This window comes from Heterocephalus glaber, unplaced genomic scaffold (genome assembly GCF_053883595.1).
Source record: "Heterocephalus glaber isolate CG9 unplaced genomic scaffold, H.glaber_assembly_v1.0 deba00001461, whole genome shotgun sequence".
Taxonomy (NCBI): Eukaryota; Metazoa; Chordata; class Mammalia; order Rodentia; family Bathyergidae; genus Heterocephalus; species Heterocephalus glaber.
In genome coordinates this window covers 11,239,174-11,303,049 of record NW_028258308.1, presented here as the reverse complement: position 1 = coordinate 11,303,049, position 63,876 = coordinate 11,239,174, and the positions used below count along the sequence as shown (strand labels likewise).

The 63,876-nt window shown below is 34.6% G+C and overlaps 1 protein-coding gene across 1 annotated transcript; it reads right to left on the bottom strand.

Moving 5' to 3' along the window:
- Positions 1–9,588: 9,588 nt before the first annotated feature.
- On the bottom strand, positions 9,589–53,419 carry Neil3 (nei like DNA glycosylase 3). The gene is made up of 10 exons (XM_004852963.3): positions 53,148–53,419; positions 41,496–41,623; positions 31,500–31,634; positions 31,043–31,256; positions 28,483–28,557; positions 26,605–26,771; positions 19,604–19,770; positions 17,771–18,191; positions 11,549–11,723; positions 9,589–10,148 (listed from the first exon to the last, which is right to left on the bottom strand). Exons 1-10 carry the CDS (start codon positions 53,301–53,303, stop codon positions 9,966–9,968), a joined length of 1,821 nt encoding a protein of 606 aa, XP_004853020.1. The 5' UTR covers positions 53,304–53,419; the 3' UTR covers positions 9,589–9,965.
- Positions 53,420–63,876: the final 10,457 nt, after the last annotated feature.

Below are 63,876 nucleotides of genomic sequence, written 5' to 3'. Positions count from 1 at the left end.
ATACTGGATTAGTCCAGAATTATGGTTTAGCATAATTCTGGGTGTGGGTGATAAGAGTTACTGAAGAGGGAAGAACCAGTCTGGGTGTGGGTGGCACAAATCAGTAGGCTTGCAGCTGGGATGAAATAAAAAAGAAAGAAGAAGGAAGTCTCATTGCCTCCTGCCTGCCTTGCTGTGCACCATTCCTCCTCTGCCATGCCCCTCTACCATGCCGCACTGTCTTGGAACCAGCTGAGTGTGGACTGAAAACTCTGCAAACTGCGGTAAAATAAACCTTTTTCTCTTCTTTAACCATTTACTAGTCCAATTATTTAAATATAGAATGATCAAAAATTGCATTTTTTGTTAATTTTTGTAAGATAATATAACAGGAAATGTAAGAATGACAATTTTATCAAATTTATTCAATACAAATATCGACTGGATGAAATGACACCTGCCGAAGCCAAGCTCAGGGTAGTCAGTATGCAAACAAGTGCACTGCCTGAATGATGATGGGTAAACTGTTAAGTGGTTAATCTGTAGGTGTGGGGCATTTTGTCCCTGTAATGAAAAAGTAATTAAGACACTGAAGCACCACTTCTAACCACATCCATCCTTACAGAAGGTTGACCATTGAATTTATTTAATGGCATTCCTGGCAAGAACTAAGTACCCATTTCAGCTTTAAGAATGTTAATTTTTGGAATTTTGTTCTTTTTAAAAAATCAAATCCGATTTTCTGAACATACACTGAACATTCACAGAACACAAGAACATACATTCTTTTCATATCAGTTCTGCAGATTTCGAAATATAATTGTCATAATCTGTTAAAAGATTCCCTTTAGTGGTACAAGGATAAGAAGGAAATTACATTCTTAATTAAAAATACTCATCAAATATATTTATTAATTCAAATGCACCAATATATTTACCATTGATGTTGTACATAATAATATTTAGAAAGAATATATGGGAATGGGTGGGGATTTAGCTCAGTGGTTCTGGCGCCTGTGTCGCAAGCTCAAGGACCTGAGTTCAATCCCTGGTACAAAAAAAAAAAAATCCTCAAGAATATATGGGAATGTCCAAATCAAATTTGTATACTACTTTACCTTTTTGTAGTGTTGGAGATTGAACTACATGCTAGACAAGTACTCTACCATTGAGCTATATCCCCACCTCCTGCAAATTAAATTTGAACTAAAAACACAAAAAAAGCATGAATGAATGATACATACTCATTAAAGAAACTACTAATTGATTCCCGTTTATTATCTTATTTCAATTTCCAATTTTGCAAGAGATTTGTTTCCATATGTTTTACTTACAGAACTATATTTGGGTGAATATTAGAAGTATTATCAGAGCAAAATTTCAAATGACAATAATGTACACTCAAATATTAGAATCTGTCCCTAATTTTATTTCATGGTGACACTCCCATCCAGTTTAAGACACAGCTAATAAACCTTCCACTTCAAGTATCCATGTCTGGTAAAAAAAAAAAAAAAAAAAAAAAAATGAAATAGTTGAGTTTATGCAGCTGTTCATGGGCTAATTATCTGCAATCATTTCTGATTACTTAATAGGCCATGGTAGGATGTGTTTGCTATGTTGAGTTTACACATTAGGCTTTAATGTGCTGATATGGTTAATTGTTGTGCTCACTGCTGCCTGCTAATAGACTATTCCTGAAAATGAGACCATATCTCAATGGAATTTGCTTGTTTATTTTAAATAAGTAACAACTACAAACTCAGATCCTAGATCTGAGTTTTAAGCATGCTCTTTGTAATGCCATATCTTTTCTAATGCATTTAAATTATTGAAGTTTGAGAAAATGAATTATTAAACTAATGAGTCAATAACCTACTCAAATACATAGATTCAACATTTTTCCTGCTCTATTCAGTTTCCTAAATTATTTCCTGCCATTGATAGCAAAAATTCTTTTAAATGGTGCCAAATAAGCTGAATGTAATAACATAATAATTAAAAAATAACTGCATATTAAAAGCAGACATTTATTAATATGTAAACTAAGTATTTATTAATATGTGAACTAAGATTATTGTTTATTTTATTTATTAATAATGCAAATTAAGATGCCTGTGCTACTAATTGGGAGTAACAATGAATTGTTAATATGTAAGGTAGATATTGAATTGTTGCTATGAGACCATTAATTTTTTTTACTGTTTTACATTTTATGATAGCATTTATTCTGAAATGCTCATATGTAGTTTAAAAAATTTAGAAAGCTGCTTTTTTGTTGATTCTGTATGTTTGCTTTTCTGTTTACAAAAATAGATGCAGAGCAGAAGTATAAATATATCAGGTACTGTTCTTCATCCTTCCTTTTCTATTCACAAGATCTATTTTTGTTAGGTCATCACTTCTTCATTCTTTATCTCTTTTTAATTTTTTTTAGGTACCAGGAATCAAATTCAGGACCTTATGCTTTCAAGGCAGATGGTGGCACATGGTGGCACCACCTGGCCCCCTTTTGTATCTTTTTAATATCACCTCTTTCTTCCTTTACTACTTAGAGAAGCCATAGGATTCAATGATAAATAGGTAATGAGACCCAAATCTCCTTGGCTTTCCCTCTGCAACTTCTAAGAACAATAGGGCTCTACAATTCCCCAGGCAGGCCCTGATCCATTTCTTTTAGCATGGGACCCACCCCTTTTTTGAACAAATTTAAGTTAGCATTACCCCTGTGGGTCTGCTTGAGTCCCTCAGTAGGTGTGATGTGTGATTTGATTCTACAACTTCATCTAGGACATCAGATACTGTTTTACCCATGCACTTATAACCATAAGGTGCAGTCAAGGAAAATAGAGAAAGGATAGGATTAGAAAAATTTTAATTGATTATGATTTATACTTATTGTTCTGATACTTGATTTCTATCTAGAATGTAGTATATTCCTAGATTAAAGTGGCAAGTCTTTCAATTTTTCATAAATGAAGATTTTTTATTAGTTTTAATATTTTAATTTTTGATGTCTCATTAGAGTTACACAACTTAATCCAGTACCAATAAGTTGGTACTCTGTTTCAAACACAACAGATCCTTTCTCATATTTGCATGCCTTCACATGAAGCTACATGACCAGACATCTTTTTAAACTTTATATTCTGAGGGATGTTGGGAGTCATTCTATTTTGGGGGAAAAAAATCATTGCACAATTAAATTATGATTAGGCTTAGTCTTCTTGCCTACAGACTGGTTATGACACACTAAAACATAACTCCATTTTTCCCTGTGGTCACAGCTGGGACCTCAATGGTCCTGTGATGCTGTGACACTCAAGGACAAGATTATATCAGCTGAAGACATCCTGGTTCCTTGAGAACCGAGTAGTAAGAGAAAGGTTTCACCTGGGGTGGGACAAATTCCATATCAGTTTAACTCATCCCAAACTACTGTTGTAAGAACATCTTTGTTCATCTTACCATCTTAATCAACTTAAACTCTTCATTGACCTAAGACCTTCATCAGCATTAAGAACCTCATGGTCCTAGGATTACCACCACCTTCCAAGATATCTGATACTTCTTCTGATTATAAGAGCCTCACCAATCTAGGATTATTACTTCCCTGTGTCATCTGTTACTCCCTATGAACACAATAAACAGTGTCAAGCTCTGGGTCCCTTTGTCTTTGCTGCCCAGAGCAGCATTGATCTGGCCCAGAACCCAGCTTCTTCTCTAAGCCTCATTTTCTGTCTTTATTCTTTAATTTGTGCTGTGCTGTCATGGCTCACAGGAGACCAGGAACCACTGCAGGAGTTCTGGTAAATGTCCCTTTCCCTGTTCCCTACAGAGGGACTAAGATGTCAACAGGTTGGGCTTAAACTTATGAATACTCCTGCCTCAGCCTCCCAGAGTGCTAGGATTACTGACATGTGTCACCATGCTTGGCCTAAAGTCTTTAAGGTAATTATCATTGTTCTGGGACATTCCATGAGAATAGTTGTATCAGATAATACTAGTATTAAAAATAAAGATAATAAAATTAATTTAAACACTCAAATTCCCAGAGATTCTGCTATGCCTTTTATATGGATATTATACTTTCTCCTTAAAATAGTTCTATAAGAATCATACCACTATTATCATCTAATAGATGAGGTAACTAAGACATCACATAATAGCCAAAACTTAGTAAAATATTGAGTTCAAGGCCATATAATCAAGATCAAGGTAAGGGGTAGTGCAAGTACTTGAATCTGAATCCAGAACTGTCTTATCTCAGAGTCTGAGTAATCGACATGATCTATACCAGCTCTCATAGCAGTAGCAGAATAGGTCCTTTTATCTTTGGTTCAAAGAGCTCCCCATTCACATCATGAGTTTAGCATATGTCCCAGTCTGCAGTGGCTTGCTTATATGCCATTGGGTTTGGGGAAAGAGTGACTTATTTTTATAGCCTCAGAAAACAGAAGTGGCCCATCTTAAGAACTTCATTTATAGACATGAAATGGGAATTGATTCTTTCCTTACCCATTTATCTCCCTGTATTTTTCTTCACATACCTGTGATACAGCTAAACAGGACTATTTGCTATTCCTCATACATCCTTGGTGGTGCTCTTCTTAGATGTCTTTGCTTATGCTGGGCCTTCTTCCTGAAATGCCCTTCTATGTATGCAAATCTTCACCAAGGTGAAATTCTAAGTGCTATATTTCCTGAAGCTCTAGTTTATGAATTAATATGATCTTTCCCTCTTGGACCCTTTAGCATTTTGTTTATAATGCTATTATCCCTTATTATTTCAATCTCATTTGTGCATTTTAAAGACCTTTAAAAAAACTGCCACTGAATTTTTCATGCAGTAGGTGCTCGAGATTAATTGAATTACAATTAAATTGTTTAAATCAGTTTGCTTGTTTTCTACAAAATGAAGAGGTTCAAATAATTATATTTATTCTTCTCTATATGTTATCAAATGCAGCATAGATATAGGGCAGCACTATTTTCATATTTTCTTTTCTTTCCAGTGAATGTGTATCTTTCATTCTGATCAATTTTGCTCTATCCATTTGTAAGCAAACTTCTATAAAAATGCCAAAAAATGAGATTTTTATTTAAATTAATAGAACAATTTAACAGCTTTTAGATATCAAGCATTTTCATTCTCTTATAACAAACCAGCTACACTTTTCAATGACATTTAAATGCATTCATATTTGAACAGTAGTTAAAAAGTTCAATAGATTGACATTATATTAAACTTTCATCTACTATTAAATTTAACAAATGTTTACCATGTTTCTACAGTGTGTAGGACACTCTTTGTTAAGATTTTGAGAATAAATGTTATACATAATTCCTTAAGGAAGTGAATATTAAGAAATACAGTTAGGCCGGGGATATAGTTCAGTGGTTTGGTGCTTGCCTAGAATGCTTGAGGGTCTAGATTCAATTGGCAGCACTTCAGAGAAAAATAAATGTGGACAGAACAACTAGCATATTAAAGCGGACTATGGTATAAGCCTCAGACAAGATATGAGGTGCTGCAAAAATATCCAATGAAAAAAGATGTTTCATCTTTTGGAGAACTCATTAGAACATTTGTTTTTCATTTCCTATATCAATTTTGCTAGTATACTGATAAAAAGATTCATTACTTGGCCAAAGTTTAGTCAGGTTTCTGAATCTTCTGCTAGTCTCATCTGTGTGTTTCCTTGTAAAATCCTATTTTAGCAAAAAAGTATTGCTAAGTCAGTGTAGCAAAAACTCCCTCATCCTTCACCATCACCCAGATACATATCATCCTGGCCTATCTTCAGCAAGAATTCTGTTAAGTCGGTTTAGTCAAAATTTTTCTTACTCCTCATGTTTCCTCTTAGTAATTTTCCATCCATTGACCCCCACTCTGCTCTGCGGCTAAAAATTGTCCCTTACCCATGCTATATTCAGAGTTGAGCCCAATCTCTCTCCCACACTGCAAAACATTGTTACAGTGGTCCCTGTAACTATTGTGAAGGCCCCGAATTAAGTGTTCCTTAATCTTGCTTAAACATATCTTTGAATAATTTTTACCACTGTTAATTTTACAACAATTTACAACAATTTATTGTTGTAGGTATGGTAGTTTTAGAAAAGTATGTGAAAAATGGTTTTTAAAAATATAATGAAAATTAAAGTAGTGGAAATTTAAAATAAATGTACACAAAATTTAACATTATAATTTTATCATAGATTTTAAAGAATAAAGTACCTAAATCTCACATCACATGTGGTGGATTAACTGGTGGTCAACTTGGAATGCCCAGCTGAACTAAGTCCGCAGGGTGTGAAAGACCCACTTGAGAACTGTTGCCAATGGCATGAAAGGAGAATGGAGGGGAAGACTGTATGTAGTTGATTTTCCTGGAGAAGCTTCCCGCGGCTGGTTTTCCTAATATGAACTCGGCTGTTCTCATCGTCAGAGGAGCTCAGGTCCTCGCTTTCGCTGAGGGTGGCTACTGTTGTCAGGGGAGCTCTCATCTTCACCTTGAGCATCGCTTCCAGACTCCAGTGTAGATCCCTCAGCCTGGTGGCACAGATCCTTCACGCAACTGGTGCAGACTTTCTAGCTTCCACCACTGGCCTTTGGGCCTTCTCAGTGCAGATCCTTGATACAGACTTGTGTGAGACATTGCCTTCGGCTCTAGGCCTCTGGCTGGACTTGTGCAGGACATTGCTATGGGATTCAGGCCCTTGGCTGGATTCTTTAGATCTCAAGTGCATGGACAGATCTCTTGCACTCCTCTGCATTTCTTTTTTGAGTGAATATTATAAAATAATCCTGTTTGTGTCCTGTATTAAATCTATTCTTTTGCAAACCCTAACACACACAAAATTATTTTTATTTTCCCTATGTTCTAGATTGTTAACTATTTGTATGTGTCAAAGGCATGCAGTTCTGTGTATAGCTACTTTTCTGTAATGTGTGACAAGCAGAATATCTTTTTTGTAGTATGGGCATTAGCATTTGGTGAAGTTTATTCTGACTGTGGTCTATGAGATATAAATATACTTCCTACTTAGATTACATAAGCTGAGTTTCTTAGAATGGAAAATTAGAGATGCAGAAGACAACATCAACATTTATTTCACAGGATAGGCAAGAGGATTAAATGAAATAATCTGTGAAAGGTGTTCAATCAAGCTGCTGTGCTAGGTAAGGGTTCTGGAAATCATCTTATTTATACTACCTTCTCTCACTTTTTCCCCTGTCATGAATATACATTAGATTTTATGATATTGGTCTTAAACACCAGGAAACAAACTTCAAAGAGAGGAATACAGACAAATTACACAGAATTTTCCAGAAAACAAAGATTAACAAATATAAGCTTTCTGATGTCTAGCCCTGTCCTGGTTCTGCTGCTTTGAGAATCACTGGAGATATGACATTCAAATTTTTTTGTATTACTTTTTAAAAATTTAGATTTCCATTCCAATATCATTCTCCTTTAATTTTTTCATTAGTGATCATAGTTATGATAGCTGTTTGTCTTTGTTTGATAATTCTAATATCTAGGTCACCTTGGAGTAGGTCTTTGTTGTTTTTCTTTAAAACAGAATTGTATTATTCTGCTTCATTATGTTTGTGTAACAGTGAATTTTATCCTGAATATTGTCATTTTGTGGTGGAGACTCTGAATTTTGGTATATTCCAATAAAGAGTGTTAATTTCAGAAGGCAAATTATTTAGATTCAAACTTCAAACTATCTTGATTGGTAGATAAAATGGTGATTCTGTTGATTTCTCTTCAGGTGCTCTGTTTAGCTTGTTTCATGCATGATGGTTCAGGAGACAGTCACTGATACAGGCAGAGTTATAGACATTGGGGTTCTCCATTTCTGAGTATCTCCTTTTTTGAGATTTCTCAGTAGGTGGGCTTTCCAAAACTGTTGGGTTTTAGGACCGGAACGATTTTGGGGTTTATTACAGCTTTGGTCAGTGTATTTTTGTTCTATTTTCAGGATAAATGCCATAAGAAATAGGAAAGCATCTCCAGTAGTTTCCTAATTTTACAACTTTTAAGAATCCACCTGCTATAATTCACAGTTTAGTATCATTTTTGATTTAATTCAGAATTTAAAGTTATCTGTGAAAGGGTTGGATTCAGTTGGAGGTAACTAGAACACAATAGACATAAAAACTCCTCTGAAATTTTGTTAAAACTCAAGTTTAGAAGAATGCTGTCTTTTAAATATACCTCTTCATAAATATTACTTTTATAGTCTGAATCTCAATATTCCACTAAAACACACCTGAAGTTATATAAGGGTTTGTCATACACCTTGCACTTAAACAAGAGTTTAGAACAAGAGTTTAGAAACAAGAGTGTTTTATGTATCTTTCTGATCTTTTGGTGTTTAAATTTTTTTCATATAAATCCTGTACATTTTTATTCGATAAGGATACAAATTTATCATATTAAAATCTATCATGTTTCAGTTTATCATATTTCCTTATAATTAAGTTGCACATTTTTGGAGATCAGACTTCTGGAAGTCCTTTTTGCACTAGGCTTTCTCTTTGCTGCAGGAGTTTTTTTTTTGCAGTTTCCTTCTTAATGAATAATCTGTGTACTTCACAACAGGTCAGCTGAGACTGTCAACTGTCCAGTTCCATGCCTGATCTGTTTAGTAGATATGATACCCTGTTGAGTTTTTTGGATCAAGATCATTGACATTAGGTTGATTCTACTTTTATCTTCTCAGTGAAGACTTAAAACACATATAAGACTTAAAACTATGCTCTTTTTGCTGGTCATTTCATATATTAACTTCTGTAACTTTTCATGGATAATTTAGTGGGAGAATGGAATAGACATGAAGCAGTCTTCCCTTCCACCTTTTGCAAAATACATTGAACTAAGTCTGAAAAGTATTTCCCACAAATATGTAGAAATACCTTAACAATGATGTTTTTATTTTCTTTTGGAAAATATTTATCTAGATCACACTTAGAAAAAAAAGTAGGAAGGGTAAAATAAAACTGAATATATATATATACACACACATTTGTCTGTGTGTATGTATGATTTTCATCACTGTGACAAAATAGCTGAGAAATTAAACTTTAAAGGAGAAAAGATTTGCTTATTTCATGATAGGCAGGAAATAGAAAGAAACCTGCTGGTTCCTGATAGCTCCTTCAAAGCCACACTTATAACCTCTGTTACTTCTTCTTATAGGCCCTACCCCCAAAAGGGTCAGCCATGACTAACCCTAGAACACATGGTTCACTTGGGGACATTTCAGGCAAAAATTATAGCAATACATTAAGATTTTTGATTCTGACTTATTTTTTAAATAGATGTTAAAAATCAAGATTAGAAAAATATAAATTAACTTCTTTTTTAAAAAGTATGCATGCAACCTCTTCATAAATATTACTTTTATAGTCTGATTCTCAATAATGTTCCACTAAAACACACCTGAAGTTGTATAAGGATTTGTCATATACCTTGCACTTAATAGGAATTTGTTAAACAGAATAAAATACTTTTTCATAAAGTATATTTTTATATCTAAATTTTTTATTTAATATTAAAAATACTTGCAATTATATATTACAAATAGTGGTAGTACCTGAACAAATTATTCATTATACAGTCCTTATTTTATGGTGATACCAGTTCTTTCCTAAAAAAATAAATCACTGGTTCCTCAAAGAAGTTACAAGAGATCAAGAGCATACTAAGGATACTATATTGTCATTACTACATGCATTAAATATACATTATAAATGGAATATGCTGTACACCTGATGAAGAGTGTATTCATTAAGGTAAAAGGAAAAAACAGCCATAGAATGAAAAGATGACACACCTAAAAAATAAAGTTTTCAAATCCTATAATAATTTTACATGTGCCACAGATATTCTACAACTTTCCTACTTTACAAAGGGGAGGGATAAACAGTTTGAAGAGATTAAATGCCAGATATTCTATAGAAAGAGAAAATACTAGCATCCTGGAATAATTTTTATCCCTGGCCCATTTTCTGCCCACTGGAAAAAATTGCACTGTTTTTCCTTCTCAAAAGGACACACAAAAAAATTCTTTCCATTATTAGGTCCAATCTTCAACACTGTTCTCATGATAGAGCGCTTGCCATGGTTGCAGAAAGGGAACGACAAATCGGCCCACTAGGAGAAAAGAAAAGATAGAATTGTAAAACTTACATGGAAGTTACAGTGATGTACAGACTAAGCATAGGCTGGTTTGGTTGGTATCATATTGTCTTCACTGCTGCTGTTATTAATTTGACATTGTAAAACAGACACGAGCCATTAGTTGTTGCTCTTTAAAAAAAGTTTATTTCTTAAAAGCATCCTTTACTAATTTGTTTGAATCACACAAAGAATTGTCATAATTCTGAGTTTTCCTTTATCTAAAGGCATATTTATAAAAGTTCCTTCTCTTTATTACGACGAATAAGTGAAAACTACCAGAACCTTACTATAAAGTAATCACCAGTGTCCCTGCTATAGGTTTGTTTTAGTTAAAATGATAAGATCAAAGATTTGTTCTAACTTTTAACACTAAGCTTCCTTAGTCTCTTAGGCAAAGAAAGAATCCAATAAGGACTTACTCAATCAGGGTAAGTCAGGAAGATTCTACTCTATTATTCTCATTCCTATTAATTTTAACCTCAAGACAGGTGTGAAAGAAGCTGCTATATTATTAGTAATATATAAAATTTCTTTCATTCTATCTGTACTTTTTATGAATTCAGTAAGACAGTCACATCTTGTTTAAGATAGAGATCTAAAATCACTAAGTCTTCCCTGGGAAATTCCTTAAAAAGATATGATGAAAAAGAGATATTTCATCTCACTGCCCAATCTGAAAAATTTTGCTCCAACACGAAAATAGATCAGTATCTTCTTTGTTCATTTAAATATCACATGAATTGAACTTGGAAAAATGCGTACTTTAAACATTAGACTCACACTCAGTATGGTGACATGTTTATACTCTCAAGAAAGTGTAGAAAATGAGATTGACTAAAAGGATCCAGATTCTTGTCTCCTATATCAGATTTGAATTTAGTGACACACCCATAGACTGGAAGGCAAAAGGAATCTCCTATAGCTAAATTTGGTCAAGCTTGTATAGTAGGATTCACTAAGGTTATTGTAAATCCAAGGCATACCTTGTTTTTCTCATGTACCTCTCTCTACCCATTGTATAAAACAAAACTTTTGATGTAGCACTGAATTGAGAGTAACAAATTCTTATTTTAGATTATTAACCATATGAGTATTACTAGTACGTGTTACCCACTCAATACCTATCTTTATGATCTATGAGGAACATTTTTACAAATATGTTAATCTGTGATTGCAAATATGATATACTCTAATAGTCTAATGGCTACTATTTTATCATAATTACTGTTTTGCCAAAGCTCTTTGAATTCTAAGTTATTCAACATTCAAGATCTAACATGTAAAGGTAAAACTGAGAAAGTATTGCTATTTGTTACATTTTAACAGCCAAAATTCAGTTACCCCAGAGCAGGCTTGATAAACCTTATACATACTTTGAAAAATCCACATTGTGCTTCTCTAGGTAGTGGACAAGCGTAAAACCGCCTTCCTTTGTTTTCACCATCCTTCCTCACAACCCGGACAACACAGAGGCGGCTGTGCTTACTGCATCGAGGACTGCCAGCATTTAAGGTGCAAGGACTGTCTGCAACACTCAGTTGAGGTTCACTGGAAGGACAGGTTACAAAATAACCGTAGCACAAGTGTTAAAGAGTCATTTATACCACTTCACCTCGGCACACATGAATTTTGCTCATAGGAAGAAATTTTATCAAGAAGTTGGCCATGGTCAACTTTAGTAACTACATAACTATTGTCATTTTAGTTCTTTCTTTTCTTCTTCTTTTTTTTTTGGTACCAGGGATCAAACTCAGGACCTTATGCTTGTGAGGCAGGCGCAGTGCCACTGAGCTAAATCCCCGGCCCTTAGTTCTTTCTTTTAATTCAAATCTACCTATAAACTTAAAGTACATAACTTAACATTTCTAAAGAATAGAAACAGCTGAATTGGGTATCCAGTACATCAAATTTTCAAAGTTTTAATTTCTTATACTGAGTTCTTCTTTTACCTAATGTTACAATGTAGTCACTTCTATCTCCTCTAAAATATTTCCAAGTCTAGCTGTCCCCTGCTCCATACAGCAACTAGAATCGCAGTGCTCTCTAATTATTTTCTCATGTGTAGAAACTCTGACAAGACCGTGGAGATCACTCTCTCCACTGTCCACTTAAAAGACTATTCTCTAAGCTTTTCTTTGATCAAGGCTACCAAAACAGTCAGCAGCGAGAAACAGCTTTCCCGGAGGAGCAGAAATGTGTATTTTGGAAACCCAGTAGAATAGCTTTATCTCCCACACAATTAGAATCAAGAGCACTCGGAGATCATCCTGCAGAGTGAACAAAGCACAGGAGATGGTCTTGCACTCTAGTTGCATATGAAGCTTCATTATTGTTTTTATGTATTTTGTATAATTTCAGTATTGTTTTTATAATAGACTTCTAGTAACTTAGTCGGCATATTCACATTAATTAAAAGTGGGGACTGGTAGAGTAGCTCAGTGGTAGAGCCCATGGCATGTGCTTAGCCCGCTCAAGGCCCTGTGTTGGATCCTCAGCACCCAAACTCAAAATAAACAAACAAAAACAACAACAAACAAACTCAGAACCCTCTCACTAATATTCCTATTTTTAAACGTTTTAATGATAAAATAGGTCATCCTTTCTCAGGTTTGAGGAAATTTCTAAAGGATAAAATATCCCTCAGAAATAATTTTTTTAATTTTTTTTTTTTTTGGTACCGGGGATTGAACTCAGATCCTTCATCCTTCCACTTGCAAGGCAGGCGGCGGAACCACTGAGCTAAATCCCTGGCCCAGAAATAAATTTTTAAATGCTTAAAAATCAAGCATATTTTTCCTTGCTTCTTGAACTACATTTTTCAGAATACTTTTTTCCTATAATGATGCCTCATATGTAACTGAAATCTCCAGATAATGTGATCTTTTGTGGTGAAATTGGTTTAAGCTTGCTTATATAAAACAAATGATTAAATACATTGCTTTAAAAATGTTGGCTGGGATGGACTTAAACATTCTTAGGGCAGTTCCTGAAGCTATTGATAGTTGTCATTTATAAAATAAAAGCAGCTGTAGGCACTGCTAATGAGATCACTTAAACATTTCACTAGCAACTATTTTGTTGGTAGCTCTTTCAGATGGAGGATGGCAGTAGAGTCATGGGTAATACCAAATCCAAAATATGAAAGCTGAGAAGCAATGAGATTTTCTTTTCCACAACCCTCCTTTTCACTAGCTGCCTCCAAGAGGCAATATTAAAACCTCAGCTTCAAGAGAAGTTAAACATCTGGGTGGCTGTAGAGAAGTAAAGAGATTTCAAAACTGAAGTGTTTCATATACAACGTTCAAAGACAGTTTAAAGGAGAAAGCAGTTAATATTAGAAGTAAATCAAACAAGGCTAATTAAAAATATACACTTATAAAATTGTTTTCTATATTATTTTAAAGGTGGCTGTATTTGGCAACCATTAGTTCAACATGTTCTAACCCACTTGCTGCAACCTGGACATCTTCAGGTTTCCACACATCTAGATTCTTTATTACTGTTTCTGAGCGGGGGGAAAAGTAGAAAATAGGATTAAAGCAAAAGGAAAGACTCCAGTTGTCTTCCTTCTAGTTCATTTCTATCTTCCATTCTGTTTCTACCTCGGTGTAAGTCTAAACAAAAAACTTGTCCTATGCTCTTTAATCCTTGGTATCAGAGTGTGTTCCACCGAACAAAAACATCACTGTAACCCCAGAGCTCCTTACAAATACAGGTTTGTCCCTACTCCAGATCCCTATGAACAAAAGTCTCCATGTTAACAAGATTCCAAGGTGATTCATATGCACACTAAGTTGTGAAGCACTGAGTTAATTCTACCAAGATATTTGATGCCACCTATGATCACATCAGCTCTAAATATGTGCAACTAATCTTAATTTTATGATAGAAAACATTATCCAGGATAATTAAATGTTCTGGTTAATTGAGGACATATTGGCTCCTCTTCATTTCAGTCATTATTTGAAAACTTTGTAAAATGCAGCAGAGCATTTTCTTAAGTAAATTCTACATAGAGAATAAACTAGTTTGTTGATTAGTATCATTTTGAATATTGACTTATAAATGGCATAGTGATATAATAGATCAAGAGTTGGCAAACATTTTCAGGTAACACACATTTTAAGTTTGTGGGTCTCATGGTCTCTGTGGGAACTACTCAATTCTGTTGCTGGCAAAAAACAGCCATAAAAATAATCAAACAAATGGAAATAAAACTACACAAATAAATAGTTGTTAGGCTGGATTCGGCCCTTCTGGCTAAAGTTTGCCAGACGTCCTCATTAGAATCAAGAACAATGCTTGAGGCATAACAGGTTCTCAGTAAGTGCTTATTAATAAAGAAAATTAAACACATCAGATAAAAACTATCATCAAAAAGACAGTCTCGGCCCGGGATTTAGCTCAGTGTTGCCACCACCTGCCTTGCAAGCAGAAGGTCCCGAGTTCGATCTCAGGTACCAAAAAAAAAAAAAAAAAAGTCTCAAGTACAGATTTATATTTTCAAAGTGAATCTTATTTTTACATTTTTAAATGATTAGCTTATCACAGTTTAACTATTTTGGAATTAGGATGATTCATTATAATAAAAATACTGTCTGGAATTTTTTGAATTAATCAATGCAATGGAATGTAGATTTTATCATCCAAGATAATTTCCATCATTAAACAAAAGAAGTTAAATGATTCATCCTAGATGTCCCACATGGTTCTGAAGGTCTGAGAGATTGGATTAAGAACTCCAAAAGGGTGACCCCAAAACAAGAATGAGGTGTCACTGTTGGGACTAGTGATTACAGGTAGACCTTCCACACTTCCAATGGCAGTGTATACAAGAAAATGCTAATGATTTTCATAGCATCCTTTCCCTCTTCTACATGAGGTTTGCCATCCACTTAGGAAAAAATTCAACATATACTTTCTTTGAACATATACTTTGAAAATGTATCACTGTTTGCTCTGTGTTTATCATAATTGGATCAAAGATTTAAAACTATTTTTAGTGGTTATTCTTAAGTGCTTAAAATTGCTTCATTTATCTAATTTATAATCCAGTAGCTGGATAACATTCAAGTGCATCTAAACACCAATCCAAAAATATGTCTCATCAACATAGCATGTATGGTGTAATGATGAGATCAGTAATTAAGAGAACAAAAGTCAAACTAATTACCCTATAATTATTACAGAAAAAAAATAAACTGGCTATCAATTCTGAGTGGACCACCTGCTTTAATAGTATTATGTCGAGCTTCTTCTAGGCGGCTTGTCCACAAGATGAACACTGTAGCTGCCAGACAAGGAGAAAAATGAAATAAATGACAGTAATTTGCAATTTATTTCTTGTGAAGTAGCTGGGTGCAGAAGGGCTGCTAGGTGAATTTATTTCATCACTTGACTTTTATTCTGCTAGTTGATCTTGATTAATTGTGGAGTCTCAGTCCTCGTGTTCTCATATTCAGTACATACACATGGCTGCAGCATTTCTAAGTAACACTGTGCACTGTGATTAATCATATGATTCTATCACTAATGGCTTATGAAGAAATCATTTAAATTTAAGGTTCCATTAATGTTTTTTAAATCCCTAATTCATTAATTAAATTGTCAGAGTTTTTTTTAAGGCACTAAGGAAATAAAAATATGCCAAGATATTTCATCTGGGTGCAACAAATGACACAATATTTTAAATTGATCACTTCCACTTCTTTTCACTTAAGTCAGAGAACAGAAAAGCTGTTCAAAAGTGATTTTCTCCTACAGGATAGTCACCTGAGACTTTCTTCAGTAGCTCCTTTATGATTTCCACCATAAGACACCAATTAGGGTTAAAGTAAAATGTTGTAGTTATCCAGTCACTTTAAAAGTTTGGTCCCCAGAGCTTAATCCAGATGAGATTGGACACATTCAGGGTGGTATGGCCACAGACCCCAGAGTTTAATCCAAATGGGAGTATCATGGACAGAAGTTAAATCAATTATCATAAATAATTATGAACAAAATATTTTGTAAAGTCAGTCAAGGATATGTCATCAAAATTAATTGATGGTAAATTAAGAGTTGGGACAGGAAATTGGAGAGAAATCCATATATTATGGAAAAACTGTCTCAGAATTGCTATGAAATAAGCCTAAGGATTCAGAGTTCTGTCTACGAGCATATAGCAGGTGTTCCCTCATTCCAGTTCCCAGTGAAGGACTCTCCCCATCAGTAAAGGAATAGCTCATCAGAGTAAAATCTACTCATTAGAATTCCACCTGATATTACTTTAGATTCTACCCAAAGTAACTCTGCCTATCTTTGATTGGCAAGAAAAGACATGTATCCGAATAAGATCCTTCATTCATATGTCATATACTCTTCATTTAAAAATGCTGGATAGATGGTACCTGGTTTTTGACCAAAAGAAAAATAGCTTCAGAAACAAAATCATAGAAAAATGTCTTTTTCTGATGTGGGGATAAAATCAGTTATGACGGTAAGAAGCCCAGATAAATGAATAAAAGGAAATGTGAGAAGGAGCATAAACTGATTGTTTCAGGAGCTCCCAACATTTGTTAATGAAAGGGATGACACCATCTTTACAATTTCTGCATCTCAGGTAACAGCAATTTGGGATCTTGTAGATATGCAACTGGTAATCAATCTTGTGAGCCATATTAGGCCTGGTAGAGTTTATTAAATGGAATTATAAGTTTTTCATTTCAGATACAAAAAGCTTTTTAGGACTTTTTGGTTGAAATTAGGGCACCATCCCACATGGCTGTTTGAGATGCAGTCATATTTGTTCATAGAAATATAACTAAAGTCATCTCAGATTTTTTTTAAAAATAGAGGACATTTACTAAAGTTTTATGAATGATAGCTTCTCTTTCAGAAGAAGAATGCCATTTACAAACGGTCTTTGACTTACAATGCTTAGTGATGCTTACTAAGTGATGCTTAGACTTTCTTAACTTTATCACGACTGTGAAAGTAATACGGCATTCAGTAGAAACTGTACTCCAAGTTTTTGAACTTTGATCTTTTTCTGGGCTGGTGATAAGCAGTATAATAATGTCTTTTGATACTAGGTATTGGCAGTGAATCTCAGCTACTTAATCATTGGAGAAAACATTCAATACTCTATAGTATGTTACAATGCTAACTTATGATGCTCAATAGGGTAGATGTATTAAATGCATTTTTCAACTTATGACACTTTCAACTTATGATAGGTTTAAAAAATGCTAATGGTGGTTACTGATAACAGGTATGATTATAGGTGATTTAAAATTTTCTTTATACTTGACAGTATTTTCCAAATATTATGTATTGAACATGTACATAGTTAACGTCACAAAAAATAACCTTTTATAGATGCAGGAAAATTTTCTTCCCTAGTCTCTAATATAATAAGCTGGCAAAGAGAAAGGAGAATTATTGTAATAGTTTTCAGGGTTTGTTTTATATTACCAAATCGATTCAATTTCCTTAGCAGTGGATGTTTCTGCCTTCTTCAAATTTATGTAACATAAATGCCTTAAAGGTCTTAAAAATACCTTGAAACAAGCTTATTGCAAATACCTTAAAGACCACGGTTAGAAGCATCATACCTGTTAGAAAATCCAGTCTTGCAACTTTTGAGGTCTGGCATAGAGTAGAGGGTTGTTTTCAGTTTTTTATGCACTGAACTAAATAATTCAGACTGAGAGCAGACTGTAGGAGATATGTTTACTTTGTTAGATACTTGAGTTATATAGTTCGTTCTCTCCTTGGAGGGGTGCCGTGTATCACTAAAACAAACATTTGTAGGAAGAGAGTTTTGAAATTCCCCATCTGGTGTTTGGATTTGGCTTTCTTTTCTCTTCAAAGTACTAGATTTACTGGTAAAATCAGTCAATACAAGAGTTGTAGTTCCAAATACAGTTTTCCTGTTGATTTTCACTTCTGTATGTGCTTTCCCAAAGCTATTACAAGGGTACTTCACTAAGTTGTGAAAGACAATAGAATTTTCTTGAGTCTCAAGCACTGAATCTGGAAGAAGAGAGAAGTTATTCTGCAATATTCCTAAAAATATATTAACTACTCAAAACATTTTTATTCTATCTATCTGTCTATCTACCTACCTACCTACCTATCTCTGTATCTACTAATGTACGGTTAGCTTGTTATAATTAATCATCTTCTAATAAGGAAGTAAAGTATTATTTAAAATGTAAAGGTTGACAATTTATACATATCTAGAGATGAGGTTAACAAAGACTTATATTTGCTTTGGATTATGTTTAAGCATTTAAAAGTTAATCAGCTATCAGTTTTGTTAATATTAGGCAAAGTATTAAAGTGATGCTAATTAAGAGATGATATCTCATAAAGCAGTTAGACATCTCTGTATTGACCACCAAGATGTTTTCATAAAGGGCTTATTTAAGAGAAGTAAAGATGAATTACAAAGACTTAATATTTATTAAATATAATGTTTTAACAAAATATCCTAGAATTCTAGAATCTGTACTATAGTTTAAACTACAGTGAAGATATGTGTCTTTCATACTCAGACAAAGTATCTAAAAAACGATACATGGGACATGTAAAGGCATCTTGGAATGTTGAAATAAATGTGGAAACTGAAGATGGTGGTTTTTCTGAGGGCTCTTTCTGTTGAAAGTTCACAAAGAAGAAGAAGAAAACGAAATAGGAGGTGCAGTCCCTTTGGCCACTAGAAAAGCTGTGCAAGGGGTGATGTCTGCCACAAAGGCCCAGGGAACAAAACACAGTGAGACAGTGAACAAAATGTAGGGGCCCATAAGTCAAGAATGAACTTTCTCATCTCTAATTGAAGAAAGAAATAACACTTTGAGAACACAATAGAAGCTGCATCAATGAGCTGGTTTCTTAATCACAGGTTTCCTCTGAGGTTTTGCATTCTCTGAACGCATGAAATTGTGAGCTATAAAGAGTTATTTTGGAGGATTTCAATGAAATCAGTACAATTGTCTGAGTAGATTTTAATAACAAGGGGTAGGAAGGATAAAGAAGAGAAAAAATTCAGCATTTTTCAATTCCACCTGCAAAGATATTCTTACAGAAATCCTCCCTTTCAATTTATGAAACACTTGGACTGAATAACAAACTCAAAAGCTGCTGAAATCTGCATAAAACAAAGCTTTATTGAATAATTCATTAGAAACAGTAGAGAACAGATGCGATCATCTCAGTTTTTTGAGATACAAAGACACACACTGTTTTAGCACAAGCATGTTTTCCCTCCCCGTTAAAAAATATTTTCAACAGAATGCCAGCATGGTTTACATGCAAAGGCAAGCAATTCCTTTAAACCTTAGAGAAAGAAAGCACTTAGTAAAAGTATCAAGACAGAGCGATATACCTGATTTGGTATAATTAACCATCTTAGAAATGAATGCAAAATCAAAAATCAGTCCTACCTGGCTTTGAGGTCAAGCAAGCATCGCATGTCTCAGCAGAGGGCTTATTTACTAGGGTACAGACCAAACAGGTCCATTGCTCTTCTGATTTCCGACCCACTGAATCAATCAAACGGTTTCCCCTGCTAGATGTCCAATTGATTATAGTATTTCTAGAGGGAAGTTTGCTAGAAAATAATTTTTTAAATTAATCATTATGAATGACTTATTCTTATACATTCTGAGTATTTTAGAAACTATTGCAGAACCATTAATACCCCAATACTATTTAATATTGCTTATGTCATAACAAACTGTTAGATAACCTTTATCTTGAGTTCTGCTGACTGCTAGTAAGTTAGAAATAAATAAAAGTGTTGACTTGAAGAGCTGAGCTTTTTCAAACAAACTAAAAGCATTGGATGTAACCAGTAGGAAGCATTCTGCAAGTAATATTTTAATAGTACTCTTCAAAGCAAAATTAAACTATGATTCATCAACTAAATCAAGAAAAGCTATGCAGAAATCAGAACATTGAAAATAAAGTTAGAAAAGTTTTACATTATGTCCTCGAAAAGAAAATTCTAGAAACTTTAGCATTTATGGTATTTACCAAGCACTTATCAATTAGTTGAGCTATAGTGACGAAAAGAGATATTTATCTTCGTGCTAGTTCTCTTCATATAAAATTATTTCATATTTTCTAATCATTATTAGATATCTAATTATTAGGTTAGTAAGCAAACTATAAAACCAACCCTGATTTTTGGCCACAGATGTAAATCAATGGAGTTCTTCATTGGCCACTTATTGTTATACAGAATGCTTTTCTAGAGATCTGATACAGTCCTGCTTCCTAATGCACATGTGTAGGTCTGTAGAACACTTCATGTGGTTAAGCAATCATGGCCATGTTAGGATTCCTGTCATGATTCTAAGCCTTAATATTGAAAAAAGTTATTCTAAGTAAAGCTGCATATCTTACATTTCAGAACCTGAGTTCTTTGACTTTCAAAGGTAGCCTCGACTTCGGTAACATTTTGCTCCTTACATACAATTATACTGGTTTTAAAAGTCAGACTTGTCTGGTAAAATAACAAATAGTATAAGAAAATCTGAAAGATATATCTCATTACGATTCTCTTATCTTTACTTACCTTGACTTCTAATGAACTCAGAATTTTTTATTCCTATGGAACATCAGACCCATAGAATTTGTTTACCTGACCTAATTTCTGCCCTCTACTAACTAACTCTGAAAGGGAACATGCTGTATTTACTCAGGATTAAATAAACACAACTTAAATTACCTTCATATTTCAATTTGCTCCAACTTTTCACTATTTTCTTCCTCTTTTGTTTTATAGATGTCACTAATAAGCTTTATTATTGTTGTTCTTTTTCCAGCACTGGTGTTGAACCCAGGGTCTCATACATGCTAGTGAACCCCTCTACCATCACCTTTTAAAAATTATTATTTTTTTTTATTTTTGAGTTAGGGTCTTGCTAAGTTGTCCAGGCTGGCCTTGAACTTGTGATCCTCCTGCCTTAGCCTCTTGATTATCTGGGGTTTCACATGTATGACACTGTACCCCAGTCCACAGCTACTACTGTTGTTTCATAGGGAGTATTTGGAAGTACTTTCTTACTGTTGCATTTCTTAAAAGCCCACTAATACACTTTCCAATCTGCACTTGGATAAGTAACAGAAAACTCAAACTTAATATGCTGAAGTAGGCTGCACAATGGCCTCCTAATGATATAGGTGACAATTCCAGGAAACAATAAATTTGAGTTATTGCAGATGTAATTAAGGATCTTAACTATGGGAGATTTTTCCATATGGTCCCTTATTCTAATCACAAGTGTCTTTATAATGTAGGGAGAGATGATTTGATGCATACAGAAGAGAATATACTGTAAAAACAGAGGCAGAGGCTGGACTAATGGAACCACATGTCTAAGAATGTCAGAAGAGGCAAAGGATGGATTCTTTCCTAGCTTCAGAGAAAGTACATCCCTGAACACACCTTAATTTTGGTCCTTAACCCTACCTCAGCTTCCAAAAATAGCCCACACTCAATCACTTTTTGCCAGTCTGGCTCTTTTCCCTGCCACCATCATCTACTACCTGTGCTCCTGTTGGGAGTCCTGAAGCTGCTGCTTCTCTCCAGTTATATCGCAGTAATGTTCTCATATAATAGCTGGAATAATCCCCATAAAATACAAGACAGTTCATGCTCAAGCCTTCCCATGGTTTCCCATCTTTCTCAAAGTCAATACTTGCCACATTCGCTAGTGATTTTTCAAAATGTACAAGTACATGAGTTATTTCACACCTTTTCAAAACCCTCCATAGATCCCCATATTATACACAGAATAAAGTGGAGATTTCTTTCTGTGGCCAGCCTATCTCTACATAGTCTCTGGTTCATACCTGACTTCTGCTTAGTCAATTTTCTATCTCTTCCTTAGTCAAGTCAGAGGCTTCATGGTTTCTGAATTACCTTTTTGGAAAACTTTTTCCCACCTTAATCTTTAAAAGTTACCAGTTCTTTTCAGAAATCTGCTCAGGGACTTTATCTCCCTGCCCTATCTAAAATAGATGCTCTTTGTCACTTTTTTTTTTTGCCTACTGTGATTGCTATTTCTTGAGAGTACTGACCATTACCTATCATTGCCTAGTATCTTATATATTTTTTCTTAAGATCTGTTCCTATTGGAATATAGTAATCAATGAATATTCCATAGATATAGACATAATGAATGAGCTTTTCACCCATATTATTTATTAATACTGCTCTGTTGGTTTCTTTCATCTCTTTCACGGGCTGCTTTTCTTCTTCTTCTTTTTTTTTTTTTTCTGAGACAGGGTTTTGGTATATAGTTCAGGCTGGCCTTGAACTCACTATGTATCCCAGGCTGGCCTCGAACTCCTGCCAATCCTCCTGCCTCAGCCTCCCAAGTGCTGGGATTACAGGTGTGTGCCACCACACCTGACTGCTTTTTTTCTTTTGATCACCAAAGCTAACCTAGTTGAAAGACTCTATTGGATCTTCCTCCCTTTTCTCTATGCATACTCTCAGTGATTACAAATACTCTCAGATTCAACTGTTATCTCAGATTACCCTAAAGTGGGTAACAGGAGGGGAACAATGTACAAGTGAATGATAACAGTGTCTTTAAGGCATCTCTGCACTTCTTCAGAGAGACAAGTTACTAGTATGGAAAACAATATATTTTTCTTTGCCCCAAACCAGTGTGTGTTAACAATACTAAAATAATTTATTATCCCAAAGCTTGAGGTAGAAGCTTAAGCAAAAAGAAACATTTTCTCTTTCTCCTTACTCTATTTGTGGAGAGCCCAGGAAAAGTTACCTTCATGGCTTCCAGTCCGAGATTGGTTCCTACAGCTTTTCTGTTAATTCTGTGAATTACCCTGATATTCATTTGGCTGCATACCTCTTAAATTACGTTCTAATATGGCAACTATATACCAACTGCCTTCCAAAAGCAAACTTATTGCATGCACCAAAATTTTCATCGGGTCTCCCATGTGCCCTCTGTTCTCTTCCCTCCAAAATCTCTGCAGGTCAGGTCTGTGTTAAAACTGGATTGCAAAGGGGCTGGGGATTTAGCTCAGTGGTTTCACCGCCTGCTGCGCAAGTGCAAGGACCAGAGTTTGATCCCTGGAGTCACCCCAAGCCCCGCAAAAAAAACCACAAAAAACTGGATTGCAAATAGCACTAAATTCTCATTAGCTGACAACCAACTATCAGGACATTTCCAAACTAGATGGTTTTTAAAAATCTGAATACAATATATCATTTTAAAGGAACCAAAGACCCCTCTCCGATCTTTCTGCAGTTTTCCAAATGCACTAGGGATTTCCCCTGTAGACTAGCTCATGGGTGTTTTCTCTTCCTTAAAAATTTTTTTCATGCCTCTTGTCTTTGAAGAATTCCTAGTTTCTTTCATACTAGGCTCAAATATCTCCCCTTCCAATAAGATCCCCTTGCTTTTCCCAGATAGATTTAAGTGTTTCTTCTTCTATGCCTCCACAGCCATTAGTATAACCATATTAATATATGCAAATCCATCTTGGTGTTTTAATTCTATATTTTCTCATTTACTGCCCACTGTTGACTTTGAGCACTTTGAGAGCTCGATTGTATTTTGTTTTGTATTCCTAATACATACCGTACAGTTGATAATAAAGCAATTTAAATTTTAAAAATTATTTTAAAAATTTAAAAAGACTCTCTAAAAGAAAAAGAGTAACTTAGCTTCCCCCAAAGAAACAATACTCACACACATAAATTACATGAGCTAGTATATAATTAAGGGCCAAAAATAAGTGACGTATGTATTTAAAATGTGGTGCTTAATAAATAAAAACCAGAAAACTTAGGGATGATTCATTTTGAAGTTCAGTAAGCATTTAGTGAATGAAGGGGCTTAGATCACTGCTACTGAGCTTTAGACTTCAAGTTAAAATAACTTAAAATAAAAAAATTGTCAGCATGAAAAGTGTAAACACACTCATTCAAGAAAATAATATATTTGTGCTCACTTTGGCAGCACATATACTAAGAAAATAATATATTTAATCAGAGAAAGCCTAAAAATAGGGAAATAGTACTGGTTTCAAGCTTTTTAAGCTATGTATGTATTTATTTTACATAAATAGCTGTTTTACTAAGCAGTCTTAACTGAATGCTCATATATAAAACAAAGAAAGGAGAAGTTACAAGGCCTGCACACTTTTAGCATACCATGGCTTCCCCTAAATCATAGGTGTGTGTAAGGTTCTTTCAGGGATACTTGAGCCTTTAAAATCTAGTTTTAAAAAATCCTTTGAACTCACAATTATTTATATGACAAATAACTTCATTTGATGATTTGGAAGAGTATGGAATTTTTTAAATCCCAGAAGCTATCAATTCATAAAAAACAAATACAGAACACTAACCATTTATTCAGTAGACGAATACATATTAAAGGTCTATCAGACACTGTGTTAAATGCATATGACCAAATAAATGTACACCAATACCATACTATGAAGAATGTTCTTGTTCATGAAAATCAAAATCCCAAACTGGTGCAATAAACGTAATTAATTATCTTATATTTCAGATCGCTCTGAGAGTAAAATGCATGAAGAGGCTGAGAGGAATGAAACACAAGGGCAAAAAGATTTTTTTTAAAAGCTGCTTGAGATACATTGATGAAGCCACGAGCCAGGATCTGCACTGTGTCTTACCTCCATGCTTTGCCCCTGAGTGCTTGATGGCCAGACTTGATGGCCTCTTCTTCCTGGGGCTTCTGCACAGCCAAGAAATACTCTGATTCTTTTCTATTTCTAATCATATCATTTGGTTTTCTTTGCTTATTCTTTTCTCCTATTCTATAGTAATTTCTTTTCCCTGAAGCTCAGACTTTGGTTTATATCTTCATTCTTTCTCAGTAAATTAAGAATGTTTCGATGCTTCACTTAACAATACTATGCTGACGACCCTCCAGCCATTACCTCTTCCACTGTAATGTTGCCCATAAGACAGCCCTTGTGGATACCCCACTGGTACTTCACACATCCCAAACTCAATGTATCATTTACCATTCTGTCCCTACTTTTCCAGACTCACTCATAAAGTGAAACTCTCTATTATTTGGCACTGAATTCTTTGCATTGTCTTACTTTACATATCAAAACTGTCACAATTTTTGCTGACTTTTAAAACAATTTAATTAAGTTACCATTTTCAGTGTCTTGAACCTAGGGTCCATAACCATCTCTCACCTATTACTGCATTGTTTTCATCATGTCTTTTTGCTTTTTTAAATTTCCATGCTAACTTCTGTGTATGCTATAATCAATCACAAGTCGTAATCCACTGATTTAGGCAAGACATTAACCATTCCCCAAACTACTGATGACCCCTACAGAATGATCCCATCCTACTTGTAAAACTAGCCTTAACTGTTCAACAACTTGGAACATGGAGCATGCTTCATGTGGCCAGTACAATTATCTATCCAGCATCTATGCTTGTTAATGATTCACAGCTGATGGTCATGCTGTTTTATCCAATTAAACAATGTTTGCTTTCTCATTTACTTAACCTAAATTCCATTTCTTAAAGTAAATTTCAAATTACACTTTTTTTATAAGATCCTCCAACCTTTATATATATATAGATAGATAGATAGATATGTGACTTTAATATTCCTGAACTCTTGTAAGCATTTTATGTGCTTCTTGTCTGCACTAATAATTTTCATTTATAATCTGATATACTGCTTTGCAGCTACTTTATCTTGTTAATCTTTCTCCTAGCTGCCTTTAAAAGGAAATTTACCCTTCTACCAGAGAGACTGTGCATTGGCAGAAAGGAAATAACTAGATTTTGAGAGGATTATTGGCTCTGAAACAACAGTAATTCCAGGAGGCTCAAAATATTGCAGTGGTTCACAAATTAGGTCAAGCGATCAATGGAATTTTAGTCCAACTTCATCTTATACAGGGTTCCCAAACCCATTCTTCGATTATTTTCCCAGTTCTTGAATGCATAATTGAAAGAAACATACTCAGCAACTGGCAGAATCACCATCGATATGTTTAATAAGAAGTGTGATGTTTCATTAGGAGGTCAAATTCTGGAAGAAAATCTTGCTATATTTTATAATATTATTTCTAAATGAAGCAAAGACTTTTGAAGATAGCTGCATTTTTCCAAATACTGACTGACTTCTCCTGATACTTATTTTACAAAAAAGATTATATCTTATGGATGGATATCATCACCCGAGTAAAAGATTTTTCTGACTGAATTCAAAAGTAATCCATATATTAGCTTTAGCTCCTTTGGGTTCTTGGATGACTTTTTTTTTTTTACCATATCCTTCCAAAGGTTCAAATAAAATTGAATTATGTCCCTTTATGAATAGCTTGACAATTACTCAGTTACATTCCCTGATATTAGCCTTTTAATTAGGTAATTTAAAATTCAATATCTTACCATATGTCAATGTGTTGAGGATTTTCTTTTTGACAATGAGAACAGAAGTACGTCATTCTGTTATTCTCCCCTAAACGACATACGATAATTTTGCAATGGCACTGACCACAATTAGGACGCTTGTAAACCTTATAGTGTTTAGAGATAGCAGATCCTGTTTTACAGCACTTAAAAAAAAACAAAGTTATGTACAAAAAAGTATTACTTCAGCGCCAGATATACTCTTGAAAGTCAACACTGAAAACAATCTGTTAAAACTTTACCTATGTTTGTACATAGTTTCATATAATATTTTCTTTCATCTGATAAAAAGGTATTGACAAGATTCAGTAATATCTATCAAAAAAGTTTGTGTGAAATAATTAAGTCATATGATAACGTGTCAGCATTCAAAGCTCTTTGCATGACTATCCTCTTATCTAAATGATATATAAAAGTTCTATATTTTAAAATATCTTTTTTATTTTTAAGTTTGTCTTAAAAACATAATTATTTGGTTTTAAGAAAAAGACTAGATTAGCTTTAAATGTGATTATTTTTTGAACACTGAAGTTTCTCAGTTTCAACAGCCAAAATAGTTTTCTAGGGAACAAAATTTAACAAGACTATTTTCTTTGTTGACTTGAAAGGTTTTATATATATATATCCTTAGAGATTCACTAGAAAGAGAATAAAAATTCATGTAACATCCTACTAGAGACATGTTCCATTTTGGTATATGTTCTATTTCAAAAGATATTTTGATATTTTTCTATCACAGTTTTATTCTACTCACATACATTTAAAGCTCCTACTAAGAAAATGTTTTAACATTAGTACTGTGAAAATTTAAAAGTCAAAAACTATGAATCACCATTCATGAGCTGAAAATTACACAAACAATTTGTATTAATTTAAGCAAAGAACTGAAATACCCAATTTAATCTGGACAGAAAATGGACTATTTCCTGCAGTAATTTTTCTCCAGAAGAATAAATGAACCTCCAGAAGAATAAATGAAAAAGAACAGTTTTAAAATAGCCACAGTTATTCATACTCAAGGTAGATATGTAAACCAAGAGGCTCATTAATACTTTAGGTCAATTAATAAAGAATGTTACAAAATCTTCTTTTTAAATCATTAAAAAAATATAAAATGGAATCATATAGACAGCTTAATATCCTATTTCTTCGGTTAACATATCTTGAGTGATTTCCCTTTTACTACTTTCCTTCTTGAACACAGTAAAAGAATTCTGAATACAGAAAACAGACTGTGACAGAAAAACTTATTAATCATATTTATTTAAAAGTTAAAATGTGTTTATTGAATTCTACATATACAACTTTCAAAATTTACATGTTAGTAATTATTTAATTCTCAGAATTATTTGTTGTCAATATTATTATCCAATGTTATAGGTGAAGAAACTAAATTTAGTTTCATTTTTGGTACCAGGAATCGAACACAGGACCTTGCACTTGCTAGGCAGGCAAGGCATCACTGAGCTAAATCCCTGGCCCAAGTTTCTAAATAATCTAAATCACGGATAAGTGGAAAATTCTGAACAAAATCCATTTATTCCAATAAATTTTTTATCTCTTTATGGTTTTTATATTTTATATATCCAAAAATAGAGCAAGAATTTAGAGAAAATATTACCATAATTGTTCCCCAATTTAGTCTAAAGTTAATTAAATATAATCATACAATTAGGCAAATTTGGACTGACCTATGACCTAGAATTTGAAGATGTTAATTATGCCCATAAAATGTTACCCTTCTTTATTGTACCTCTATACTCTTACCACTAGATGGCTATATACAGCTTTAACATTTTTGGTGCAATCAAAAGGGAAACCATTGAGATTTAAATATTTGAAAATTTTAGTTCTTACCCTGTAAAAGAGAATGCTGAAATCACGTATCATCTTCACAAGGTGATGGGTCTGTTCATCTGTTAACTGAAAAATCTGAAAATGGAAAAATAGCATAATTTCATAATTTTTTACTGTAGGAAAATGGCACTTATGAGTTCTGTTAAACACAACTGTAAGCAGGTTTAAAATACATGTATATCTTCTAGAACTCTGCTTATGTATTTAATGTAATTAATTAGCTTTATTTTTATTGATAACATTGTATTGATAAAAATATCATTCCTCCTTGTACATTTCAATCCTAAACTCAAATATTTATTGAATGTTCTAATCAGATATCTTCAAAGCCCCAGCATTATCTACCAGCCACTTGAAGTCTTGCTTGATTTGAAAAAAAAACAGAAAGGAGGAAAAAGTAGCCACAGGAGTAGACGACCATCAAGGTCACTATGAAGCTTTAAAAAGATATGAATTTATATTCATGTGTTAATGTCAAATACCTGTTAACACTTTGAAGGACTCAATAGACTTTACTGAACAATATTTCTGTGACAAAGAGTGGTGTGAATCTGAGTTACCTTTGCAGAATCAATTATCATTTGGCCCATGTGCTTTCAATGGTAATTCCAAAAGAAATTTTCTCTGATGCCTTACACTTGTTTTTTGTGTTTGAATACACACACAAATTATCAGGGGTATAAAGTTGAAAATCATCTAATTAACATAATCATTCTAAAAGTATTATAAATGTTCAATTATTTAACTTTTAAAACTTGTGTATTTTTATTTAAAATGCTCATTTTAAAAAATATCTTGTATACATGGTAGGTCATACTTACAGATGCTAAACTATTACTTTTCCAATAATTGTACCTATCCTTTTAGGAGTCTAATGACTAAACTTCAGAAATATCAGAATTTTTAATTCTGCAGACATTACAGATAAATGATCTTTTACTAGATGAATGGCTGGCTGGGTGTACAGATTAAAAGTAAATCCTTAGTAATTACAGATAACACTAACACTGGGTTGTTTTTTAAAAATATTTTTCAGAGAGAGCTAATGATTTTTAAATGTTCATTCATACCTGGGCATGGGAGTACGTGTCTCTAATCCCAGTACTCTCAGAGGCCAGGGCAAGATTGCAAGTTCAAGCCCAGTCTGGGCGATTTAGTGACTTAGTACTAAAAATAATAATAATAATAATAATAATAATAATAAAAAACAGCCAAACAAAAAACTTTTTTCTGCTAAAAAATTGTTTAATAATTGCCACATTAAACTAAATTATTCCCAGTTTCAAAGAGTAGAACCTATTTCAAAACTACCAACTAGTTTCTGTAAAACCTTAATTCTTATCAATTTAGGTTTTACCAAAGTCATTTAGAAAGTACACAAAACCTAGAGGTATCTTTGGATGTACATTAAAAATAATCTAGTTAATAGTAATTATATAAAATAATTTAATAAAAATAAATTAATGGGAATAATTCGTTAATTGAGTTAAAGATAATTTAGTTGATAGTAACAGATCTGGATAAAAAGCCTGATGTGAATTCTTCATTGGAAAGTAAAATATATGTATTCTCTCTGCATTCAGTTTCCAATCTCTCTGACCTTTTCAGAACTTTATTCTATGAATCATCACTCCTTTTTCTACAACTTTAATATCTTTCTCTCCCAGTTCTTTTTTCCCTCACCAATATATAAATAAGTTCAAATCTCTCCAGCTGAAAAACAAGAGAAAACCCCAAAACCTACAAATCCATTCCCTGCCCTGGTGTTCCCTCTAGCAGTTTAATATTTCTGTCTTGACATCAATCTAAATTATGTGAACAGGGACACTAATTTTTGTTCCCATGTGCCTGCTGATTGCTTATCTCTGAGTCTCTGCTACCTGAATTCCAATCTTATCATCCCATTAGGACAGGATTTTCTACCACCACCAATAGCTAGAATAGATGAGTATTAGGAACACATAAGTATGTGTAGAGTATGTATTTAATATGCCAGACAGAAAAAAAAAAGTTGTGAGCTTCATTCATTCACATATTCTGCAAATGTCTGCTTCAAGCCCATAAAAATGAAAAAAAAAAAAAAAAGCCCATAAAATATCAGACCCTGTGTTCTAGATATTTGGATACATCATGGAGCAGGACAGATTTGTGCTTTTTGAAGAGTGTATTCTAGCAGAAGGAGACACTTTTTTTGGGGGTACTGGGGATCGAACTCCGGTTTTCGCGCTTGCGTAGCAGGCGGCAAAACTAATCCCTGGCCCCTGGAGACACATTTTTTTTTTTAAACAAATATAACAACTAAATACATTGTGTCTGAAAGTTATACATGGTATGGAAAACATAGACAGTGAAGCAAATTAAGGAAGACTGGGAACGTGAAGTGGGAGGAGGGAGATACATTGCAGCTCTGAGAAGGTGCTCACAGTGGGCCGTGTTGAGAAGTCACATGAGCAAAGTCTTGAAAGACATCTGGAATCTGAGCAGAATGTGACCAAAACAAATTTAAGTTTGTTTCTTTAATATTAAAGACAGGAATAACTTAAAAATATGTATGATTTACCTTAACTGCTGGATGGAGACCACTATCAAAGAGAGCTTCATTTTTGATGATGTTCCCTACTCCAGGTAACACTTTCTGATCCAACAGCACATCACAGAGCATCCGACCTTTCTGTTTTTTAACTTCACTTTCTGCTCTTAAGAAACTAAATTTAGGTGAACACACATCTAATTCTTCCATCATTCTTATTCTCTGTTGGCTTTCCATTGAGTTTCTGCACAAAGGAATGTAAAACACATTAATCATAAAGTCACAGTGTCATTTGAAATGAGCTTTAATATAAATATAAAAACTTTATGTTAATGATGGTGTAAGAGTTCTATGGGTAAATGATGACCACCCTAACAAATTTCATTATTTGAAGGCTCCTTTACAATGCAGTTTCATCAATTATAAGCTATTTACTTAGTGATGTCCCAAACCAAACTGCAGGTCCAAGTTCTGAATATTCTTTTACCTGAGTTCTACTGATGAGTCAAAGAAACAAATCAAATCATTGGTGAGCTGCAGTTCAAAAACAGGAGAAACTCCATTTTTATTTTTATATGCAAGTGGATTAATCAGGATGGAGCCTTTCATTCCAAAATGAATCCTGAAACAAAATCAAACAAATTTTGAGTAGAAGTATATCATATATCAAAACATTTCCTTGGCTTCATTTTTTAGATATAAGCAAACAAATCTTAGTCAGGATAGATATTTTTAAAGGGCAAAAACTTGTAGCTAATATGATCATATAGTTTTCTCTTGTAGCTTTGTATCTTTATAAAGCTACAAGACATGAAAATTAGTTTTCCACCAACAAATAACTTCCTGGAGAAATAATAACACCCACAAATAAGCCCAGGAAAAAATATCTGTGTTCTTTCCTTTTAAGATGAAGTATCTTTTATTCATAGAATAGTCCAGCATCTCTCGGTATTTTCTGATTTAAAGGCTTAAGATAAGGCTAAGTTGCCTTAGTTTGTGCTTATAAACTCTTCAAAGCTATTAACTTTTAAATTCCTTATTTCAGACATAATGATTTAGAAATGTTTACTTATAGCAAAATAAGATCTATAGTTTAAGGCATTATTGACTGCTTTGGGATAAGCAATGAAACAATTTCCCACAAAATCCTATGGGGGGGCGCGGGGCGTGGAGGCCATGAAGAGAGAGAGAGTACAAGTCAAAATGCTATTGTCTTCAATTCTTTTCATTTTTTTTTTACCTTCATATGTATTGGGAAGAAGGGATTTATAAATCTTTACAGTTAGATTTAAAGTCACAATCCAGTGATGGAAAATTCATAACCTTTTAGATTGTATAGGATTGATTAGCATGTCCAGTTAAAAAAAGAAGTGATTTTGTGAGATCTGTGATGATGAAGATCAAAAATGATTCTCAAGATGAAATACAGTGTTCTGCCTTTCAAATCTGTCTCTTATAGTTTTGTTGAGTTAATAAATATGGTTCTTTTGGCAGCAAATGTTACTGCTGTGGCTTCTAATTCCAAAGCACCATGTTATAGTAGTATACAAGGTTAAACAGTCTAACTTTAAAAATGTGCATTTTAAACTGTGTGCCCTACTATCAATCATAAATACATTTTACATGCCCGATAGGTCTTGACAGGAAAAACGTGTGCCTGTAAGTACTCTATAACTTAGCTTTAGAGGCCTAGCCCCAGAGAAAGGTCTACCATTCTCATGCCCAGAAGCCATCCTATCTAAAATCTTTTCAGCTGCATGGCTCACAAAGCAGATTCTAAATCACTTTCCATAATGAAACCACGTTCACATCAAAAATATTGAAGGTTAAGACACAATTCAAATGCAGGAGTAGCCTCAACAAGACCTATAAATAAAATAAGCATGTCTTTGTCTTGTAATTCTAACCATTTAGGGGGAAATGAACATAAAATAACTATCTTTATTTTATATTTATTTTATCAATAGCTAAATATTATAGCTTTGATAAACCAACAAATTTTGTGTTTGAGTACCTTTTATCTTAAAGTAAGAACATATCAGTATCATGAAATATTTCAAGGTACAGTAAGTATCTATATTGCTATAACACATTTTTTTATAGAATACCACATAGAGCCATATTATATTCAGGAAAGGGATTTTAACAGTTTTGGTTGCTTTTCAAGATTTCATAATTAAATCTACTTGAGAAAAATTTTATTAGATCCTTATTTCTATCTCTTAATCCTCAAATTCCTTGTACCTCCAATGAAATTGTTATCTGAAACCATTTATTCTGCATAATATAACTCTGCCTGCCAACTGTAGGTAAAGGGTCTAAGGGTAGGCATTAGGCCAAACCTGCACTGGTCACTCTATCCCTTCCTCGATCTTATGCCTTTGATACCACTGATTTAAAAATGGATCCCTTATCCTAAACTAGGTTCATCAATGTCCAAGCTGGACTCATTAGATTAGTTCCTTGATAGTATTGGAAAATCTCATACAGGAGCTGTGTGTGGGAATGTTACTATATGGGAACGGGCACCAGAGAACCTGAGGAAGGACTACATACAGAGAGGAAATCTATAGCAGATTTCAGTGGAAAAGAGCAGACTCAAAAAAGAAATGAAGACTGCCTGCTTCGCAAGCACAAGGTCCTGAATTTGATTCCCAGTACAAAAAAAAAAGTGAAATGAAGAGATTCCTGATAGTTTTTAGCCTTCGCTTCTAGCTCTCCTTCAACTCATCTGTATTATTCTGAGATTTCACAAGATATCCTATATTCTTATAATTAATAATTGAACTTGCATGAGTTATATTTTTGTCACTAGTAGCCAATGTTATAAAAATTATGCTCAAACTAAAACTAAATTCACAAGAAAACTCCTCTGGTTAGAAATAGTTCCTAAAAAAATATTAACAAATAAGCTTTGATCTCATTTTAAACATCACACTGTTCCAGGCTACCATTATTAGAATAATGTGAACATTCTTAAGCAAGCATAAATAGCACAGACAACAGCACTGTTGCAGGTACTCGTTAATGACAAACACATATTGCAAATAAAGTAATGACTTAGCAAAATGATGAAGTGGTCAGAAGTGTCCTAAAGATGATAAAGAATGTATAGTAATTGAATACAGTAATTGTAAAACCTATTCTGGGAATTCAAAAAAGTGGTTAAAAAAGATTCGGATTTAAGCATGTTAAGAAGGAAAAAAGGAGCCCTACTACTTAGGACACAGAAGGCTGAAAGTGAACACAGCTCCCACTCTAACAAGGAGAGAAAAAGCCACATTATTTAGAAAATCATGTATTTCCTTAAGTCTATCAGAGACACTAGGTCATAAAGTAATCAGGTGAGCTAAATTCCAAAGACTGGCAAGCTTCTCTGAGAAAAGTTAAAGCATACATGTTTATATCTGTGGCAGAACACAGGAGGAAGAGATGGCTACCATAAAACAAAAACAAAAACAAAAACAGGTAAGAAGGAAACAGCTAAATCCCTGCAATCCCAATCACAGGAGAGCACACACTCACGGACACCCCTAGGGTTGGGTATAGAGAGATGAATGAGGGCAGGAGAGCTGAAAGGACTGCTGTTTGTGGCATGATGCCTATCTTTATGAAACTCTGTTTCTTGAATGCTTCTCAAATAAGAAGCAAAAAATCTGAAGAAGTGGTAAGCTGTTGTAACCAAGGGAAATATAGAAACAAAAAGCCATCTATCTCTGAAGGTGGATCAAGAAACCTATGCCCACATCCTAAGCTTTATATTGAGCAACAAGCTTAAGCAGGCTGTCACAGGTTGAGGGTAGGAAACCTTCTGACACCAGGCCTAGGCAAAGGTTTGCTGCTGTTGAAAGCCAAGTGCAGCAAGTCATCTATTCCCTAGGGTTGGGCAAGGAGTTCTACAATGACACAGAAGAGAAATCTGCTCCCATTGGGAGAGAGGTAGAGAACTCTAGGACCCAACCAAGAACATCAGAAAGGCAGGTCAGAGTGTGGCTGCCATGGGGATAAGAGCAACAGAAACCCTGAGGTCCACATGGACAGGACCAACCAAGACTAAAGGAGGTCCAGAAGTAAACAAGAACCTCCATTCTCATGAGCCTCTTGCTGAGTAACTAAGTAAGGGTGGTCGACTACCAGGAAAGGGCTAGAATGGAGATTTCATCTTTGACATGTATATCAGGGTCAGCAGAGAGTGAAGTAGGAACATGAAGAAGCCATCTATAGATGCCTGAGGACAGCACTAAACAGAGCAGCAGCAGCTGAATTTTTTTTTGGTACTGGGGATCAAACTCAGGACCTTCCACTTGCGAGGCAGGCAGTGGCACCACTGAACTAAATCCTGGCCCTGGAGTTTTGAAGTCAATAGCACACTAACAAACGCAACCACAACTCACAAAAACTGCTAGACTCACTCAACTCCTTACACCAATGACCTGCTAGATAGACAAGAATTATCATTTCTGAGCTTAACTATTATTCAGCACAAGCTCTTCTAGAAATGATGCCTGGCATTTAGCTCGTTTTTCTGTATATGATGTCTCGGGTTCAAAACAATGTAAATAAGACACAAAAACAGATTTTAAAAGCCCAATATAGAGAGAAAATAATAAATGAAAATAAATCTAAAGATGTCTTCAATGTTGGAACTATGAGACATGTGACTAAAAAGTAATTTTAAATTAATGTAAAATAAAAATGTTAATTTTATAGTCAATTTTATTATGCATCGGTCATTAATGTGTTAGTAAGATGAAGTGATCTAGTACAAAGGCATATGAACAGATGAGAAATTTCAGCACAGAAATTAAAAACCTATATAAGAGATAAAGAATTCTTTCCATGAGCAGATCAGCAGACTGCATACAGCAAAGGAAAACCTAAGTGAACACAAATATAGATGAATAGAAATTATCCAAAAAAAGGACATGTTTGCTTTTAGAAAGGAAATACAAGAGAAAATATATTTACACCCATGTTTCCCATTTCCAGTGTTCTTTTTCTTTCTGTAGATTCAAATTTTCACCTACTATTATAGTGCTTATGCTGGACACATCTTTAATTTTTGTATGTTGTACATTTAGTACTGCTGAATTCTCTCATTTTGTTTGTGGTTGGTTGGTTTGTCTTTTGTTACACCTTCATTTTTGATAGATATTTTTGGTGGGTTTAGAATCTCACTTGAATGGTTTATTATCCTTTTGGCAATTCAAAGAGGTTCCTCTGCTGTGTTCTGTCTGCCCTGTGGAGTTTTTGATGAGAAGTCCAATGTATGTTTTTTACTTTGTTTCTTTGTATATAATACCTCTTTTTATGTAGTTACTTCCAGGATTTCTCTTCATGTTTGCTTTTTAGCACATTGACTAGGTATATGTAAAGGATATTTGGTGTATTTTTTTTTTTTTTAGATTCTTTGAATTTCTTGGGTCTAAGATTTGATAAAGAAAATTTTTAGCCATTTAACTCTTCAAAAATGTCCTGCTCTATTTATCTGTTCTGGGATTACAGCTACAAGTATGTTAGACCATTTGATCTTGTTTCATAGATCCATTAATTCTGTAAAATTTTTGACCATAACTTTTTCCAAAAAAATGTCTTCTGTTTTCACTTTCTTCTCTTTTTAAGCCTCCAAATACCTTAGAGCAGACTATTGTACCAATACCAAATCTATAGACAGGAGGGAAAAACTGCCAACCCACTTGGAAGCCAGCATTATCCAAATATCAAAATACACTAAGACACTAAGAAGAAAACAGACCTATGGGCCAATATCTCTTAAGAAGACAAATGCAAAAATCCTCAATAAAATCAATCTACTAATATATAAAAAGGACAATACATCATGACAAAGTGGAATGTATACTGGAAATGCAAGGCTCATTCAAAATTCAAAAATCAATTAGTATAATTGACCATATAAATAAATTAAGAAAATCAGTAGTATGATGATACAGAAAAAAATATTTGAAACAATTAATACACAGTCATAATACAAATTCTCAACAAAGTGGGAACAAAAGAGAACTTTTTTCAATCTAACAAAAGAGACATATGAAAAAATAAAGCTAATATCAGAGAAAGTAAGGTAAAGATATCTGTTCTCATCATTTCTACTCCTCATACTGAAATTCCTAGCTAGTATAATTAGAAAAAAGAAAGAAAAGACATAGAGGTTAAAAAGGAAGAAATAAAACCATCTTGATTAACACATGATACCACTGTCTACATATTAACATTTAAGATGTACTCCCCCCAAAACAAACAAACAAACAAACAAACAAGAGCTATTAGAATAACTGAGTTTAGCAGGGTGCAAGATATAAGGTCAACACACACACAAAAAATGTTGTTCCATATACTAGTAATGAATAATTGGAAATCCAAATTTAAAAACAGTACCCAGGGCCAGGGATTTAGCTCAGTGGTTCCGCCACCTGCCTTGCAAGCGCAAGGTCCTGAGTTTGATCCCTGGTACCCCCCAAAAATTAAAAAATAAAAAAAAAATAAATAGATAAAAACAGTACCCATTACAAGAGTACCAAAGCTTAATTTGATTCAAAATATAAAATATATCTGAAACCGAAAACTACAAATACTAATATAATAAATGAAACCACAGTTAAATAAACAGATAATACTGTTTAAATGGAGAGGAAGATAGTATTACTCATTTATAAATTATCACCTAATTAATCTTAGAAATTCAATGTAAAGCCAATCAAACCTCTAGAAATCTACAGAAAGCATTTTATAGAAACTAACATGTCTGAAATTTAGAAAGACAAAATACTAAAATAGTAAAAATCATCTCAAAAAAAGGAAAGAAGAAAGCCAGATGACTACACTATTTTAATTTATTTAAAACTACTTCAATTGAGATAGTGTATAACTGGTGAAAGAAGAGAAGCATAAAAGACATGTAAATCCTTTAAAGAACATGATGAATTCAGAAACAGAACCATATTTATGGTCAACTGATTTTCAACAAAGTTGCAAAGAAATGCAATGCAGAAAGGATAATCTCTTCAACAATGATGCTAGAACAATCAGATATGCACACAAAAAAGCGTACTTTAATCTTGCCTTGTACTATATGCAAAAATTAACTCAAAATGCATCACAATTCTAAACACAAGAGGTAACGATAAAAAAAATAAAAGTAGAAGAAAATCTTAGCAAATTTGTACTGGGCAAACATTTCTTTTTACTATTCACAAAAAGTATGAACAATAAAAGAAAAATTTGTACATTAGAATTCATCAACAGTATAAGTTTTTGGACTTCAAAAGAAAAGGTTAAAAAAATGAAGAAGAAGCCACACATTGGAAACAACTGCTTGCAAAACACGTATCCAAGGGGCCGGGGATTTAGCTCAGTGGTTCCGGCACCTGCCTCACAAGCGCAAGGTCCCAAGTTCGATCCCCGGTACCAAAAAAAAAAAAAAAAATGTATCCAATAAAATGCTGACATCTGGAATATGTACAGAATACTTACAACTCAATCACAAAAAGACATACCCAATACAAAGCAGAAAAACAGCATATCTTAAAACATAAAATATATAAATTTTATGTATAATTTAAAAAATAGAAATGTTTGTTTATATGTGGTAACTGTGGCCAGAAAACCACTTTCCAGAAGGAATGCTGTCTGACCCTTAAGGTCAAGTGGGCATGGTAAGTAAATAGAAGGCATTTACTACCCTAAAGTATATAATTAACTGTAGAGTCTTTATTACTTCAATTTCTCCCCACATGTTATATGACAGATTACACCAATTATAACAAAACTTTAAAAACTTTTGATAAGTAGCTTATGATAGAGTCAATAAAGATATTTTAGCAAAGTAAGAATGGTTGTATCATATTAGAAGTTCATACCACTTGAAAGCCAATGAAATTAGAAAACTGTATAAGCCTTTCTTGAAATGGCACAACTCAGAATCTATTTCATATATAGTTTCTAGTCTCTATGTATGCTAGTCAATCCTATAAATCACAATTTAGGAGCAGCAAAGCATTTTGTAAATAAATATTCATTTAAAAATATAGCTTTTAAGTGTTAGTCAAACATGTAACATTTTGACTGACAATGACAGCTTTTAGGGTTGATATGTTTGGTTGAATAGACATTGGTACTATATATGTACACACTGTACTAGCAATATATATACTCAAAGTTTATATAGATATAAATCATATGATATATATATATTTATCTCATCTTCTTTCACTATTTCTGAGTTTGCTCTAGTGTTTGTTATATTTATAACAAAGATTAAAAACCATTTTTTTTTTGGTACCAGGGATTGAACTCAGGTCCTTGCGCTTGCACGGCAGGCGGTGAAACCACTGAGCTAAATCCCTGGCCCTTAAAAACCATTTTTGTCTTGTTTTAGCTGAAGAGATACCGCTAAATTTAGCATTAGTGCAAGTATTAAACATATACAATGTCACAACTGTGCTCATAAAATAAAATGGATATAAAATAATTTTTAGTATTCTATGGAACTATTATGAGCACTCAGAAACAGCACATACTAATAGATATAATCACTTTCTAATTTGTATTTTTCTGAAGTGTGGGTTTTTACATTGCTCTTAGAAAAGACTATGCCTATATTTACTTTTGGAAACAAATGAATTTCAGATGATTCCTAGGTTGCCCCATGCAATGCACATATATTATGACTAAAACCCATTGGCAATTTTGGTCCTGAAAAGCTGGGTATGAAGGGAAAATTGGAAGAAATCTTTAAGCATGTTTCCAGCTATATGCTCTCTAAATGCAGACCAGTGTTGCAGATAGAAAATAGAACCCAGAAATGAAGGCAACATCTCCATCTCAGGCTCACAGACATGCAGCCTCACACAAAGATCACATTTCTTCAACAGAGTTATCCATTTCCTTAAGCATAGGTTGGGAGTGCAATTTTTTAACTTATGTTACATTGTGAAAGGGGCTACAGTTGACTTTAGGTTGCTGAATTCAGATTGCAACAGCTGATCTGCCACTGACCTTGAATTGTAACATACAAGAGTTGCTAAGGCTGCAGGAAATTGAAAAGAAGCAAGCCAGTGCAGTTTTTCCTACCCATACATTGAGATAGGTACTCTCCAGGGACAATACTAGTTCACGTAGTTTGAAGAACTGATTGCCCTTGTTTAGAATTTCATGGGACACTTACTGACAGTCCTTCATTGAGCAATGATCCCCTCCTATCAGTCGGGTAGAGAACACTGATAAAAACCTCCCTCTCATCCTACAGAAATAAATCTGCTCCCGACACCACAGAAGCAAGAACATATCAATGTTTTCAACTATTGTACATGTATTCCATTGTGTGCTACTCTGTCCAGAGGTAAGTTTTCAAGCACATCAATCTACTATAGCGTAATGTAACCTGCAATACATCATTACTGCATGAGCCAGTAGGCATATGCTGATGTTATCAATCCCAGACTAAGAAAAAACATGAAGTGACAATGTTGTCCAAGGACAGCAGCTACTGACAGTGAAGAGAGTATACCTCAAAGAAAAAGCAATTACATGAACCTGAAGTACTCTAAACAGGTGGTAGATGAAATTCAATAAATAACAATCAGAGCCACATCATCTCTGTGTGAGCATTATTCACCTTCAGTTAGAAGTACAAGGTCTAATAGCAGGTCTTTTCTTTTAAAAAGGTGATAACTATTTAATATCTTAAAGAAGCACTAAAAAGAATCAAGGAAGCAGAATTCATCTTTATAGTTTGCAATGGCTTAGATTAAACTCAGAAAAGACATCTTGAGATTCAGTAGGCATATTAACTCTTAGACCTTTTTCCCTTTTCTGCAAAAATTAAAATAGTGAGTATGCATTGTAATTACATAAATTCTGACAGTGTTTATCATGAAGTCAACCAAGCTAGTAGATTGCTTGTCTTTCTTTGCCAGCATATTAGCTATGAATTTCTGTAAGTACTTTGAAAAACTAGAGAACCTGTTATTTCTTTCAAAAGTTTTTGAATTCTGAAAGTAAGTCCCCAAATTCTGTTCAAGACTTCAGAGAAAGTCAGGAAAATATAAAAATCTAATGAGGCATTTAAACCAAACAAGGGCCTGTCATAAATATAAAATAACTGATGTCACCAAATGCAGTGAACATTTGATGACACAAGAGGAGGAGAGATTATAGTGTAAGGAGTTTGGGGAACAACTAAACAGAGATATGTTACTCTAATACATCTTCAGAAACTCTGGTAGCCTATCAATTTTTATAAGTGAAATAAATTGACTACCCTCCAAGTAACGATGGCATCACAATTTATTCTTTTTCTGGTGATTGCTTTCCATGGTGGAACCTCAACCTCTTATAAAGAGCTCTCATAAACATAGAGTACTTTCTACATGATTCAACATGACACCTGGTGAACTGCAAGAAAAAGCCTTCTCTACATCTTTAAATAGACAGTGATAAGATGTATTGTACAGGTTTATCTTACCGTAAAGCTTTTGGGCCAAAGAACATAAACAGCTCTTTCCCCAAAGTTTTCACACCACTGTACACATATCCATTAAACAGTCTCAAGAAATTCCGGCTGGAATCTTTACTATCTTTCAGTGCAGCAGCCTAGTAGAAAATACATACACATATAAACACTCACATACATGCAAACTCTAAACAAAATTATGGTTTAATTCCTAAATGTATTTGTATTACATGCCTGAGTGCATTCTGATGAGAATAAGGTCCAACAAGTCAAGTATTACAATCAGCTGTTTACATACATTTTGTCCAATTATTATACACTAACTTATGAAGAAAGAGGCCAAAAACATTAAATGAAAAAACAATAATTGGCAGACAATCAAAACGAGTTTGTTCCAGAAACAGATAGCTCCGCTTATAATGAAAAAAAGCACAGGAACTGTGGGTGTGGTCGCACATGCCTGTTATTCCAGCGCTTGGGAGGCTGAGGCAGGAAGATCAGGTTGCCATGAGTTCAAGGTCAGCATGGGTTACCCAGTGAGTTTAAGGACAGCCTGAACTACATAGTGAGATACTGTCAAAAAAAAAAAAACCCACAGGAAAACAAGGCAAATGCTATAAAACTAACAAGTAGAATAAAGAATCTTCTATTTCCAGAATGATAGCAAGCTTTCCTAAAGGAGTATTCAAATAACTGTTGAAAACGATAGACAACATGAAAACAAAATATTTTTAACTGAGTTAATAAACTTTTAAGCAAGTAAGGCATAACAAGAGGTCAAAACCTAAATAAAAGTGGGACAGACTCTTGGGGGATACAGTAAGCAGGACCCTGAAACCAATTTTTACCATGAGGACATTTACTAGATCCAAGGAATGAGAAAGCTTCAGTTACCTTCATCTTGGGTGGGTACTGTAGATTAGATATAAAGCTTGGGGTCCCCTGAGTAGACAAATATAATTAAAGACCTGCCCCATTATAACCACAATGTTAAAAATAAAACTCCATTTCCCTTTCTCCCATCAGCCTTGCAAAACCAAACAAAAGAGTACTAGGATTACATTATATGTACTGAATAATATAAGAAAATCAAGGACATTATAGATCTACCAAGATACAAAATATAGGTTCTGTGAAGGAAAAGAAAAGACTGGCATTTAGCTTAGATATTGGTAATATTCTTTTCCTTAAATTGAGCGTTAGGTATACTGGTATTCCTTGTATCATAATTTTTTGTTATTTAGCTATTTTATAAATATTATGTAATTTACACCCTAAATTTAATAAAAATGTGAAACTTATAAATCTACAATTCTTAGGTAAAATAAAATAAGTACATATAATTATATCCATAGATTTACACTTAATTCAAGGTGACATCTTGCCTCTAACTTGCTTGCCATTTTTCTCTAAGGCCCTGAGGATCCTGAAGATAAACCAGTAGAAATGGGGAACGTAGCAGGAAGGCAATTATAAAGCACCTTTAGATACAGAGCCTAGAAGAAAGTCACAACTTCTCCTGAGCTTAAGGTAGAATGATAAGATTTTTGGTTAATAAACATTTGTCAATCTAAATGCATATAATGTGTCTGGGCTGTATTTTAGTAAATTGGTCCTTGTTTTGTTTTGTTTTTTAAAGATACCACAGTAGTATTCTTCCATTAAACCTATTTAAGGTTGTAACGATAATAGCTCATGCTAAAATTTTCCAATTGCTTAAAGTTCAGTGAACTTCAAAGGGCTTTACATCCCTACTTTGCATAATAAGCACTGTATTATTCATCACAGGCTTATAATAACTGATAAATACGTAAGAATTATTAAAACTGACAGATGCTGGATGTGATGGGGCACACCTATAAATAATCCCAGCTACAAAGAAGGCTGAGGCATAAGGATCCCATGTTACAGGCCAGTCTGGGAAACTTAGCAAGATCCTTTCTTAAAATAAAATTTTAAAAGGTTTCAGGGTATAGCTCAGTGTTAAGAACTCTCCTAGCATATTTGAGGCCTTAGATTCATATCTCCTATACAAAAAAATAAATGGCAGACTTGCAGATTTGCTTCAATGACCAAAAGAACCTGTGGGAAATTCTAACATCTGGAAGTAAAGATACTTATGTCACCATATCGTCAGAACTTCTGCCTTGATTTCTCTTCCCTCTCTTGGATGGACTCGAGGGCCTAGCAATGACTAATAAGCACTGGCAAGGCAGGCTTGAGGTACTCAGGGGAAAAAACATACTTTCACATGTGCCCTGCTTTTTATAAATAACCTGTCAGAGTCCTGAATTGAGAAACAACAAAAGTCTTGATGCTTTTCAGCCTCACAGCAGACTTTAAGCCACGTCTATATACTTCAAGCCAATATAGCTTACAAGAGCAGGATTCAAGGTAGGTTTCCACAGCAAGCGATTAATATGTAAAACATTCTTATAAACTAGCCAGGACATTTTTAAGATGATGATACACAGATCAGATATAGATCTATTATGAGTAAGCTCTGCCTGATTATAGATGAGTTTTTGTATTTATAGAATCTCAGATTTAAGGTCTTACTCTCATCTTAAATCTTTATTTATACATTAATGGATCAGGGCTTTGTTTCTCCACCATTCCAGCATCAACCACCTCTTACCCTCCTTTCCTCAATGTTCTTCTTTACCAATGGGTTTTCACCACATTCTCTGAAGTCTTCTGGCTTCTGTTAGGCCTCCCAGCAGAGGCTGGGTGATGAACTTTATCTTGCTTAATAAATACAGGGACACAAACACTTTTACAGACACACACACAACAATACACATTCACACAACACACATTCATATATAGCAACTTTCCCTGGTTCTTAGTTGGAAGAGAAAAAGCTAATGCTGCTATCCCTATGCTCTAATTTCTGAGAGCCATTTAAGTTTTACACACAACTAACAAACTAGCAAAGGAGTCCCAACAGTTCCATGTGAAATCTGCTCATGTTGATAAAGTAACTGCTTTGAACATAATTTATATCATTTAGTTAAAAACTCTAGAAGCCTACAGCTATAACAACAGTTCATGTTTTCACTTAGCTTTGTCTACAACACAGACATTCTACCTGGAAAGTCAACCCTTTTTATTAAAAATGAGGCATCCATGGCTGTTTAATTAAATTAATTCATTTTGGAAAAGCTTATTGTCCTTCCACTATGCATCATGCTTTGTTCTAGAAGCTGGGGCTATATCAATCAAAATAATTAAAGCCATCCTTCCCTTATGGAGTTTATATTCTAGTAAGGGAAATGCATAGGCAATAAACCTAAGAATACAGTATTTTAGAAGATTTTGAAAAGAAACTGAGATAAGAAAGAGACCAAGATTGGGGGAGGGTGTAATAGGTTACAGTTTTAAAGGGGTAGCATCTCAGTGAAAGAATTAGCATTTGAACAGGTTTTAAATGAGAGAGAGAGAGCGCCACAATTTAATGGCAGTCCAAATAGGTCAGTGTGGCCACAGCATACAACAGAGTACTAGAGGTAAATGAAACTTGATATATAGTAGGAATCAGATTATGTGGTCCACAAAGTCTGATCTAAGGACTGGTTTTTCTCTGATAGCACTAGAATAGAAAAAAATGTGATCTACATTATTATTTTAAATATGTTCTTTAGCAGTTAGATAGAATTTTGGCTGAGCAGGTTGAGCGGGGAAAGCCAGGAAAGTACTTAGAAGACTACTGCAAAAATCCTGCCAAGAAATGAAGATTTGGACCAGAGGAGTTGGAGGAGACAGTGAAAATTGGTCAGATTTCTAAACGTATTTTGAAGGTAAAGCAAAGAATATTTGCTGGTGAATAGGATGGGGGAAGGAAGAGACAGTGATCTAACACAATCGGTTTTTGGCATGAACAACTGAAAGGATAGAAATGCCACCCACTGAGATGAGAAAGACTTGGGTATAACATGTTGGGAAAGAAAAAAACCATGGTATTAGACATCTGAAGGCTGAGATGTGTATTAGAAACGTGTTGAATATGAGTCTGGATTTAGGAGAGATGTCTGGTCCAGAAATATGAAATTGTTCAACAATATGTAGAGAAATTGTGTCTAAAACTGTGACACTGGATGAAATAAGCAAGGGAGTATGTCTACAAACACAAGAGTCCAAGAAGTGAGGTCTAGGCCACTCCAATGCTATGTTGGTGGGAATAAGAGGAAGAGCCACCAAGGAATGCTATGATGCTAGAGAGAAGAACAGGAGAAAGTAGGAAGGGAGGAGATTGAGAAGGCAGTTAGCAATGCATGTCCAAAACCCAGCAAGCACGGTGTCCTATAAGCAAGTGAAAAACACATTTCAAGGAAGAGAGCATGCCAAGCATTGCTAACAAATCATGTAAAATGAACCCTGAGACTTGACCACTGGATTTAGCAGTTTAGTAGTAATTAGTGACAAGAGTTTCAGGGAAGTGATAGGAAGCAAAAACCTGGTTGTAGTGGCCTGTATCAAAACGCTGAAATTTAATTTATGAGGAGCACAGCTGAAATATCCCTTATAGCCAATGCTGAGAGGTAGGCTCAAAAAATATTTGTTTTCTTTTCCACAATTAGTCCATCAAGGCATCAATGGCTGTCCTGGACCAGACTACGTATTGCAGATTTGTCAATGATCTGAAATTGTAGGAATATCTAAATATGAAAAAATTGGCCATTTAGTTAAAAAAAAAAGTACCAAGATACAGTTCTTCAAAACTTTATGGTTACTGGACCACTATTAACAAGACAAAGGAGACAATATTGCCCTTGCAAATAACTCTTGTTATGAATAGAAGAAGGAGTCCAAAAACAGGAAGGCCAATATATTTAAAATGCATAAGACCGTTATATATTTTCACACTAATGCCAGTGGAAAGGGAATTATTGTCCTGGCTGACAGAGCCTCAAAGACAACCTCAAACCAAATTCTGAATATTGTAGCATTCTTTACTTGCTCTACTGGTGTTTTACCCTATTCTCCATAATTAAAAACACAATATGACATCAAAAACTGGAAACACTTACAAAATTGAAAATTCTACAAATGTTGAAAAGATGTTTATGGGCCAATAAATGTGACTATTATAACAGATGTTGGCAGAAAGGCAACAGAGGAATGATGACAGGTGGAGAACTATTGACTTATGGAAAAATACTGACCTGGAACTATCAGCTGACTTCACTCCAGCAGACACTCCTCCAGCTTCAGAGGCTGTGTGACCTTGGCTTGAATATGTTGAAGAATTAAGGGTTTTTTTTTAATACCCGATGAGGGGTTTAGGAATTAAAATGAAATGTTGTTATAACCTCTTCATTGCTCACATATATAGTTCATAATTCTCCGTGGTTCTAGAGTTTCCATTCCTGAGCAGCTGAATAACCTTGAGGATTTCTAGCTGTCACAGTCATGGTCACAGTCCTTACTATCCTGAGTTATTATTCTCCCGTGACATGTATTTCTTCCTTACCTGTACATGTATTTAGCTAGTATCCTCAAGAGCTTTACACAGTGCCTGTGGTTTAGTAAACATCTGTGGGATTAAATAGATAGATCCCTTCTTCCTTCCCTCCTAAAGTTGACTGTAGCTTTAAAAAAGTCTCTCCATCTCTCCACCTACCATGTCCAATTTGCTTCACCTGTCCCAAGATTTCCTGGCAAAAACATTTCATCTCTTTAAAAAAAAAATCTATTAATATTAACATTCCAATCCCTTATTTTCTCATCTACAATGAAGTGAGATTTAAATACAAGAGGACAAATTTATCATGCCTACCAAAAGCTAGTACGGTGTTATATTTACCAGAATTTCCCATATAAGAAAAAGAACTTTATGGGAAATTTTGGAAAGGGATTGATATGTGTTCAGCAACCAGTCCCAGGGCACTAGGGCATTGTTTCTCTCTCTCTCTCTCTCCCTCTCTCTGTTTTTCTTTTGTATATTTACTTGGCATTTAATGATTGCCTATAGTTCATTTTTGCTTGGATAAAAATGATAAGTAAAGATCATTTTATTGAGTTGTCCATCATGGAGGCACCTCACCCAAGTAAGCTGACTCCTTGGACACTGTGGTTTCTACACTTGAGCTTAGCCAAAAGGCTGAGAAGCAATTGGACACTATGGTTTCTAAAATAATCAGCTCTGCAAAAATACTTAGGAAAAAAATAAAATTTTCAACTTAGCATCACAAGCCCTACCTGTACTTTTTACTATTTCTTTAAAATTATATTTCATGAGAAAATTTTGTATACCAGTGACGGTCTGTTCCACTTATTTTATAAGCTACTGTATACAAACTGTGTGAAGCTTTCACAATAAATCTTAAATTTACAAGATATGCACTTGCCCTACTGTAGAACTGAGGTTATCACCTTTTTCTACAAGTTTCTGCTGCCCAGACAAATTCAAAAATTAATTTCCACAAGCCTATTATCTTTGTTATAACTATACACAACTGCCCAATATATACTTGACTTTCTCATGTTGACCCTTATAATCCTGCTGCTGTATTATTTGATCATTTCAACCTTTCTTTTTCTGAAATAGAGATGAAAATCTCCTTTGCCACAATTTTAAGTATGATTGAGTAGGGTTCACCTTCCCATTTTCAAGTGGCTTAATAATATGAAATCTTCAAAACAACATATATTTTCAGAGACAGCACATGATTTATTGTGCTGATTACCATTTATCCTGCCTATCCATGGGTGAACAAGGAAGATGAACTTTTCAGAATAGAATAAGACTTTTTCATAGATAAATATTTCAACTTTACTGTAGTTATATATTTTCTCTACAGAGAAGATAACATATTTATTTTCGAATTCTCTCCTCTTTTCCTCACATGCTTTCCTATACTAATGTAACACTTTACTTAGCGGCCACTTATTTATTAATCTAAACCATCAAAGAACCTAATTTTAAAATGGTCTTTAAATTCCAAAATTTATAAAATCTTTAGGTCCACATAGTGTACAATTTTTTAAAAAGCAGAACCTATGAGCCCTTATCCAGAACCTAAATACTTTGGATCTTATTTGAGAGCATCAAATGTTGCAAGCTCTTCATAGGGGAATAGTTCCTTAGGTAAATGGGTTTGGTGAGAAAGCCCTGATCCAAGAGAAAAAAGGAACAATAACGATGATGCTTATTTTGCTACCCATTAAGCTAACAGTTTTATCTGTCCTCTAACTGAATCCTGACCAAGTAAACTAAGATGTGAGTATAACCAATTCCAGATGAGGAGTAACAAAAGAGTGGAAATTCAAAATCAAGATGACCACATGTTCTTTACAGCATACTGACCAGTGTGGGATAAAAAGTGACAACAATCATAGAAAAATCACCTCTCTTTGTTTGCTTGTCTGTAAAAATAACATAATACCTGCTCTCTGCTATCACTGTTTTGTGATTCCATATAATGCTGAATGCTGATAACAATGATCCTGAATCTCTAAGGAGAAATCATCAATATTCATTTAAGAAGGCAAGTAAGTATATAAGGCATGTTCTGTAAAATATTTAGAACCTCTTTGGATACTTACAGGAATAAACTTCATACAGCTGGAAAATGAATTTCTGTGACTCAGCTTATTTGTTCAAATAATAGCAATGTAAAGAACTATGATTTTATTTCTCATTTTGAAGAAGGGGAAGGTAGAGGAAAACGTACTATGGGGCTTCATTATTTTTAAGATGTAGGCATTTCCAAATAGCATGCCCAACAAAATACACATGCACTCATAGTGAACAATTGGAACTTACTTTTAAGTCCTTAATCATTCTGTACTACAAACTTTGCTTTCCTCCTTTTACCTTTTACTAAATGCCTAATTTGTTCATGACACTCATAAATACATATATGAAATCTTTAGTCATAATAGTTAAGGGATCATGTTTCAAATATAAACTGCTTCCTATCCTGTTTTGTTGACAGGAGATTGAAAACACATGCATATTACACACTGATTTCACTAAAATATTATATCCACTCAACACTTAAAAATCATAGAATTGACTCTTCAAAGCTCATTAGCCAGATATGTGCATTTACATTCCAATACTGGTTTGTTTTGTTTTTTTTTGGTACCGGGGCTTGTGAGGCAGGCTCAGGAACCACTGAGCTAAATCGCCGGCCCCCCAGTACTGTTTCTTACCATTAGGTTCCAGCACTCCAGCAGAGTTTTATACAATGTGCTTACGCAGTTGCATAATTTTATGCTGACAAGACAATGGATCAAAACTCCGAGAAATAACACAATGCACACATGACTGGCAGATGCTGGGATTCTTCTATGGCTAGGCTTTCTTCTTCAAAATCAGGATCAATTGTCACAAGGAATGATGCATTGAAATGTGTTTTCTGTGAACTTTAAACTGCAAAAAGAGGTACGCTATATGACAGAGTAACTGGTTTGCTACAGCAGTAGCTATGGAGCTAAGTATTTTGTCTGTTTTTCCTTTTCTGGCTTGGTTTTTTGCACTGTAAAGTTATAGTATGCAGTAATAAAGCTATTTTTAAATGCTGTATTAAGAAAATTAATCATTTCAAGCCAGTGACAGAAACACTTAACTTTTTTTGGTACGGGGGATCGAACTCGGGTTCTTGCGCTTGCACAGCAGGCGGCGAAACCACTGAGCTAAATCCCTGGCCCACACTTAAGTATTTTTAATTCTCTGGTATACTTGTTTAGGAAACAGGCTCATGTGTTAATTAATATATGTGTTGCCGAAGTGAGCACGCAGGCTCATTTATTACAGTAATGATCTTCCAAGTTTGTGACAAGCTACCATGTTTTTTTTTTTTGTGGTACCAGGAATTGAACTCAGGTCCTTGAGTTTGCACAGCAGGCAGCAAAACCACTGAGCTAAATCCCCGGCCCAAGCTACCATGTTTTAATGAAATTTATTGTGGATAGAACATTCCTCTCAAATGTAAGACTCTTCATATTTACAAAAGTTATTACTCGTGTTGTATAGATCAAAGGTTCAGACAGTGAATCACTTTGCCAACAGCTACAAGAAAATTATTAATTCCATATTGACTTGCAAATCCAATGTCAGACTCCTCATCCTAATCAAAAAGGTCTTTCTAATTTTTAACCTCTCTTTTCATTAATGTATCAAACATAACAATTTTAAACACAGGGTTATTTGTGGGATACAGCTTATTGGTATCATTGCTAACCATTAATGAAGTATTTACATTAGGTTAAAGGCTGCATGTTTTTGTGCCATCTGAAAATGAGAATGGAAGCCATTAGGAGAAAATTATCGGAGTGAATAAGAGAATTGACTAAGTTGAACAAAACCAAAAATGGTGGTAACTAGTGGAAAGACAAGGTCACACTTTTGTAGTTAATAAACAGTCACTACCACATACAGAGCATTGTAGTGTTACTACCACTGTCTTAGCCAATTTGCTACTGAATCTTTTACTATTATTTTTGTTTGTTTGTTTTGTTTTTCTGTGGTACCAGGGATCGAATTCAGGTCCTTGTGCTTGTGAGGCACTGATGCCACTGAACTAAATACCCGGCCCCTGAATCTTTTATTATTGAAAGGAGTTATAGCATAGTTAAGAGAGTAAGCTTTGGAGTCTGAAAGAAGGGAGATGAAGCCCTGGCTCAAATCCTTACTCCTCATGTGATCTTAGGCAGTGGATTTAAACTTCTTTGAGACTCCTATTTCTTACCTGTGTATTTGGGTTAATTTTTTATTACAGAGTAATTCTTTCTCATGACTAAATGAAATAGGAAAGCACTCCATGCTTTGCCACCAGGGATAATCACAACTTAAAAGAAATATTTTGCCTAAATACCAATGAAGTGATTATTTAAAATATCAGGTTGGATTCTTGCAGAAGGAAACTTATCTTATTCATCTTTATATTCCCAGGAAATAGCATAAAGCCTAATACGAAATATATTGTTGGTGAATGATATAAATTGATATTTATAAGGATATTCCTATCAGATCCATTGCTAAATCCTACAGCCTTCACTTCTGATATAGTAATTCTCTTCCCTCTCTTAATCTCCGTCCACCACCAGGGCCTATGCCCAAACTCAGGAGTCACTACTGCATCTGGGTCACCGCAGTAGTATACTGATTGAGGGAATGGTGCCTACTTTGCCTTTTCTCCACTCTGTTTGCTTTTCAAGGTGTAAGTGAATCTTATCACATTGTAAGTATTCTTATGATTCTAAGAATACATACAAAGTCCCTAATCTGGTCTACAAAGTTCTCTGTTGTCTGCCTCCTACCTTCTAAACAGTTTCGTAGCACTTGATCTTGCCTGTATTTCATTCTCTTTTCCATCCACATTAGTTTGCTTTCAGTCCCTCATATTCGTGGATTTCTATTTCTTTGCTGTTATTTGGTCTGAAGTGTTCTTTGCCCAAGCTTTGACCCAGATACTGTAGGTCTCCAAGTTGCCCTTTATACATCAGCTTTGTTACTTCAAACCTTCTCTGACCTTTCTATAAATCCTTATAGAACTCTTCTCCTTCAGAGAATATATCAACTTATATTTCTTTATACTATTCTTGAATGAATGAACGTGTATCTTCCCCATTAAGCTAGAGGCTCTACAATGGGATGTGCTTTTGTTCCTCAGGTGCTTTGCGATTATTCAAAATTGTGTTGAATGAGTGATTTTCATAAGCATTAATATTCTTAAAGGAACATTAAAATTCACCTCTACAGACCATGAAGTGATTTTGAGAAACAAAATAATTTTTTAAAAATTACATAGTATTTACAGATGTATCAAGTCAAATAAAGGGCAAGTGGAGGAAGATGCAAAGCTAATTCTGTTTCAGAGTTTGAAAGTACATTTCCTCAGACTTAGAACCTCATTTCTTTCAAGTTGGAAGCACCTGCTAATTTCAGAGCAAGTGACTTTTTCTTTCCAAGATCAAAGGCTATGGGGAAACTTTGCGGGAGAAATTGAAGTATAGCACAATATTGCATGTGAAATATAATCATTCACACATCTAAACAGCTTTAAAAGCATTATGGCTTAATCAGAATATTTTTAGTAGAAGTTCTAAGGTCTTATCAAGTGGATATCACACTATTTGCAATGAATGCTTGAATGGAAAGAAGCTGTGCTACAATTTACTTTGAATAGAAATAAATTCTCTTCAATAAACCAGACTGGGTTGTGCTGACCCTTCATTAGATGGCAATATTAAATTGAGTGAGTAGTGCTGAATACTCTGTGTGCAATTTTAGAATTATAGATTACCTGTAACATACTTATCCATGGCAGAATATTAGGCAATCAAGAATTCTATGTTAAAAGCTTACAATCTTAAAAATGTGAAGAAAGAAACATCAGAGGTTGCACTTATCTAATATTAACAATGCAGAATGGAGCTGTAGGCATAGGGAAGCCATCTTATGTTGAGTTACTAAGAAGTTAAGCAAGGTGACTTGGAATAAAAAAAGCTCAATCTATTCCATCCCATCGGCCCACTGTTCTAGTTAGGACCAACATCTCCGTCCAGTTACAGAAAAACACTGAGAAAAGCGAAGTCCCAGACAACCTGAACCAGAGCAAACAAATGACATTATGGATCCTGGAAACCTGATAGGGTTTTTATTCTATTTCCCCCTGCAGCTGCAGGGCCAGTTAGAGTAGAGCAGTAGCTCACCTGGAAAGAGACCTCAGTCACGGAAGCTGCGGGTGGCGGCGAGTGGCGTTCCAGGCTCTGCAGAGCCCTTCCCCGCACGTCAGTCACCGCCTGACCCGGGTGCACTAGCGCCCGAATTTTCTCTCCATTCAGAGTACAGCCTGGTCCTTCCACCATCTCTCCAACCGGAGCTGTGCCTTACTAGTCGCAGGGCCTGAGGAGAAAACTGTTTTGTATCCTCACCTCCGCGCAGGCACTGACTCCGAGTAGAGCAAGTTCAAATCTCCCGCGCGTCCGGCCCCGCCCACTCCCCGCCCACTTCCCTCCCACGTCTCGCGGTGTTAGCGCTCTGGCCTGTGGGCCACCACACCCCGCGGTGCGTGTGCGCTGGCCCATTGAGGAAACGCTAGTGTCGGGTGCCATCAAAAAAATGGATGAACTCTGAGAACGGGGGAAATTGCGACTTGGGAACCTCCAAATACTTTTTTTTTTTTTTCTAATTTAGGGTTTTGCCCATCTGTTCAGCTAGTCAGTCCACACACGTTTTTTGATTTGACCCTCGCAGTCTGTCCCAAAATTCAACGTAATGCTAGTCTGGGAGGCCTTTTTTTGTACCCTTATTGAACTTGAGAGGGAGAACTGCAGAGAGGAGATTTGATAGAACGAACAGCTTTGATTATTTTTTTCTAAGTTTAGCATGTCTTAGAAAATGCCACTTTACATGTCGAATATATATTAGTGTCTGTATTAAAAATCTCTTCATTTTTAGATAGCTAAGTGAGCCCTACACAGCATATCTAGGCATCTGTCTTCTTGTGGCATGCCCTGAGGGGAATGATCTTTGAAAGTACATTGTAAAAGGTAGGGCTGTATGTATGTATGTATATATATACATACATACACTTGAGGGCAATGTGAGAAGCTTTTCAAATTTACCCACAAACATAAGCAAAGATGAATACACACATACATATATGACACGAGAGACTCCCCATAGTTTTGTAAATTAGAATTTGTTTCTTTCTGAATTGAAATATTAAAACAGTGGAGTTGTGACATTATAAGCATACCATTCTACTGCATTTGAACCAGAAGAATACACGTATAAAGGATGTAAATATCTTAATGTCTTGAATATAGGGATTTAAATATGTTAATAATAATACAGTTAAATGAATAATAGTATATTTAAATATATTAATTCGTATAATATATTTAAATACATTAATTCATATAATTTTTTTTTTTGGTACCAGGGATTGAACGCAGGTCCTTGCGCTTGCACAGCAGGTGACAAAAACATTGAGCTAAATCCTCAGCCCAATTCATATAATTTCTATAAATATATACTTATATTATTTACATGTATTTATATAATTTATATGTTATATAGTAATGTCTAGAATCTTAGTGGGCAGTGATTAGTGGTCAAAGTTGGCTAGATTGGGTTCAGAATTTATTTTGTTCAGTTTTTACTCTTCTAAATCATTAAGAGGTCCAGAAAGAATCTTGTTCTCTCCAATTCAAATTCAATTGTAATCTCTGCCCTGAAAGTCCTATACTATGTAGTTTTTTCACTTTCACCTTTGTATTATTCATTTCTATCTAACAAACTATCTTACTTGTTTTTCAAAGTTTTTGTTGGTCAGAATTTGCCAGTGGTCTAGTTGAGTGGTTCTGGTTCAGCATTTCTCAAAAGGTTACACTTAAGATAGTGGCCAGGGCTGTCATTTAAAAATCTGAAACTAGAAGGTCCATTTCTGAGATTGGGATTTTTTTTGACCCAGAGGTTGTAGAAATGAGACTGGGCCAAATATTTCAAGCACATAGAGTCTCGTACAAGCAAAGCTTGGCGGGGGGAAGGGGGGTGACAGGGCCTTCAGCAATATTAGATTTTTGTTTGAAAGATGAATAAGCAATTGGCTGAGTAACCAAGCTACTATTCATAGAATAAGGAAAGTTGCTACACATAAGAGAACAGCTGTATTGATGTTGGCTAAAATCCAGTAATTTTCATTTGCTAATGGTATGTTTCAAAAGGTGTTTTTTTTTCTTGTGACAGACTTGAACTACTGGGTGGTCATAGTCAATATGTCCTAGAAGCTGTTGAATTTCCATGTATCCAGTGTCCTAAGCTACACAGGCATATCTTGACCTTGTACGTGATGGACTAACAGATGGTCAACTTTGCTCAGGAACCGTCGAGTTCTCCAACAGTTGATATCATCATCGTATTGCTTTGCGAAAGGGCTAAAGGAATTTTAGTGCTTGAGCTGCTGGTAAAACACAAGAGTGGGATAGAAAAAACATACACCAACTCCAGCAGTGACTGGTCAAATTCACCCTTTATCATAGTTGTGGGCAAAACATTTCTTTAATGATGAGCATGTCTTCATATATCATTAAGAGATCAAAAGACTGAAGAGTCAATTTTCTCAGGAAACCCAGCCTTCAGATCCATGAGAAGAAAGCCCAATAACTGTTACCATAACAACAGCATCAGAGGTGCTATCCTATATCAAAAGTTGTGGGGAGCTAATAATGTACTGCCTGTGTAACCTCCAAAATTGGAGATGTTCGTTTAATGACGAGCATGTGAAGCTAGAGGGTTTGGTTTTCTTTTTTTTCTTTTCCTTAGTAACAATTTCTTTCATGCAAACATTGTTGTGGTGGTTTTATCAGGGACTCATGATTGCTCAATTAAAACATATCATGCTAATAAGGGAACACAGAAGTTTATTTTGTCATCCCAGTCTTCTGTCCCACTGTAGTAGTCCCTATCTCAAGATGGCTCACTGGCATAGCTGATGAAAGGAGGACTTAAATTCTTATCTTAAAGTTATTTTCGTAGAACTGCCTGGCTGTTCTCATGATGTGTAAGCTAATCTGAGTGTATGATCTAAAAGAGAAGGCAAAAACACAACAGTCATGTCCTTTGTTACCTAGTGTCTTACTCCCTTTTGTGCTGCTTAGCAGACCTGAGCCTGCGTTTATAATGAACAGAAATTTATTTCTCACCATTGTGGAGGCTGGAAAGTTCAAGAACACAGTGTCAGCAGTGTATGTCTACTGAGGGTCCCATCTCTGCTTTCAGGATGGAGACTTGAGCACTGCATGTCCTTCAGAAGAGGAGAATACTATGTTCTCAAATGGTGGAAAGCGGAAAGGCAAATAAAGGTATCTGATCCCATGCATGTTAAAAAGGCCATACTTCTCAATCTTATTGCACTGGGATTCAGTTTCTACACAAATCTGGAGGATACAAAAAACATTCAAACCATATCATATAGTCTAATATAGTTACTCATTCTGTTTATTAGAATCAGTCATTCTGCACAGCCCATAAATAAAGGCAATTAAATTTATTTCATAAAAGAGAAGCATCGAAGAATTTGTGGACATATTTTCAAACCATGAAATGCTTCATTATCTGATTCATCACAATTTCTCATTTCTTCTTTAGATATTTTATACCAGTGCACATTTGGATCAAATATTACATTTAATTAGAATTAGGCTCCCCTGAGAGATATGACCTGGGAACTGACACTGAAGACATTAAGAGATTTCACTGATGTGACCCACAGGGCCAAAGTAGTTTGTTTATATGTTACTAGTCTCTGAGTCTTTTGATGCATCTTTCTCCTTACATCCAGTCAAGAGCAAAGCACGAGCATTATGCATGTGCAGCGCTTATTTTAAAAAACTATCTTTTCATCATTGCAAGCAAATCTGCTCTGGTGCAGACTTGTACATTTTACTATGTCAGTAACATGTTGCACTTTCTCTTTCACACTTTTACCAGGTTAATTGTCATGATTTCTTCTTAAGCACAATTTACTAACATAACTTTTTACAAGTCATTTGTTTTCTCTGATATTCATTTTCACAGGCATGATGGTGCATGCCTGTAATTTTGGCACTTAGGAGGCTGAGGTAGGTGGATCTCCAATAGCTCAAGGCCATCCTGGGCCAAATAGTGAGTTCAAGGCCAGCCTGAACTATATAGTGAGACCCTGTCTCAAAACCCAAAACCAACTTCATTTTCTTTCTAAGTAAAGCACAAAAAGTATCTTTTCACTATGGTTTGAATATGGTCTGTTCCCATCAACACTCAGTTTGAGGCTTAGTCCAAAGCATAATGGCACTGAAGTGGTGAGGGCTTGAAGATAGGTCATTAGCTCTCTGTAATGGATTAATGTCACCCTGCAGGAATTCTAGCTCTCATGGGACTAGATTAGTTTTTTTGAGATCTGGTTGTTATAAGAGAGCATGGCATCTCCCCTAAGTCTCTCTTCAGCACACACTATGTGTGCTCCTGCCATGTGATGACACCCATCGTGATATGACAAGCATGGAGGCCTCACAAGATGTGATCATCTGATCTTGCCTCCAAAACTACTAGCCAAAATAGACCTCTTTTTCTTTACAAAGTATTCAGCCTCGGGTTTTATTATTATTATCATTAGAACATAAAACAGATGAAGACACTTTCCTATAAACTTCCTCATGAGTGCGTAGTTCCCAAATAAGGCAACATATGTGAAAGCACTTTGAAAACTATAAAATGCTACAAATTCAAGGAATCAGGAAAAATCCCACTTCTTTTGCCCACAATAAAATCTGCACTTTTTGTATCTTCCCTCATGCTGCTATTCTAGCCTTTTTTATAAAGCTCTTCTTCATTCCATTCTTACTGGAATTTCTCCACATTTTAAGGTCAAGTTGCCTGCAGATCCAGAACTTTCCATATCCAGATACAGTCAGAAGTCATTTCTAATGCTACATACCTAATCTTTCAGAGGGCTTATGAAATCAACTCTATAAATTAGAGTTATTTATTTACATACTGGTCTTCTGCTGGTCTAGATTCTCATTCCTTGATGATTGGAGAATGCGTGTCCTGGGAATCTTTATGTTTCCCTTAACCCCCTGGATGTTCTATTGTATCTAATAGAGTTCAACAAATATTAACTTAAATTTGGAAACAATTGCACTTTTCTGTTCCCAAATACCTATGTGTATATATTAGTTTCATTCATTTGACTTGAAATTTAATGTTTTCAGAAACCTCTTGTAAAATAAAAGTTATCAGAAAATGAGTAATAAATTACCCTGTGGCATAATTTATGAGATCATCAAACCAGTTAATGATTTCCCAAGGAAATTGGACTACCTATTTTTGCATTTGTCATTTGTGTAAATTATTTTATATATATATCTGTTTTCACGGTAACCTTGTATGATATTCAAAGTAAATAACAGCATTAGTATTTTACAGATGAATAAACTGTGTTCGTTATCATTTTTTATAGTTAGATGTAGGATCCAACTCAGATACAGAAAGAGAACCCAGATTTTATGATTCCTCGACCAGTATTCTTTTCATTTATAACCCAGGTAAGTGTTGGTGAAATAAAAATGTCTAAAGCATTGGGAAAAATAGCTTTTTTCCGAAGCCCAAGTAGCCAACATACAGCGTACAGGCATATAATGCTAATGGAAACAGTGTTGAATCTGGGTAAGAATTTCCCAAGAGAAAATGGGTGAAGACTGAAAAAAAAATGTGAAAGGAAAGAGAGCTCATGTACAAAAATGGATATAGATCCTAAAAGAATTTAATGAAGGAATGAGTAGTCTAGAACATGCTCAGAAAAGAGATAGTAATTAAGTGGCTGTTTTAAGCAGTTGGGACCATCGGCAAGTAAAAGAGTTAAATGAAGGGAATTCTTAGCTGATGAATACCAAAAATTAGGTGCTACTTTTGAGAAACTATGATTAATTCAGTCATATCATGCAGGGAAATAATGGTAGATAACAATGAAAGATTAGAAAATATAGGATAAGAAAAACTAGAATTCATTGTCTTGGGATAAGAGGTAGCCAGTGAAGATTTTGATCAGATATAGAGATTACAAATTCATAAATTCATAGAATTTATTTAATGAATTTGAAATCTAGATTCAGTAAATTTATGTCAGCAAGCCAGTAACCTTGCAATCTGAAATCCAGCCAGGTTCAATAAATATTTCCTAAATTTACTAAACTGAAATACAGAACTTCAGGGTATGGAGAAGGACCCAAGCTACAGTGTTGAACCTAATTTGCCTGTTTTTCATTAAAGGTAATTACTCATAAAATGTGGGTAGGGTTTCCTGAACGATGAGTTCATAATGCTTTGAGGAGTCCTTAGTCCAAAATTTCTTTGTTTTCTTTAATAATTATCTCAGATACTTAGTGCTTCCATGTCCCAGGCAGTATTCAAAATGCTTTGCAATTATCAATTCTTTTCATGCCCACAGTAATCTTCTGAGGCTAGAACTATTACTGTGACCCTCATTTCACCAATGAAGGTGTGGCACTGACAGGCTAAACAACTTGCTAAAGGTTACAGACTTGGGATTCAACCAGACAAGCTGTAGTTTTAGCCAAATATTTTCAGCAACATCAGTTATGTTATCCTGGCTCTCAACCAAATATTTTGAACAACAACTTGAGGAATTGTGATTTAAAGGAAAAGGAAACTTTCAGTCAGCCTTATATGGGAATTAAAGACAGTCTAAAATTCTGCCTTCAGCACAGTATGTTTTGACATATTTTGGATTGTGAAACTTTGTTGATACCCTTCTCCTTAAAAGGTCTATGGGCAGATTTTTAACTGAAATGATAAAAATATATCATGGGAAGAATTTCTTTAATTTCTGTGCTTTACGTATGTTACCTGAATATGTTTAACGAATATCCATTCTCTCTCAAAGCCCTCTTACTTTGAGAGTCACACAAAGGAAACCATCCTCAGTGAGCATTATATGCAGGTGTTTTCAGTGGTACTTACTGAAGAGTCTCTAGTTTCTAAACATTAAGAGAAACTTTTAACATTAGACTACCAGAAGAATAATAAAATTCACAGTAACAGAAACTGTTTTTGATTCTTTTATTGTTTGAAACATATCCCATGTTGGAGCTTTGCAAATCAGTTGGTTTTTTTACATTGTGAATCCTGGAAGTGCTCTGGCAACAGTTTCCTACCAACGAAGTCAAAATCAAAATTGCAAAATGAATGGTGCCCTCTTGATGCAAGAAACTGTACTGTCTCTAGCATTTTCATAGTGTTACAAAATCTATGATTGTGATGTTTGCTTTGATTCTAGCTTTTTTTTTTTTTTTTACAAATTCTTTTTGTGTGTGTGTGTGTGGTACTGGGGATTGAACTCAGGACCTTGTGCTTGCAAGGCAGGCAGAAGAACCACTGAACTAAATCCCTGGCCCCTACAAATTCTTGTAAGAAGAATTTTATTCTAATTTAAATTTAAACATTAAGTAAATTAAAGTATCTTCTAAGCATGAAGCTCTATTTTTGGACAAATAATAACTAAATAATTATTAAACAATAACAATAACAGCACAAATAATTTCTTTCTGAGGGTCTCTCTACATGAGAAATGATGGAAGAATTAATTTCTTTTCTATTTTCAAATAGAAAAACATTTGCCTTCTGTTAATATCTTGAAACCACATTCCTCATTAGCCTTAGCCACTGGAGTGTGTATTCAAGTTGATGTATGACAGTCATTCAAAAATGAATATGGATAGCTATTATGTTTCAGGAAGAGTACTAGACTCATAGATGTAAATAGATAATAGTCAGAGAAACTAAATAGTTCATAGACCAGTGCAAAGAAAAGACATAAAAACACTAACTCTCAAATGGTCATAGCTCTTAAAGTGCTGTAAGCATATACATGAAGGTGAACTAGATTCTAAGACATCTAAGCTAGATTTTGAGGAGGAGTAAATAAGAGTCCATCAGATGAAGAATACAAGGAACTTTTATGTGGATTGAGGAAAAACTATTTGCAAAGCCAGGAAGTAATTGAAAACATAGTAGCCTCAAAAACAAGTATTTCTGAAGGAAAAGCAGATACAGAGAGGGCAGACAGGGAAATAAGCAATTCAGAGAAATAACCAAAAGATATAAGCAAAGTCAAATAATGAAAAATTTTATATGCTAAGATTTAAATATCATTTTGAAAATAAAGAATTCTATGCAGTAGTGACATGATTAGATTTGCTTTTTAAAAAGATCACTGGAATAGGATGAAGATTCTCAGCTTGCAGCAGTTTCACCCTTCCTGTGACATTTGGTCAGAATTCAGGGAAAGGGATATGTTGCTTGCATCCAATGGTTAGAGGGCAGGATGTTGCTAAGTATCCTAGTAGGCACAAGACAAGCTGTTACCATAGCAAAGAATTACCTAGCCAAAAATGTCAGATAAACCAAGGCTGAGAAACCCTGGTGTGGTAAAATAAATAACATCTCCTTCTCCTCCTCACTCAAAGTATTTATGTTCTAATTCCTGAATCCTCTAAACATATTAACTTGGATGTAAAAAAGGACTCTATAGGTGCAATTGAATTAAAAAATTTGAGGTGAGGAGATTATCTTATATATGGATGGGTCCAGAAGACAAACATCATTTCAAAAAGGAGTCAAGGAAACCAATGACAGAAAAGGTAATGCAATGATAGGAGCAGAGACAGTGAGACTGAGATACTGCCTTTGAAGATGGTGGAAGGAAATATGATCAAAGAAATTTTTGTGTCCTCCAGAAGGCAGGACAAGAAAACATTAGAACCTCCAGAAGGAATCAGCCCTGTTGACACCTTGACTTAACTCCAGTGAGTCTGATTTTAGGCTTTTGATCTCTAAAATAGAGACTAAATTAAACCTCTGAATCTGTGCTGATTTTTTAGAGCAGCAGTAATAAATGGATCCATATTATTTTAGAGGACTGATGAACAGGAAATAAATCATGATGTGGGATAAACACTACAGAAGGTTTACCAATGAGGAGTAAAGTACTGCTGGATCATATTTGAGCACTGGAGATAAAAGATAGTGACCAAGGCAGAAAAAAAATTACTGCTGTCTTAAACTTTATAATCTAATGATTTGTGTGCATTCTTGTGAGTTCTTGCTATACTCTACAAAAATAATCACCTGTATAATGCTTACTTCCTTTCTCAACCCATCATATATTTGCTAACATTTTATATCCTGAATAGAAGTTTTTCTTTTGGTTTATTCAGATTTGTCAGTATTTTATGTGATGATTTGTACTTTCCTCATCCAAAGTCATTCCAATGTCATAAAAATATCTCTGACTTTCTTCTATGAAAGCCATAGTTTTATTATGTAGATTAGTGTTCCCAATTACACTTGCTTCCTCACTATGACATTATTAACCCCATCTTTACCATACCTTTCTACAGGGATAGAATTACCATTGTCATGAAAGGCCATTTGATTATCTCTAGTGAAATGCATGTGAAATCTTTTTTCTTACTGTAAATGTATGAGAAATACTGTGTTTATTGTTAGACTTTGGGATGGTTTGTCAGACAGCATAACTTCTGGAGACTTAACTAAAACTCATGCTCATGTTGACATTTAAGCCTTTTATCTATGATACTATTGTTATATGTAAAGTGATATTTACATGAGAGTCTGTTTGGTCTCTTTCTGTTTCACTGGTCTCTCTGGTCCTGTTCTATGCTATTTTTATGACTGTTGCATTATAGTATGCCATAATATCTTATAAGACGTACACCTGCACCCATTTTTAGTCTTCATCCTTGAAATTATATTAGTTTTATGAGTGTTTAAACTTTTAAGTCATATTTAGAATCAGTATTTCAAGTTCCTCCTGAAATTTTGCTGAGATTTTCATTATAAGTATGTTCAGTTTATAGATAAATTTGGGAAAAAATTAATATCTTTACAATGTTAATGTGTCTGCCTTCATTAATATGCCACTGAATTAACTTTAGAAAATTTGTAAGTTTTTCTGTGAAGATAGTGTGCCTGCATTACTGGCTTAATTCTTATTTATTTGATAATGTGGACTGGTACTCTAAATGAAATATTATTTTCTATTGTATTTTTAGTCAGTTTTTACTGTATAAGCCACTGAACTACAATATAAAATACGTACACACAGCTGAGCAAGAAGAGAAAATATTAGCACTTTTGTAAATTCTTATTTTAAATTTTATTTTAATTTTAGGCAAATGGTTCCTAATACAGTATAATGATGTATTTAATACATTAATTATACACTCATTATAAATACACATTCAATTATAATTCTAAAATTATCCTAGCAGGGATCTAGAATGTGCCCCAAAGTCACATGTGTTACAGACTTAGTCCCCTTACTGAGAGGTGGTAGAGACTCAAGAGAAGAGATATCATGAGAGGTCTTACATCATTGGAAATGTCCCTTTGAAGGAGCTACTGGAGTTCCCCCTTCCTCTCTGCTTTTGCTTCCAGTATTGCCGTGAGCAGCCTACCCTACCACTAGCTCCCTCCCGTAATATGCTGCCCTGCCACAAGCCCAAGAGCAAGGTCCCCCTCTCCATGGACTGAAATCTCTAAACTTGTAAGCCAAAACAAACCTTTCCTCTCTAAGTTTATCATTTCAGGTATTGTCCTGCAGAAGTGCACAGGTAACACATATAATGATAGCTAATATTTATGAGGCACTGATTTTCTGTGTTTAAACGTGAGTTTGATTCATCCTCACAACATCCTAAGTGGTATTGGTGTTATCAGTTTACACACAAGAAAACCAAGGTGGAGAGTGGTTACATAGCTTTGTCTTAATTTGCAGAGACAGTGACATAACAAAGGCAAGCCTGCTTTTAGCCGCTATACTAAGTTGCATGTGAGTATACAATTGCAGTTTAT

What these genes read in the sequence shown, in the direction of transcription:
- Neil3 (XM_004852963.3), bottom strand. Translation starts at nt 53,303, where the DNA reads ATGGTGGAAGGACCAGGCTGTACTCTGAATGGAGAGAAAATTCGGGCG. An exon ending in GACTCATCAGTAGAACTCAG is followed by an intron (nt 31,257 to 31,499) that starts GTAAAAGAATAT and finishes TCCTTTGTGCAG; the next exon opens with AAACTCAATGGAAAGCCAAC. An exon ending in AAGACTGGATTTTCTAACAG is followed by an intron (nt 11,724 to 17,770) that starts GTATGATGCTTC and finishes CTGTCCTTCCAG; the next exon opens with TGAACCTCAACTGAGTGTTG.